General features: G+C 44.6%; 4 protein-coding genes across 7 annotated transcripts; all 4 read left to right on the top strand.

Moving 5' to 3' along the window:
• Positions 1-34,689: 34,689 nt before the first annotated feature.
• On the top strand, positions 34,690-40,682 carry LOC123099967 (probable protein phosphatase 2C 21). Of its 3 annotated transcripts, none has more exons than XM_044521975.1 (11): positions 34,690-34,821; positions 36,461-36,578; positions 36,702-36,771; positions 37,320-37,425; positions 37,875-37,977; positions 38,445-38,564; positions 38,667-38,847; positions 38,930-39,006; positions 39,096-39,148; positions 39,792-39,846; positions 40,070-40,682. In XM_044521975.1, the coding sequence occupies exons 2-11, from the start codon at positions 36,477-36,479 to the stop codon at positions 40,367-40,369; spliced, it is 1,167 nt and encodes a 388-aa protein (XP_044377910.1). In that variant the 5' UTR covers positions 34,690-34,821; positions 36,461-36,476; the 3' UTR covers positions 40,370-40,682. The 3 variants fall into 3 exon arrangements, with proteins under 3 accessions (XP_044377910.1, XP_044377912.1, XP_044377909.1); XM_044521977.1 differs by having other exon boundaries at positions 34,814-34,924; XM_044521974.1 differs by lacking the exon at positions 34,690-34,821 and having other exon boundaries at positions 36,435-36,578.
• A 3,826-nt stretch (positions 40,683-44,508) lies between these two features.
• Positions 44,509-47,174, top strand: LOC123097680 (uncharacterized). Its single transcript, XM_044519493.1, has 2 exons — positions 44,509-44,742; positions 46,131-47,174. The coding sequence occupies exons 1-2, from the start codon at positions 44,670-44,672 to the stop codon at positions 46,832-46,834; spliced, it is 777 nt and encodes a 258-aa protein (XP_044375428.1). The 5' UTR covers positions 44,509-44,669; the 3' UTR covers positions 46,835-47,174.
• Positions 47,175-47,733: 559 nt separating this feature from the next.
• Positions 47,734-56,160, top strand: LOC123097679 (probable glutamyl endopeptidase, chloroplastic). Of its 2 annotated transcripts, XM_044519492.1 has the most exons (15): positions 47,735-48,038; positions 50,530-50,737; positions 50,860-50,970; positions 51,078-51,123; positions 51,204-51,313; positions 51,388-51,891; positions 52,346-52,474; positions 52,765-53,061; positions 53,217-53,675; positions 53,864-53,929; positions 54,043-54,103; positions 54,191-54,340; positions 54,426-54,563; positions 55,062-55,342; positions 55,744-56,160. In XM_044519492.1, coding segments are annotated over exons 1-15 (2,796 nt in total). In that variant the 5' UTR covers positions 47,735-47,803; the 3' UTR covers positions 55,745-56,160. The 2 variants fall into 2 exon arrangements, with proteins under 2 accessions (XP_044375426.1, XP_044375427.1); XM_044519491.1 differs by lacking the exon at positions 55,744-56,160 and having other exon boundaries at positions 47,734-48,038; positions 55,062-55,346.
• An 889-nt stretch (positions 56,161-57,049) lies between these two features.
• Positions 57,050-58,545, top strand: LOC123097678 (probable nicotianamine synthase 6). Its single transcript, XM_044519490.1, has one exon. The coding sequence runs from the start codon at positions 57,083-57,085 to the stop codon at positions 58,235-58,237; it is 1,155 nt and encodes a 384-aa protein (XP_044375425.1). The 5' UTR covers positions 57,050-57,082; the 3' UTR covers positions 58,238-58,545.
• Positions 58,546-71,652: the final 13,107 nt, after the last annotated feature.

Below are 71,652 nucleotides of genomic sequence, written 5' to 3'. Positions count from 1 at the left end.
CTTCGTCTGTCGAGTCGGTTTCCGCACCGGTGTCTTCACCGGGGTACTTCCTCCCCTCTTCAGCTCGAGCACATCTATCGGCCAGAACATAAAGTTCAGCCACATCCTTGACCTTGTCCATCACCAACTCTTCACGCATCTTGCAGTTGCGCACATTCTGATGGAATGTGCTGATGACAGCGGCGGGATGAACATCTGGGATGTTGTACTGCACCCGGCTGAACCTCTATATGTACTTGCGCAGGTTTTCGCCTTCTTTCTGGGGGATGATATGCAAATCGCTTGCCTGGCCATGAGCTTGGTGGCCTCCAGTGAAGGCGCCAACAAACTCATGACACAAATCCGACCAAGAAGAAATGGAATCCACTGGCAAGTGCATCAACCATGACATGACGTTGGGTTCGAGTGCCAACGGGAAGTAATTGGCAAGCACCTTGTCGTCGTGAGCTCCAGCAGCCTGCATCGCGATGGTGTAGATGCTGAGGAACTCCGACGGGTGAGTCTTGCCATTGTACTTCTCGCCAACATCAGGCTTGAACGTGCGGTGGGAGGGCCATTGGAACTGCCGCAGCTCTCGGGTAAAGGCTGGACAACCCACCTCGTAAGGCAGGTCGCCGGAGCCCCCAGGCGTCGGGTTCTCCATAGTAGGCCCTACACGCCGATCTAACTGATGGCGCGTCTCCCATCATCGTTCGATGGTGGATCGAGCGTCTTCCTGGGCTCGCTCCCGAAGGACTTGGCGTTGGTCGCGGCGGGCTCGCGGGTCGGACGACGTCGTAGAAACGTCGTCACAGACGTCGGCCCGGTGAGCCAGCGGCTGCTGCCGCGGCCGCGAGGGAGAAGAGTGCACCGTGATCGCAGCATCCCTGGTCCTCCCACCGCCGGCACGTGTCGGGTCGACAGAACACCGGCACGAGGGTCCCGCTGGGAGTGGCTCATCTTTGTTGGCGAAGCTGACGAGGCTTCGAATGGTGGCCCTCCACTGATCGAGCTTCTCCGCAGCGGGCGGGAAGTCGAGGAGCAATTGTACGCGCGCCAGCGCTTCTGCTGGCGTGGGTGGCGGCGAAAGCTGCGTGGACCATGACGCGCTCCGACTTCTAACCACGTTAGAAGGATCTCTATCACGGTCTCGCGGCCGCGTGCCGCTTCCGCCAGCGTCTCGGTGCGCATGCTGGCCCGATGCATCCTGAGAGTGACGCACAGGGCTCTTCCCGTGGCGGCGCCCGGGGGCGCTGACGTCACGGTGTTTCTCATCGCGCGCGCCCTGGGAAGGCCGCGGCACGAGCGCGGCGGGGGTGTCCGGGAGGTCGCCGCTCCGCTAGCAGAGCCCCGTCCCCAGGCCCAGCGGCGTGTGGCTCGTCGTCTTGGGCCCGTACGACATCGCTCGTCCGGCTCCATGTGCCAGAGTGTCGTGGATGCTCATGGACGGCGCCTCCGGCGCCATCCGTGGCCACCCCATCGCCCGCCCGCGCTGGTGCGGATGGGCCTGCTCCAGACGACATGAGGTGGAAAGTTGTACAGTGTACAAGCTTATCGCCTGACATCACAAGACAAAACGCATTAAATGCGCTACTTAGGTGTCCTCTTGCTTTATCGGGGACGACAACGAAACCCGCCCCGTCGGTCGCCGCATTGCCTTGCTCCCACACGCGTCCAGGCCAACGAGGCATGCATCGCCATGTAGGCTGGCAGGCTGCTGAGCTGGTGTGGTGGCAGGGTCTTTACGAAGATCTGCATGCCACCACGCAAGTGCTTGACTAGTTGGCTTAGGAGCCACGTACTGCCACGTGGGTACTTGCTTAGATGGTGGGTCGGCCGCTGAGCTGGGGCTGTGACGGGGCGGCAAGGCCTTGCCGTGGTCTTGCTGATATTCCCTGCAAGGGTCTTGCTGGGGCCTTGCGGGCGCCCTTGGCAAGAGTCTTGCCGGGGCCTCGTGGGTATCTTCGGCAGGAGCCTTGCCGGGGCCTCGTGGGCATCCTCGGCAAGGAGCCTTGCTGTTGTCTTGTTTTCTGGTTCCTATCTAGGCCTCGCAGGCCCTTTGTCTTCACAAAGATCTGCATGCCTCCATGCAGGCGCCTCCCAAGCCTTGGTTCCAATGTCGTTGATGGTGTTGGAACCCTTAGGCTCAGGGTGGCGGCCTCGCTGGTGTCGGGCAAGTTGCCCCGGCAAGGCTCTTGCCGGGGCTACGTAACCTGCCCCGGCAAGGCTCTTGCCGGGGAAAGCCCATCTTGTCCCTTTGCTTCTCACGCCTTTGGCTTGCCGCTGCTCTGGTGGTCTTGTACTTTTGCTTCCTTCCTCTGCCTTGTTAAGTGTGGCCGTAGGCGCGGCTCTAACTGCCCGTGCACAAGTAAAGGTGTACAAAGAGGGCCCCTACTTTTGTACACCGACATTTGTCCACAAGTTTTTTTCTACGATTAACAAACAACCTGGAAATCACCGTGTTCAAATTTGGCACTTTTCCGGGTTCATTTGCCATATTTAGGGGATTATGTGCATTTCCTAGGCATTAATGCACATAATTCAAGTTCAAAAAATCGATGCATGAAAGGGTCCACAAGAACGGCCTAGAAAATCATGCTCGTGCCATTTAGTAAATTCTCATGCCTTTTACAAGGAATGGACAGATATTTTGATGAAATGTGTGGCAATAGTCAACCACAAATGTTTGTTTGTTGGGTTTTCAACTATATAAAAAATGAAATAAATGCTTAAAAAACATGACGCCTGGCATGGTGCCATGGTATGACCTCACCATGCCCTGCTAAAAAATTGAGAAGGTTTGGCTTATGTTGTCATGCACGCCCTTCATAAATCGAACCATCACCGAGGAAGTTCCATGCTTTCGAAAGGGAAATCCTCAAGATTGAAGGGGAATCCAAATTTTCTTCGTTCTTTGCCCTGGAGTTTTTTTCTACGATGAACATACACCCTGCAAAGCACCGGTTCAAATTTGGCATTTTTCCGGGCTCATTTACCATATTTAGGGGATTATGTGCATTTTCTAGGCATTTAGCGCATATAAATCCAATCCAGCTACACGTGCATGGGTGTGATGTGAGGGACGTGGATTGCCGTTCGATCGCGGCGCATCCAACGGTGCACACGTGCGATCCGCGTGGCTGGGGTTTCGGCCAATCATAACGCAACACACAATAGGCTCAGCGCACATTGTTTCTCGAAGCGACGGAGATGAACCGTGTGCGATAATGAACGAGCAAAATTGTAAGGGAAGCCAAATTTCTGTTGTCTTTTGTGGTTGAGCTCTTGAATACCACCGCACTGTACGGCTGCCCGGCCCCTCCGTCCCAGAGCTCTCTCCAGGTGTCGTCCATGGCACCGCGGTGCACAGTAACTGGTAAGGAAGCGATGGCTTACCACTGCGCCGCGTTCCTCGCCGCCCACGACTGCACACATGGTAAGGAAGCGATGGCATCTCGCCGCGCCGAGTTCATCGCCACCGGCGGCCAGACAGTTACATGGGCGGACTTTGAGGCTACCATGGCCGAATGGGTGGTGGATCTAGAGGCGACCAAAGCCGCACAGAAGGAGCGGAAAAGGCAGAAAGCAGTCAAGAAAAGAGAGTCCCGCCACCGCAAGAAAAAAGAGGCTGCACGCCGTGGTGAGGAGAGCTTGGCGGAGATCGAAGCACGGTGGGCTGCCTCCTACAAGGTCAGGAAGGAGAACGTCGGCGTCTGGCCAGCATGCCCTGATGGCAGCATGTGAGAAGTAGTTTAAGTTTGTAGTATTAGAGCAAATTACCAGTAGTACTTTAAGTTTGTAGTATTAACGTACAATGTCGGTAAGAGCATCCTTTGAGGGCTTTGAGCGTTGATTAACATGTGTGCCTGTGTGCATTTTTTGCGTTAATCATTTGAAGATCACAAAACACACGGTTTCTATGTCGTACCCGTCTGCGTTTTTTCCATTAATGACCCATAAGTCAGTTACCTGTGCGATATTTCCTAATAAACTAGGCGTACCATTGACCGAAAAAATCAAGTACACGTGTACTTTTTTTGGAGACGGGATCTGCCAACTTTGTTTTTTCTCACACACGAGTATTTTACGTGCTTCGTCTATGTTGTGTGTTTCCCCCGCCCAAGTTTCAAGTTTCGCACCGAAATTTTCATTAGGCGCACGCTTTCAGAATTTATTCCTCCAACCACATCCCCTTCCCCTCAGTATCCTCCCCCGCCCTCCCTCGCGCCTCTCCCTACCGGCATCTCAAACCGCCGCCGCTGCAACCACAGCTTCAGCCACATCTACGTTCTACTCGGATCCAGTCAGGTAACCCACTGATCTCTATCACGTCCCTGGCCTGATTGCTTAAATGGCGCCTGCGAAATATCCTGATGCCTCCAAATCCCCCCCCCCCCCGCCAGGAGCTGATGGCGGTCCATGGCATGATGGCCGCTGTGCGTGTTGACTCGGAGGAACACCTCGCCTCCGCTGCCGACATGGTGCAGGCAGGGCCGGGCTCATAGCTGTACAGAGTGTGCGGCCCGCACAGGGCCCATACACTTTAGGGGGCCCATATTTTTATGTAGGCCTATGTATATTTCCTCCTGGGCTGATGGTGCCTAGCGCACGTCTGCGCAACTCCGCCTGAGGCCGCTGCTCGATGCGATGCCTCGATCAAAAATAGAACCGGATCGATCGCATCCAGAGGAAGCTGTCAGGCGAGACGGCGCATCCAGACCAGATCAAAATCGATTGCATCGCATCCAGAGCTGGCGGCAGGCGGGGTGACTAGCCTTCCGAGTTCCGATTAACTTCGTGTGAACTCTGATGAATGTGTTCGTATCACAATCACCAAAACAGGTAGATAAAAAAACATGTTCCTCTCGCCGCGCTAGTCATGTGAGATTGATAGTGCACGGTCGTCTTGATTTCATACCGGCAGGAGTTAAACAATTTATCAATACTTGCAAGGTTCAGGTACTAGTTTAATTGTTTAACTACTCCTGCCAGTTGCCGCTGGCTTTTCCTGCTGATTAACTTTGCATCATACAGTCCTACTCCTAATTTCTAAATCCCAAACTAATTTTTGACAGGGATTGTTACTTCGCTAAGATTGGTTCTTGCCTCCTTGGTTAAATATTATAGTATAACAGTTCATCCAAACAGGACACGAAACAAGGTGAGTTAGGAGGTTCGTCTAATTGCCAAATGTTGACGCATAATCTTCAATTGATATATGATGACTGTTGCCGTATCACTCCATTTTATTTTATTCATCTTTTGTATCTTGTGTTTCAATAATACATATTCGAGTCATCATGGGGAGAAGATTGATTACGAGGATATCATTGAAGATTTCAATTCTTAGAATACTAAAAGAATGATGTTGTTCAAATAAATATTATGCAATCGGGAGTTGAATAGATATGATTTTTTATTATGTATCTAATTTTTATGTAATACATTGTATCATATACATTATTATTGCTTGTTTGTTAAATATTTTTAGTGTGATAGGGCCCCATTTTTTAGTTTTGCACAGGGCCCCGGATTTTGCTGGCCCGGCCCTGGGCGCAGGCTCTGGCCCAGATGAAGTCCCCCAATGACTACCCCCAGGACTTAACAGGTAAGATCTGACCAGCTAAATCATACCAATACCACTTGCAACGGCTATGATTTGTATGGTTGATGTATTAAGCATGTTCGTGCCTTGTTTATTTCAGTACTACACACTCTGTGATGTTCAAATATTACCGTGTCCAGCTCAATTTCACCAATACCAGCAACAAACTTACAGTACATGACTTGGGATATCACTAGAGATGCTGCCCATTTGCTATTTTTAGTGGATGCTAACCCTGTTGCACTTAACATGCCTGTCCATGTACTTACGCAGGGTCATAACGGCCGATGCTTTTGTTTGCCGTCGAGGTGAGTTGCATCCCATGTCTTACAGTATTTCACATAATTTGTGCAATTGCAGTTTAACTTCTACCCATTTACTGGTTGCCTGTAGGTACACATGTCAGTGGCACTGATCCATGCTTCGACCCGGAGGAACCGCTCGCCTCTGCCGTCGCTGGCTTTGGGTGAGCTCTGGCCAAGATGAAGTGCCCCAGCAACTACCTCTCAGGACTTACCAAGTATGTACTCACCAGTTCAATCTTACCAATACCAGTTGCAATTAATGGCTATGTTCTGTACGGTCGATGTATTAAGCATGTTCTAGTAAACATGCCTAACACGTTTGAGCTACTTTCCCTACCTTTTTATAGACATCTGGGCCATTCTCTGCTCTGGCAGCACCTGCCTTGTGATGTTTAACTATGCCAATTGGATTTTTATCAGTACCGGTTTCAATGTCTATTAAGCCTGTTGCAATTAACAGTTGAATCCATTTTTAAAAAGTTGCATTTCAATAGCTACAAACTTACAAAACATGACTTAGGATGTTGTTAAGCCTGTTGCAATTAACAGTTGTATCCATTTTTTTAATCTGTCCAGTTGCTACCATGCTACTCTCCGCAATGAAGATATACTAGAGATGCTGCCCCATTTGCTATTTTTGGTGGATGCTAACCCTGTTGTATTTAACATGCTTGTCCATGTACTTACGCAGGGTCATAACGGCCGATGCTGTTGTTTGCCGTCAAGGTTAGCTGCATCCCATGTCTTACAGTATTTCACATCATTTGTGCAATTGCAGTTTAACTTCTACCATTTACTGGTTGCCTATAGGTACACATGTCAATGGCACTGATCCACGCTTCGCCCTGGAGGAACAGCTCGCCTCCACCGCCGCTGACTTTGGGCGGGCTCTGGCCAAGATGAAGTGCCCGAGCAACTACCTCTCAGGACTTACCAAGTATGTACCCACCATTTCAATCTTACCAATACCAGTTGCAATTAATGGCTATGTTTTGTACTGTCGATGTATTAAGCATGTTGTAGTAAACATGCCTAACATGTTTGAGCTATTTTCCCTACCTTTTTATAGACAACTGGGCCATTATCTGCTCTGGCAGCACCTGCCCTGTGATGTTTAACTCTGCCAATTGCATTTTTATCAGTACCTGTTTCAATGGCCATTAAGCCTGTTGCAATTAACAGTTGTATCCATTTTTAAAGAGTTGTATTTCAATGGCTACAAACTTACAAAACATGAATTAGGATGTTGTTAAGCTTGTTGCAATTAACAGTTGTATCCATTTTTTAATCCGTCCCTTTGCTACCGTGCCACTCATTCGAAATGAAGATATCACTACAGATGCTGCCGTTTTATTACCATTTGCTATTTTTGGTGGATGTTAACCCTGTTGTAGTTAACATTGGCTTTCCATGTACTTACACGGGGCTACAATGGGCGATGTTGTTATTTGCCATCGAGGTTAGCTGCATCCCATGTCTTATACACCATCTATTCCTAAATATAAGTATTTTTAGAGATTCCAATATAGACTACATAAGGAGCAAAATGAGTGAATCTAGATTCTAATCTAAACTATATCTATAATTCTATATACATCCATATGTAGTTCCTATTGTTATCTCAAAAAAAAATACTTGTACTTAGGAACATACGTAGTTGTATTTTACATCATTTGTGCAATCTCAGTTTAGCTTCTAACATTTACTGGTTGCTTGTAGGTACATGTATGAGGGGTACTGATCCACGCTTCGATCCCTTTTGCATATGGGGCAATGAGATATTCATGAACAAGCGTCAAGTGAGGAAACTAAGAAAGATTGTTAGGCGAAAGAAACGGGTGATTGGAATTAAGCTCTTTATTTACACTTTGTCGAAGACAACCGTGAACTTTAGGATGGTAAGTAATGTGTTGCCTTTTCCCCCTGCCCACAACAAGTTACTCTATTAGACCTCAGTATCTGATATCTTTCTCTTTTCAGTGGTTTCTGAAGCTATTTACTAATGATTACCTTGCAAACTACATGACTGGAGTGGAGGCAACTAAAGTTAAAGTATATAATTCATGCTACCATGATAATGCTCTAGAAGTCTTCCTGAAGGCGGTGAAGGATGGGCGGGCGATCGTCGCAAGGGGTTGGACAAAAGTGGTGCCTATGGCATGCAGGAAGAAACATTATGGGCATTCCGCTTCTTCAACACCGTCGGCAGTCAAAATGATTTACACTTGTCTCTTCACCTTTACCGCCTTTAAATACCGCGGTTCACCATAGTTAATTGCTGCCTAATCCTGTAATTACTGAACATATTGTACTGGCAATTTTATTTATGGATTCGTTGTTGAACCATTGTGCTGAGAATTTGAATTGCACGTTTCGTATTTCAAAATTTCCAATTAGAATAATGAATTACAGGCAAAAATAAAAAGAGAACAGGCGGTCATGGAACTTTGCAAACGGTTCTGGCAGTAAAAGCGCTTGTGATGGACAGCCCAATGCCACACGGTTTTCTACATCAAATCGTGTGTGATGTAGTTAATGAAAGCAAACAATTAACCAAGGCAGAGCGTGTGTGATAGTTACACCTTTCACACACGAGCGTATACATAAAACCGTGTGGGATGTACATCCGAACGGAAACGTTTTCCCTAGATTGACTGTGTGGGATGTACATAAGAACAGAAACGTATTCCTTGGATTGACTATGTGTGATATACATACGAACGGAAATGTTTTTCTGGGATTCACCGTGTGGGATGTACATGCCTACGGAAATGATTTTCGCGGATTACCGTGTGGGATGTACATACCTACGGAAATGATTTTCTTGGATTACCGTGTGGGATGTACATACCTAGGGAAATGATTGGGTTTAGATGCCTCGCCCGATCACACACGGCCCCAGCCTGGGTCCCAAGAGGGGCTATCCCCGACGATTTCTGGGTCGTGTGGGAAGGACACCCTATCGCACACACTCACTTGGCGACGGTTCCAAATGCCGTCGTGGAAAGAGGTTAAAAACCATTTGTTAGGACCGGCGCGCACCAGTGACTTTTCTCGTAGTTGCGGATGCTTGCGGGAGGGTTAATCATAAGTAGGAGGTTTGTTCAAGTAAGAACAGCACCTAAGCACCAATCCACCCACATATCAAATTATCAAAGTAGCGAACACAAATCGAACCAACATGATGAAAGTGACTAGGTGAAATTCCCGTGTACCCTCAAGAACGCTTTGCTTACTATAAGAGACCGTTTTGGCCTGTCCTTTGCCTCAAAAGGATTGGGCTACCTTGCTGCACTTTTTCTACTACTATTGTTACTTGTTCGTTACAAATTATCTTGCTATCAAACTACTCCGCTACTTACAATTTCAGCACTTGCAGACATTACCTTGCTGAAAACCACTTGTCATTTCCTTCCGCTCCTTGTTGGATTCGACACTCTTACTTATCGAAAAGAGATACAATTGATCCCCTATACTTGTGGATCATCAGTATCCCCAACCTCAGTCACCCCCGGTGCGCGCACACCATTGTTCCCCCTCATGCCCAACAGAATCCACATCAGCATATGCCGCCTGGCCAACATCTGTAGGTGGAGGTTCAATGACAAGAGGTGGTAACAAACTCTCAGTCATATCATCACTCTCCACGCGATCACTCCAAAGACGAGTTGGTGCGGAAGTAGACTGAAACGAACCAAAACGTAGCGAGTTCATGGGTGAAGTAGTGGGAGGTTGCGCACCCTCTCCTGGCGCCGCCGATGTGGGCTTTGCACCTGGAGTGCAAGGTTTATCTCGTGCACCATCGTCCTCTCGCTGCTCCTTGTCACTCGTGTCGTCATCCTTATCAGTCATATCCACATCATCCCCTCCCAAGGCCTCTGCGAACAAATCAGTATCCTCCAGTTCAATCTCCAGGTTGTAAATCTTACCCGCATGCGTCCATCTGACCACATCCGGTATAAACTCGATGTCCACAACACTCATGAGCAGCCTCGCCACTCCATGTGCTCGAGTGAATGGCATATCCACACGCTCAGTTTTTCCCGCAAGTATCCCAAGGCTGGCTGCAACCCGAACATCATGCAGAGGCTTAGGCGGTGCCCCCAAGAAGCGCAACCAAACCAGAGATAGTGGCGTACCCTTTGGCTCAGCTTGCTTCCACTCATCAAACTCAAGAACACACTCCGCGCTAGGCACCCTACACATACCAAAACTCAGTAGTTTCATCAGGTCCTCGGTTGATGGAAAGTCCACCTTATACACGTTATCCTCGAGCCGAATAAGCTCCCAATGAAAGTTCCCTGGAGCCAGTTCATTCAACCTTTGCAAAATCTAAGCCTTCGACAAGACACCTTTTGTCACTTTGACCACCCGCGTAGTCGAAATCTACGGCGTCTCCGGGACCACAATAGCACAGGGGGACTCAAAAAACATCAGTTCTGAGCAACATACTCCGTAGATAGTGACTCCCAGCATCGGCTCACGCAACATCAGACACTCTATGTAGGATCGAAAGTATGTCTAGAGGGGGGTGATTAGACTACTTGACCAAATAAAAATCTAGCCTTTTCCCAATTTTAAGTCTTGGCAGATTTTAGCAACTTAGCACAAGTCAAGAAATCAACCTACACATGCAAGTCTAAGAGTATAGCAGCGGAATGTAAAACATTGCACATGAAGGTAAAGGGAGGAGTTTGGAGGGAGCAAACGCAATGTAGACACGGAGATTTTTGGCGTGGTTCCGATAGGTGGTGCTATCTTACATCCACGTTGATGGAGACTTCAACCCACAAAGGGTAACGGTTGCGCGAGTCCACGGAAGGCTCCACCCATGAAGGGTCCACAAAGAAGCAACCTTGTCTATCCCACCATGGCCATCGCCCACGAAGGACTTGCCTCACTAGGGTAGATCTTCACGAAGTAGGCGATCTCCTTGCCCGTACAAACTCCTTGGTTCAACTCCACAATCTTGTCGGAGACTCCCAAGTGACACCTAACCAATCTAGGATACACCACTCTCCAAAAGGTAATAGATGATGTGTTGATGATGAACTCCTTGCTCTTGTGCTTCAAATGATAGTCTCCCCAACACTCAACTCTCTCTCACAGATTTGGATTTGGTGGAAAGATGATTTCAGTGGAAAGCAACTTGGGGAAGGCTAGAGATCAAGATTCTTGTGGTTGGATTGGAATATCTTGGTCTCAACACATGAGTAGGTGGTTCTCTCTCAGAAAATGAATGGTAGAAGTGTAGGGATGTTCTGATGGCTCTCTCCATGAATGAAGAGTGGGTGGAGGGGTATATATAGCATCCACACAAAATCTAGCCGTTACACACAATTCACCAAACTCGGTGAGACCGAATCATGAAACTCGGTCAGACTGATTTAGTTCAAAATGTGAACGTTAGGCTTTTCGGTGGGACCGACATGTCAACTCGGTGGGACCGATTTCATTAGGGTTAGGGCATAACGTAATCTTGGTGAGACCGATCACATAAACTCGGTAAGACCGATTTCTATAATAGGCAAACAAAGAGTTGGTCAGGCAAACTTGGTGGGACCGAATCGCTCATTTCGGTGAGACCGAAATGTTACAAAAGGGAAACAGAGAGTTTGCATTGTGAACTCTGTGGGACCGATCACTCATCTCGGTTACACCAAAACGTTACGAAGGGAAACAGAGAGTTTGCAATCCCATCTCGGTGAGACCGAACTGATTAGGGTTTCTGGCAGTGGCTATGTCAAATGAACTCGGTGGCGCCGGATAGATCAAATCGGTGGGGCCGAGTTTGACTTTTGGTTTGGGACATATGTGGATATGAGAAAGTGGTTGAGGGCTTTTGGAGCATATCACTAAGCATTTTGAGCAAGCAAGCCATTAAGCAACACCTCATCCCCTTTTAATAGTATTGGCTTTTCCTATGGACTCAATGTGATCTTGGATCACTAAAATGAAAAAGGTAGAGTCTTGAGCTTGAGCCAATATGTGTCCTTAGCATTTTGAGGGGTCCACATTCCTAGTCCATGCCATGCCAATCATTGAACTTTCTGAAATGATCATCTTGAAAGAGCATTAGTTCAATGAGCTATATGTTGTTAGGAATTACCAAAACCACCCAGGGATGGTTGCACTTTCAATCTCCCCCTTTTTGGTAATTGATGACAACATATAGATCAAAGCTTCGACAAATGATGATAAGATTGAAATCCATCGTCGCTTTGAGAAGTATGTGATAAGCAAGAGCTCCCCTAAATTTGTGCATTATTTAAAATTTGCTTTTGAATGTAAATGCACAATCGATTAGGATCATGGGTTACTCTTCCATGTCACATACATCTTGGTGGAGCGCTCAAAATTATAGAAAGTAAAATATGCACTCATCACCAAGGCAAAGTGAATGATCATATAAGAGAGATAAGAGATAACATCATTCAAGCACAAGCGTTAAGGTATGATATGATCAAACACATGATCAAACAAGTATTTCACACACATAATCATAGAGTATCAAGCAAGCACACAAATAAGTATCAACCAAATAGCAAAAGAGACAAAAAGAAGCAAGCACTCTCTCTCGAAGCCTATGATCTATACACTTTCTCCCCCTTTGGCAACAAGTTACCAAAAAGCTTGAAAATGCATAGTGTTATGCGTCTCTCTAGGCTTGATCTTTGGGAGGTGGCGTTGAGAGGACTCCAAGGATGAATGCGTCGGTTGAAGTTGTTGGAGCTGGTGGAGTGGCAACTGGAGGTGCTACTGATGCTGTGGCTGCAGGTGCTGATGTAGTTGCTCTTGTGTCAGCCATGGGCACTGCAGCAGATCTCAGCCCTCTTGGCACTCTGTGAAAGGCATCTGTGGTAGCCTGCCATTTCCTCTCCTCAACTTCTTCCCGGAGCTGCTCAACTGCTGTCTGCATCTCTGTCACCTTTAAATCAAGATCATAAAATTTAGTCTCAATGATCCTTTCCAAGCTCTCTTGGTTCTGAGTCAGGGTGGCCAAGCCCTTCTCAATCCTCAAGGTGGCTTGAATCAGATATCCAAATTGATCTTGCTTAGTTTTGGGAAACACTTGATATGCTTCTTCAGCACTTGGCATCTTTGCAGCTTTCTCAGCCTTAGCTTTGTCTCTCTTCTCTTGAGCTTCTGCAGATGTGGGGTCTTCTTCATTCATGACAACTGTGTTGTCCTCAAAATCTGGCCTCAAGGGAAGATGTTCCTTGTCCAATAGATATGTGCATGTGCCCATCTTGGAGTTGATGAGCATTTGGATGTGTGGAGCATACCCACATGACCTCTTCTGATCTGCAGCTGTCCTCTTGATTGTCTCAACAATCAGACTCATGACTTTGAACTTTTGGGGCACATCAAACAACTGCAGCAAATTGTTGGAATGACCTCTGATCATTCTATGATCTCCAGACTTGGGCAATAGTGTATGCCTCAAGATAGTGTTGATTGTGGTCAAACCAGACAGCAAATAGTAGACAAAGCCCATCTTGTGAGTTTCCAAGGCTTTGTCAGGAATCTCCTTATACATATTAGCCATGGAGTTGTGATCCTTCTTCTTCTTGGCATATACATCGATGTCATCCTCTTGCTCTGCAGGGGCATTGATCAATTTGGCCCATTCATCAACTGTAGACTGGTACCTAGTACCTTCAGACATCCAGACAATTTTCCCATCAGGATAGAAATGTGTCGTGGAGTAGAATTGCATGATGAGTTCATCATTCCACTTGGTCAACTTCTAACCCACAAACTTGTCCACTCCACATAGCCTGAAGCTCTCATGCACTCTTGGAAAATGGTATTCATTGTTGTCAATATATTTCCAATCTGCCCACTTCATATCACAAACAATTGGCTTCTTATCAAGCAAGATGGTCTCATAGAAATCCTGCTGCTCCTTGGTATGGAACCTGTAATCCACAACAGTCCTTCTCCTCACAGCATGTGGGTCAGATTGTCTCCATAGTCTGAGACCTGCATCCTTTCTGATCTTCATGTTTTCTGCCACTGGATGGATGTCATCATGGTCAGGGATCTTGGGCTTGAGTTTCCTAAGCACTTGGGCTTTAGCATCTTCTTCAACTTCAGTTTCAGGCACTGAGGCCTTGTTCTTCTCAGCAGATGGTATGTTCCTTGTGCTCCTCTTTGGTGCAGTCTTGGGAGCTGGAGCAGAAGCTTTGGGGGCTGTCTTGGGCTTAAAAGGGGTAGCCCCAGACTTGATGGCATCCCCCATCAGCTTTTGAGACGTGGGTGCTGGTGCAGCATCATCTTCCTCTTCTTCATCCTCATCAGATGAGTGTCTCTCAAATTCTGCCATGGGATCTACTTTCTTGCACCATCTCCCTCTCTTTCTCTCCTTTTTCTTCTTGCCTTCACCAGCAGCCTCACCACTAGTTGATTTGGAAGTTTCAAGAGTGGAGGCTCTGGCCTTTGACATGGGCACTCTTTTGGCAGGTGCCTTCTTGTTCGGTCCTGGCTTAGTTGCAGCAGCAGCAGCATATTCCTTTTTTAGCACCTTCTTCTTGGAGCTGACCTCTTCCTTAGCAGCAACATAATCCTCATCTTCCGAGTCAGAAATTCTCTTCCTCCTTGTCCTTGTAGCTGCTTTGGGCAAGTTGCTTGGGGTGCTCCTGTTACCCTCATCATAGCTGCTAGAGGGTCTAGTGCCCTCACTCAGGTTCACCTGCTCTTCTGACTTGTTCGGGCTATCACTCTGATCAGACATTCTGGCAAAGCAAACTGACAGCTGACCCTGTGAATAGTTATAGATGAGATAGAGTGGATGAGAATCACAAAGTGCAGATATTTTGTAAAACAAATGAGTCAAAAACTTAGTTTTAGTTTTCCATAGAAAGCATTTCGGAGCTACCGATTTGTTAAAAACGGTGACACCGAAGCAACTTTTGGAGTCTAAACTAGTGATATCAGTCAGACCGAGACACAGTTCGGTGACTCCGAGATTGCTAGGGTTTCACTGAGAGTTGAACTCGGTCACGACGATTTGCAAGTTTCGGTCAAACCAGAACATGCAAGTGCAATGGCTTAAGCCAAATCGGTGAGACCGATTTCCACAACTCGGTCGGTCCAAGATGAGTTCGGCGGAAACCTAACCCTAAATTTTTGAATCAAATCTAATCTAAAGGATGTTTTTGTTGGACAGGATGATTTCATACGTGGTAAGAAACATGGGATTTGCTTTGTGCTAAGAATCGGAGTAAAGGACTGCACAAAGATTCGAACTCATACCCTAGTTCGGTGATGAGCTCGCTACGGCGGCAACGGCGGTGTTGAAATACGTTGACGACGATGGAGACCAGTGGCGGGAGGTCGCTGGCGATGAGAGGATGATCCGGAGACCTGAGGCGGCAGAGCAGGACACATGCGGACTGAGAGGTTTTGGAGGAATTTCCAAAATTTGACCCGTCGGTATTTATATCCTGACCCTGTCGGTGTGACTGAGTGGAACAACTCGGTGGTACCGAGATGCAGAATCGCAAGCGGTTACTGCAACTCGATGTGACCGAAAAGTTCTAACCGGTTGCACCGAGATTGAAAACCTAGATCAACTCAGTGAACTCGGTCAGACCGAAAAGGATGAATCGGTCAGACCAAAATGCACAGAGAGGTTTTGGAAGTTTAAGTCTATGACGAATCGATGACTCCGAGTGCTCCTCACACAGAGGGTTCGAATCTGACTTGATCAAACTTTGTGATGTAGCATGAATAGAGTTTGAGATGAGAAAAGCATAGATAGCTAGAGGGACTTCCTAGGCATTCTTGTCCATCCATTTGGCAAAAGAAGAAAAGCCAAACAATCAAAGCAACAAATGGATGTCCTCGAATGAGAAAAATATGCAACCAACATGCTCACACAATAAAATGGCAAATGAAATATGTGACAAAGCATGCACAAACACTCTAGCATCTATCAAGCAATTGGCGATGACTAGGTCATCTATATATGAGTATATTTACTTAGGAGTCAAATGAGAACATTTGATCATAGGTCATACTCATCGTTTAAGCACAAGTGGGGTTACCACTTTTACATAAAGCATTGTTGTGTTCACACCATTAGAGTTGCTTTAGCTCAATTTTTAGAGTAAAGCTCCCCCTAGATGTGATATCCCCCAAAGAGGGATGAACTAACCTTGGATTTTGTCGATGATGACTTCATGTAGATGTTGAAGATGTGGATGTGGATGCTCAATGTTGATGTAGATCATTCGGAGCAATCCATTGGAGTGAGTTGCACTTTCATTACCTACACGGGTTAGTCCTACAAGGAACAAACAAGGATATCCATAGACATAGAGTGAAGTTCACACAAGATGATGTCCATGAAAGCATTAGGTTACCTTGCCCCTTGTCTTACCAACAAGAGGGTTTGTGACTCCTTGAACTAGTGCAAGATGTGGAAGTTGTTTGCACTTGTCCTCGCCAAGATGACATGAGTGAAGTATGTTGGCGGAGTCACCCTCAAGAACTCTCTAGTTCTTCTTCTTCGGGATCCACATCATTTTGATGGGAATCCTTGGAGTTGTAGTCGTACTTGATGAAGTAGAACTTGATGTAGTCTTGGGAACCCACTTGACCAAGGCCTTGGGAGCTTCTTCAAATGCATCAATCTCCTCTTGAAGCTTGTCCTTGCCTTTTTGCTTGTGGTCTTGTGGTGGAAGATCATCTTGAGCTTGTGTCCCTTGAAAGAAGTAGGATCATACTTCTCTTGTTGAGGAACAAACTTCGTCTTGGGGTATTGATCTTCTTCCCACTCAACTCCATTGGCATTGAACTTTCGTTCAAAACCAACACCTTGATTCTTCCGGTGCCTTCCTTGCTTGCGTACAATTTCCTCAAATTGCTTACTTCTGGCAAGGCTCTTGTAAACACCTTTCTCTATAATTCCCTTCAATAAGCTATTTTCTTGCTCAAGTGTAACTTGGCTAAGAGAATCATTAGTGGAATCCAGAGAACTACTAGAAACAACAATATTGGATTTAACATGATTATTGTTACTACTAGAAGAAGAATCTTTCTTGCTCTTGTTGCTAGACTTTACTTGTGGCATGTAAGTAGACAAGAGTAAACGCTTGGCAATGTAAGAAGAACTTTTCTTGCGAAGATCATCATTGATTGCTTTTAAGAACCCATGCTCTTGCTCAAGGTTGAGCTTTTCAAAGCGTAGCTTCTCATGAGTCTTTAAAAGCTCTCGATGATCTTCCAAGGTAGTTTCATGAGCTAACTTAAGGGTGTTTAGTTCTTTAGTTAGACGCTCAATCTCCTTCTTATCATCGTCATTCGTTTTATCTTGATTAGCATGCTTAATAGCAATTTCATCATAGCTTTCATCACTAGAGTTGTCAATAAGTAAATCATCATCACCTAGAAAATCATCTTCATCACTATTGAAATCAACATACTCGGGGTGTGATACCTTTGGGCCTTTAGCCATGAAGCATCTTCCAATTCCTTCATTTGGTGAGTCAAATATGTCGTAGGAGTTGATTGACACAAGTGCTAGACCGGCAACACCTTCATCTTGAGTATATTCGGAGTCGGAGTGATAACTTCTCTCGGAGTGATGGTCGGAGTCGGAGCCGGATACCCATTCACCAACGTGAGCTTGATGTCTTCGTTTTGTGTAGCTCCTTGATGACTTGTCCTTCCTTTCCGAATCCTTGCTTCTGCGAGAGGTTCTTCGTTCATAACGATCATCTCTACTCCTTCTCTCTCTTGGAGGTGATTCTTCTCTTCTACTTCTCCTTTTGGGTGAGTCTTCTCTTCTTTTGTAGGGAGCCGTACACTCATTGGAGTAGTGTCCGGGTCTTCCACAATTGTAACAATTACGCTCACAACTAGAAGATCTTTTGTCATTGTAGGACCTTGACTTGGAACTTCTTTCTTTGCTTCCACTCCTATAGAACTTGTTGAAGTTCTTCACCATTAGGCTCAATTCCTCATTGAAGGCTTGTTTCTCACTTGATGATGTAGGAGCATCACATGAGGCTTTGTAAGCACCACTTGACTTGTTGTGAAGCTCTTCTTTATCCTTGAGTGACATCTCATGAGCAACAATTCTTCCAATGACTTCCGTTGGCTTGAGATCTTTGTAATTGGGCATCATTTGGATCAATGTGCACACGGTATCATATTTTCCATCCAAGGCTCTTAGGATCTTCTTGATGATGAATCTGTCGGTCATCTCTTCACTTCCTAAGCCGGCAATCTCATTTGTGATGAGAGCAAGCCTAGAGTACATTTCAGCGACACCTTCACCATCCTTCATTTTGAACTTGTCAAGCTGACTTTGAAGCACATCCAATTTGGATTCCTTGACGGAGTCGGTACCTTCGTGCATATCAATCAAAGTATCCCAAATTTCCTTTGCATTCTCAAGACGGCTGATTTTGTTGAATTCTTCGGGGCACAATCCGTTGAAGAGGATATCGCAAGCTTGAGCATTGTATTGCAGCATCTTCAACTCTTCCGCGGTAGCTTCACGGTTCGGTTCTCTCCCATCAAAGAATTCACCTTGCAAGCCAATACACACAATAGCCCAAACGGCGGGGTTATGTCCAAGAATATGCATTTTCATCTTATGCTTCCAACTAGCAAAATTAGTACCATCAAAGTAAGGACCTCTACGGTGGTAATTTCCCTCGCTAGACGCCATACTCTCCTAGGTTGTGAAACCAAGGCATGATCACCAAAGCTATGGAAATCAAGGCAAATGGAGACCAAAGCTCTGATACCACTTGTAGGATCGAAAGTATGTCTAGAGGGGGGTCATTAGACTACTTGACCAAATAAAAATCTAGCCTTTTCCCAATTTTAAGTCTTGGCAGATTTTAGCAACTTAGCACAAGTCAAGCAAACCTACACATGCAAGTCTAAGAGTATAGCAGTGGAATGTAAAACATTGCACATGAAGGTAAAGGGAGGAATTTGGAGGGAGCAAACGCAATGTAGACATGGAGATTTTTGGCGTGGTTCCGATAGGTGGTGCTATCGTACATCCACGTTGAAGGAGACTTCAACCCACGAAGGGTAACAGTTGCGCGAGTCCACGGAGGGCTCCACCCACGAAGGGTCCACGAAGAAGCAACCTTGTCTATCCCACCATGGCCATCGCCCACGAAGGACTTGCCTCACTAGGGTAGATATTCACGAAGTAAGCGATCTCCTCGCCCGTACAAACTCATTGGTTCAACTCCACAATCTTGTCTGAGGCTCCCAAGTGACACCTAACCAATCTAGGAGACACCACTCTCCAAAAGGTAATAGATGGTGTGTTGATGATGAACTCCTTGCTCTTGTTCTTCAAATGATAGTCTCCCCAACACTCAACTCTCTCTCACAGATTTGGATTTGGTGGAAAGATGATTTGAGTGGAAAGCAACTTGGGGAAGGCTAGAGATCAAGATTCTTGTGGTTGGATTGGAATATCTTGGTCTCAACACATGAGTAGGTGGTTCTCTCTTAGAAAATGGATGGTAGAAGTGTAGGCATGTTCTGATGGCTCTCTCCACGAATGAAGAGGGGGTGGAGGGGTATATATAGCCTCCACACAAAATCTAGCCGTTACACACAATTCACCAAACTCGGTGAGACCGAATCATGAAACTCGGTCAGACAGATTTAGTTCTAAATGTGAATGTTAGGCTTTTTGGTGGGACCGACATGTCAACTCGGTGGGACCGATTTCATTAGGGTTAGGGCATAACGTAATCTCGGTGAGACCGATCACATAAACTCGGTAAGACCGATTTCTGTAATAGGCCAACAGAGAGTTTGTCAGGCAAACTCGGTGGGACCGAATCGCTCATTTCGGTGAGATCGAAACGTTACGAAAGGGTAACAGAGAGTTTGCATTGCGAACTTGGTGGGACCGATCGCTCATCTCGGTTAGACCGAAACGTTACGAAGGGAAACAGAGAGTTTGCAATCCCATCTCGGTGAGACCGAGATCCCTATCGGTGAGACCGAACTGATTAGGGTTTCTGGCAGTGGCTATATGTCAAATGAACTCGATGCGCCAGATAGATCAAATCGGTGGGGCTGAGTTTGACTTTTGGTTTGGGACATATGTGGATATGAGAAAGTGGTTGAGGGCTTTTGGAGCATATCACTGAGCATTTTGAGCAAGCAAGCCATTAAGCAACACATCATCCCCTTTTAATAGTATTGGCTTGTCCTATGGACTCAATGTGATCTTGGATCACTAAAATGAAAAAGGTAGAGTCTTGAGCTTGAGCCAATATGTGTCCTTAGAATTTTGAGGGGTCCACATTCCTAGTCCATGCCATGCCAATCATTGAACTTTCTGAAATGATCATCTTGAAAGAGCATTAGTTCAATGAGCTATATGTTGTTAGGAATTACCAAACCACCCAGGGATAGTTGCACTTTCACTCTCCCAAAGCGTGCACCGGTTTGAGGCAAGTATCACAAAGCTCTGTATTACATTCCACAATAAAATGCCCCTGCTCACCGCATTGGTAACAAAGCATTTTCTCTTTCTTTCAAGCTCACTTAGCAGCTCTATCACCATCATTTTTTTCAGCTGCTTTAACAGTACCCGTAGCAATAGGATCAGCCTTCGGCACCGTCGCTGTTGCAAGAGCTGTCACCGCCGCCATGACCGGACCCATCAAAGATGGTGGCTACACAATCTCTACCGCCTCTGAAGGAGCTATCGGCTCCACGACATCTATAACCATCTCAACCGGCAAAGGAGGCTGCTGCTGGTGGTGCTGAGGAGGCATGCGATTACCCCTCTGCCTCCGCAGAATCCTCTAAACCCACCATGATGACGGTAATCCGGGCCCGACACGCCCTCGACAAAGTCGCCCGGAGGTTCATAGAATGGACGTTCTGTCATCCCATCACTCTGCCAAGCATAACCACCGCCGCCGCCCACCGCCGACGACCCCCGGCGCTGAACATCACCATATGCATTGAAACCATCATCGCCCACTGACGGCGAGGAGCCCCACAACCGCCGTTCACGAAATCACGTTCTCCATTCGCAGCAAATGGAGGTCGTTGAGTGCCCGAGCCCTGACTGCCACGTTGTTGCGGCGGCGGCGGCCTTAGCCGGCGGCGGCGGTGCCATCTTGTGGGGAGGCAGAGCATCCCCTGCTGCTACTGCGCCGACGCAGCCCGTTGCTGATGCGGTAGCGCCACCTGGTGCGGCGGTGGCGCAGGCCTCGGCTGCAGAACGGCCTTGGGTTGCGACGGCACTTGCTTGGCCTGCGGCAGCGCTGGCTTGGCCTGCAGCGGCGCTGGAATGGCCTTGGGCTGTAGGGCGGCCTTGGGGGTGCGGCATTGGGCGGCTGTGACCAGGTCCCTCGACCAGCCATGGCGACGCGCCCACCGGCGGTCGGCCGAACCCTAGCGCGCCCACCTGTGAACTTCGGGAACCGGGGGTAGCAGTCCGCCAAACCCTAGGCTTGATACGTCTCCGTCGTATCTACTTTTCCTAACGATTTTCCTCTTGTTTTGGACTCTAATTTGCATGATTTGAATGAAACTAACCTAGACTGACGTTGTTTTCAGCATAACTACCATGGTGTTGTTTTTTGTGCAGAAATAAAAGTTCTCGGATTGGAACAAAACTTTGTGAGGATTTTTTATATAATAAAAGAGAATTTCTGAAGCCAAGAACCACCGTAGGGGGGCACCTGGGTGGGCACAACCCACCAGGGTGCGCGCCCCCTCCAGGCGCGCCCAGGTGGGTTGTCCCCACCTGGTGGCCCCCCAGACCCTGAAACCGACGCTATAAAATCCTATTTTTCCGGAAAAATCAGGGAGAACGAATTATCGTGTTTCACGAGACGGAGCCGCCGCCGTCTCCTGTTCTTCATCGGGAGGCCAGACCTGGAGTCCGTTTGGGGCTCCGGAGAGGGGGATCTTCGATCTTCGTCATCACCAACCCTTCTCCATCGCCAATTCCATGATGCTCCTCACCGGGAGTGCGTAATTCCTTCGTAGGCACGCTGGTCGGTGAGGAGTTGGATGAGATTCATCATGTAATCTAGTTAGTTTTGTTAGGGCTTGATCCCTAGTATCCACTATGTTCTGAGATTGATGTTGTTATGACTTTGCCATGCTCAATGCTTGTTACTTTGGGCCCGGGTGCCATGATTTCAGATTTGAACCGTTTATGATATCACCATTATATCTATGTTCTAGATCCAATCTTGCAAGTTATAATCACCTACTACGTGTTATGATCCGGCAACTCTGGAGTGACAATAGTCGAGACCACTCCCGGTGATGACCGTAGTTTGAGGAGTTCATGTATTCACCATGTGTTAATGCTTTGTTCCGGTTCTCTATTAAAAGGAGGCCTTAATATCCCTTAGTTTCCAATAGGACCCCGCTTCCACGGGAGGGTAGGACAAAAGATGTCATGCAAGTTCTTTCCATAAGCACGTATGACTATTTACGGAATACATGCCTACATTATATTTATGAACTTGAGCTAGTGCCATATCGCCCTAGGTTATAACTGTCACATGATGAATATCATCCAACAAATCATCGATCCAATGCCTACAGATTTCTCTTATATTGATCTTGCTAAGTTACTACTGCTATCGTTACTATTGCACTTGCTACAAAATCACTGCTATCACTGTTACTGTTACTATTGCTGCTACTACTATTATCAAAACTATCATGCTACTTTGCTACAGATAATTAATCTCTAGGTGTGGTTGAATTGACAACTTAGCTGCTAATACTTACAAATATTCTTTGGCTCCCCTTTGTGTCGAATATATAAATTTGGGTTGAATACTCTACCCTCGAAAACTATTGCGATCCCCTATACTTGTAGGTTATCAAGACCTTTTTCTGGCGCCGTTGCCGGGGATCATAGCTATATTTGTTGAGTCACTTGGGATTATTATCAAATTGTCACCATGAAGAATCTGAAGGATGCTAAGACTAAGATTTTTCCCTCTAAGACGAGGGGAGGTAAGGAACTGCCATCTAACTCTACTTTAGATTCACCTTCTGTTATAAGTAAACTTGCAACACCACCACATGCTATCAATCCTGATATGTCGCAAGTTATTGATGATGCTACCTCTGCTATGAATGATGTTTATGTTGATGCTAGGACCTTGCTTGATGATAATGTGCCACTAGGTGAATTTCTTGATGAACAAATTGCTAGAGTAAGACAGCATGATATTGTTGAAACTGATGATGAGCTTGAAACTGGAAATCTTGAAACACCTACTAGAACTAGCCCTCCTAGATATGAATTGCCAAAGGTACCGGAAGGTTATGTTATGGGTGAAGAGGCAACTAGAGATATTCTTGCTTGTAAGGATAGAGATGATCTAGAGAAATTATTATGCAAGTACAAAGAAAAATCTTTGAATGCTAGAATGAAATGTGATCCTAAGTTTGCTACTTCACCTATCTTTATTGATGATAAGGATTATGAATTCTCTATCGACCCAGAGTTAATTACTTTGGTTGAATCTAATCCTTTTCATGGTTATGAAATTGAAACTGTTGTGACACATCTTACTAAGTTGAATGACATAGCCACCCTCTTTGCTCATGATGAGAAAATTTGCTATTACTATATCCTCAAATTATTTTTGTTCTCATTAAAGGGTGATGCTAAAGCTTGGTACAATACTCTTGCTCCTGGTTGTGTGCGTAGTCCCCAGGATATGATTTATTACTTCTCTGAAAAATATTTAACTTTGTGCAAATTGAAGAAGATAGTCTCCCACAAGCTCGGGGGAGGCTTCTCCAATTGCTTAATGCTTTGCCTGATCATCCTCTTAAGAAAAATGAAATACTTGATATCTTCTATAATGTACTAACCGATGCTTCTAGGGATTTCCGAGATAGTTGTGCTGGTTGTGTTTTCAGGGGACGAGCTATTGGGCAAGCTGAAGAATTACTGAATAACATATTGAGAAATTATGATTATTGGACTCTTCCTGAACCACCGACTAAACCCACTCCAAAGAAGAGGGGTATTTTATATCTCAGCCCTGAAGATATGCAAGAGGCTAAGAAATCTATGGAGGAAAAAGGTATTAAAGCCGAGGATGTCAAAATTTTACCTCCTATCGAAGAAATACATGGGCTAGATACACCACCACCTAAGGTGATAGAGGTAAATTCTCTAATGTAATTCAATGATAATGATAATCCTCACAATATGCACCCCAGCAATGCCTTTATGAGTTTGAAAATTACATTAGAAAGCAAGATCACTTCAATGCAAATGTCATGAAACAACTGAAATACAATTCTGATATGATTGCTCGCTTGAGTGACTTGTTATTTAGAATCTCAAATGATGTTAGAGGTGTAGGGAAGCATGCTTCTATGGTTCAAATTCAGTTAGAACAAGCTGCTAAATCTCAAAGAGAGTTGCTTGATGAAATGAATAATAATATAAGTGACTTTGTTGTTAGAGTAGCAACTAGAGGAGGTAAAATGACTCAGGAACCACTATATCCCGAGGGACACCCAAAAAGAATTGAACAAGACTCTCAAAGAATTAACACTGATGCACATAGTCTTTCTAAAAAGAAAAGAAGAAGAAAAATGATAGGACTTTGCATGCCTCTAGTGAACTTGAAGTGGAAAAAACTCCTGATAATGATAATGAAGTTTCTATCTCTGATGCTGAAACTCAATCTGGTAGTGAACACTCACCTTCTGATAATGAAAAAGATAATGATGAGGTTCATGAAGACACCCAAACAAACAATAAAGAATCAGATAATGATGTTGAGATAGAACCAGCAGTTGATCTTGATAACCCACAACCCAAGAATAAAAGATATGATAAAAGAGACTTTGTTGCTCATGGTAAGGAAAGAGAACCATGGGTTAAAAAACCTATGCCCTTTCCACCTAAGTCAACTAAAAAGAAATATGATGAAGAATTTGAACGCTTTGCTGAAATGCTGAGGCTAGTCTTCTTGCGTACTCGCTTGACTGATATCCTTAAAAAGCCTCCTTATGCAAAGTACATGAAAGACATCATCACCAATAACAGAAAAATACCAGAAGCTAAAATCTCCACCATGCTTGCTAATTATACTTTTAAAGATGGAGTATCTAAGAAACTTGGAGATCCGGGAATACCAACTATACCTTGCTCCATCAGAAGAAATTATGTGAAAATTGCTTTATGTGATTTAGGAGCTGGTGTTAGTGTTATGCCTTTCTCTTTATATAAAAGACTTGATTTGAATAAAATCACACCTACTGAAATATCTTTGCAAATGGCTGACAAATCTACCGCCATACCTATCGGTATTTGTGAGGATGTGCCCGTTGTTGTTGCTAATGTTACTATTTTGACTAACTTTGTTATACTTGAGATGCCCGAGGACGACAACATGTCGATTATCCTTGGTAGACCCTTCTTGAATACTGCAGGGGTTGTTATTGATTGCAATAAAAGCAAGGTCACTTTTCATATCAATGGTAATGAGCATATGGTGCACTTTCCGAAGAAACAATTCCAAGTGAATGGTATTAATGTTATTGAAAAATCTCCGACAATCACTATTGGAAGTTTTCAACTACCTCTACCTACCGTCAAAAAGAAATATGAAATGCTTATTGTTGGGGACATTCATATCCCCGTTGAGGTAACTTAGTGATTTACGAAAATTCTTCGGTTTCATGCTAATCAAAAGTGGTTGTTAATAAGACTTGATCAACCTTATTAATGGATCATTTTTGAGAGGTATGAAGTTGATGAATTTAGTAGGCACTACCTTCTGTCCCTACCTTTTGTTTTCTGTTTTTATTAGTTAAATAAAATAAAATTCCATGTTTTGTCTGTTTTCTGAATTTCCCGTGGAATAAAAAATGACCCAAAAATAAAAGTTCTTAGAATGCTCTGAAAATTTAATACGATTTTTTCTGAATATTTAAGAATTTTTGGTGCAAATAACATCAGATGGAGGTGCACCAGGTGGGCACAACCCACCTGGGCGCGCCAGGACCCCCATGCACGCCCTGGTGGGTTGTGGTACTCACGTGGGCCCCCTCACTTATCTCTTCATCCCACATCACCACCTACCTCCAGACAAAAATCACCGTTGCTCTCTCTCTCTCTCTTGTGTTCTTGCTCTCAAACTCGCGGATTTCGATCTCTTTGCTCGAAGCTCCGTTTCTGAAACTGTTTCGGTGGATTGTTCCTTGGTATGTGACTCCTCCGTTTGTCCAATTAGTTTTTGCTTTACTGGTTTATATTTTGAATAATTAGCTACTCTTGTCGCTGCTGTAGATGATCTTGCATGTTGAATTCTTAGAGTCTTAAGTAGTTTGAATGCTTGCTATGGCCTTTATGCATCCCTATGAGTAGTTGCTATCAATCTTGTAAAGTTTTGTTGAGAAAATTTTGCGGACTAAATTTTTTAGAATTTTTGTTCATAGGAAAAACATGAGTATCTTTAGGAAGTTTGCTTCCAAGAAGAACTTCAAGGGAGTGATTGGGGAGTCATCTGACCGTGATCTCCATGCCCGAAGAATGGCGGAGCTACGGCCGTGCGAGTGGCCGCATACCCCGTTCATGGAAGGGGCCGGAATCCTTCAGGAGTTTACACAATATGTTGCTAATCCCGGCCTCACCGACTTCATCGCAGCTGAATGTGAACAGTATCATCTCCTCACAAACTCCTTTGTGCAAAGTTTTACTTTCCTTCCAAGGAATAATCCCCTTGAAGTGCAGTTTAATTTATTCGTTGAACCCCATCAGATACCGCTTACTGGATTTTGTGATATATGCTTGATCCCTTCCGATGGGAGTTTAGCAGAGCCTAGGCCTGCATACTTCAAAGGCTTTTATCGTACTCTGTCTGTAGGGGATGAGAGAGGGGCGTCGAGTGTCACCACTACTGCTTGCATTTTCATGCCGTTCATTATTTTGCTCTTTTCATTGCAAAGTGCTTGCTTGCTAGAGAGAAGGTGGGTGCACTCAGTGCCCCAGACCTTGCTGTTTTACGCCGTGCACTCCAAGGCGACACCACTTATAGCTTGGGAGCAATTGTGGCACGCCGCCTCCATATTAATAAATCCAAGGGCAAAATACATGGTGGTATTTATGAAGGAAATATGCCCTAGAGGCAATAATAAAGTTGTTATTTTATATTTCCTTATATCATGATAAATGTTTATTATTCATGCTAGAATTATATTAACCGGAAACTTTATACATGTGTGAATACATAGACAAAACAGAGTGTCCCTAGTATGCCTCTACTTGACTAGCTCGTTAATCAAAGATGGTTAAGTTTCATGACCATAGACATGTGTTGTCATTTGATGAATGGGATCACATCATTAGGAGAATGATGTGATGGACAAGACCCATCCGTTAGCTTCGCATAATGATCGTTAAGTTTTATTGCTATTGCTTTCTTCATAAATTATACATATTCCTTTGACTATGAGATTCTGCAACTCCCGAATGCCGGAGGAACACCTTGTGTGCTATCAAACGTTACAACGTAACTGGGTGATTATAAGGATGCTCCACGGGTGTCTCCAAAGGTGTTTATTGGGTTGGCATAGATCGAGATTAGGATTTGTCACTCCGAGTATCGGAGAGGTATCTCCGGGCCCTCTCGGTAATGCACATCATGATAAGCCTTGCAAGCAATGTGACTAATGAGTTAGTTGCGGGATGATGCATTACGGAATGGGTAAAGAGACTTGCCGGTAATGAGATTGAACTAGGTATGAAGATACTGACGATCGAATCTCGGGCAAGTAACATACTGATGACAAAGGGAATAACGTATGTTGTCATTGCGGTTTGACCGATAAAGATCTTCGTAGAATATGTAGGAACCAATATGAGCATCCAGGTTCTGCTGTTGGTTATTTACCGGAGATGTGTCTCGGTCATGTCTACATAGTTCTCGAACCCGTAGGGTCCGCACGCTTAACGTTCGATGACAATTTGTATTATGAGTTATGTGTTTTGGTGACCGAAAGCGGAAGCGTTAGCTTAAGGCGAAGCCCCGCACGGATCACATCACCATCACCGTCGCCACACCGTCGTGTTGAAGAAACTCTCCCTTAACACTTTGCTGGATCAAGAGTTCGAGGGACGTCATCGAGCTGAACGTGTGCAGAACTCGGAGGTGTCGTATGTTCGGTGCTTAATCGGTTTGATCGCGAAGACGTTCGACTACATCAACCGCGTTAAGCTAACGCTTCCGCTTTCGGTCTACGAGGGTACGTGGACACACTCTCCCCCTCTCGTTGCTATGCATCTCCTAGATAGATCTTGCATGATCGTAGAATTGTTTTTGAAATTGCATGCTACGTTCCCAACAATGGCATCCGAGCCAGGTCTATGCGTAGATGATATGCACGAGTAGAACACAAAGAGTTGTGGGCGGTGATAGTCATACTGCTTACCACCAACGTATTATTTTGATTCGGCGGTATTGTTGGATGAAGCGGCCCGGACCAACCTTACATGACCACGTTCATGAGACCGATTCCACCGATAGACATGCAACTTGTTTTGCATAAAGGTGGCTGGCGGGTGTCTGTTTCTCCAACTTTAGTTGAATCGAATTTGACTACGGACGGTCCTTGTTGAAGGTTAAAACAGCAAACTTGACGAAACACCATTGTGGTTTTGATGCTTAGGTAAGAACGGTTCTTACTAGAAGCCCGTAGCAGCCACGTAAAACTTGCAACAACAAAGTAGAGGACGTCTAACTTGTTTTTGCAGGGCACGTTGTGATGTGATATGGTCAAGACATGATGTGATATACGTTATTGTATGAGATGATCATGTTTTGTAAAAGTTATCGGCAACTGGCAGGAGCCTTATGGTTGTTGATTTATTGTATGAAATGCAAATGTCATGTAATTGCTTTACTTTATCACTATGCGTTAGCGATAGTTGTAGAAGCAATAGTTGGCGAGACGACCACGACGCTACGATGGAGATCAAGGTGTCAAGCCAGTGATGATGGAGATCATGACGGTGCTTTGGAGATGGAGATCAAAGGCACAAGATGATGATGGCCATATCATGTCACATATTTTGATTTCATATGATGTTTATCTTTTATGCATCTTATTTTGCTTAGTATGGCGGTAGCATTATAAGATGATCCCTTACTAAAATTTCAAGGTATAAGTGTTCTTCCTGAGTATGCGCCGTTGTGACAGTTCGTCGTGCTGAGACACCATGTGATGATCGGGTGTGATAGGCTCTGCGTTCACATACAACAGGTGCAAGAAAGTTTTGCACATGCGGAATACTCGGGTTAAACTTGACGAGCCTAGCATGTACAGCCTCGGAACACTGGAGACCGAAAGGTCCAACATGAATCATATACTAGATATGATCATCATAGAGATGTTCACCATTGAAGACTACTCCATCTCACGTGATGATCGGACATGGTATTACCCTGCCGTCCTAAGTAAATTTGCATGTGCCATCTCTAAAAACTTCAAATAAATATCCTTTTTGTGTGCCTGGATCATTCATGAAACGACAGGAGGTAGTAGGTACCTTCCATGCTAAGTGGATTATTCTCTGGACGAGTGTTTATTCACTCGCCATTGCACGTGAAAGGGGCGGTAATAGGGATTCCCAGTCCCAAACTACAAACAGAAAAGAGCTAACAAATAATCAAACAAAAAACTCCTACAGAGTCGTAACCTTTACTTTATCGCTTGAGAACCGCTACTAATGTGTTTAGCATGGAAGATATTGATAACTGATGGTCGCGAAGTAAACAAGAAGGGTGCATTTCTCAAAATATCATTTACATCTGTTTAAAAAATTGAGCTCTGGCACCGCTGCAAATCACTACTTCCCTCTGCGAAGGGACTATCTATTTACTTTTATGTTGTGTCATCACCTTCTAAAATAAGCGCCAGAACCTGAGAGCACTGTTGTCATGCTTATGCATTGTGTGTAGCTAATGTTGGGTGCATCATGACTGGATCTTTTCTACCATGAATTACAATGTTTAGTCGCTGCTTGAACTTTGGAGGTGCTCTGCATTTATGTTTTGCAGTCTCAGAAAGGGCTAGCGAGATACCACTATTGTCATATTATATTATGGTTGTTTTGACAACGTGTTGCTGTTTGAGATACCTTATTATTGCTCGCTAGCTGATTATGTCATTGATATGAGTTAAAATAATTTTTAAGAGTTATTATCGGCATGGTTAGTTATATTATTGGCTGAAAACCTGGTTACTTTTTAAGCTTATTTATGCAAACAAGAGCAAAAGAGTTCGTAAAAGTTTTTCTTTTTCACTTTCAGTTTATCAACTGAATTGTTTGAGGACAAGCAAAGGTTTAAGCTTGGGGGAGTTGATACGTCTCTGTCGTATCTACTTTTCCCAATGCTCTTCCTCTTGTTTTGGACTCTAATTTGCATGATTTGAATGAAACTAACCCGGCCTCACTGTTTTCAGCAGAACTACCATGGTGTTGTTTTTTGTGCAGAAATAAAAGTTCTCGGAATGGAACGAAACTTTGCGAGGATTTTTTTATATAATAAAAGAGAATTTCTGAAGCCAAGAACCACCGTAGGGGGGCACCTGGGTGGGCACAACCCACCAGGGTGCGCGCCCCCTCCAGGCGCGCCCAGGTGGGTTGTCCCCACCTGGTGGCCCCGCAAACCCTGAAACCGACGCTATAAAATCCTATTTTTCCGGAAAAAATCAGGGAGAAAGAATTATCGTGTTTCACGAGACGGAGCCGCCGCCGTCTCCTGTTCTTCATCGGGAGGCCAGATCTGGAGTCCGTTTGGGGCTTCGGAGAGGAGGATCTTCGATCTTCGTCATCACCAACCCTTCTCCATCGCCAATTCCATGATGCTCCCCACCGGGAGTGAGTAATTCCTTCGCAGGCTCGCTGGTCGATGAGGAGTTGGATGAGATTCATCATGTAATCTAGTTAGTTTTGTTAGGGCTTGATCCCTAGTATCCACTATGTTCTGAGATTGATGTTGCTATAACTTTGCCATGCTTAATGCTTGTCACTTTGGGCCCGGGTGCCATGATTTCAGATCCGAACCGTTTATGTTATCACCATTATATCTATGTTCTAGATCCGATCTTGCAAGTTATAGTCACCTATTACGTGTTATGATCCGGCAACCCCGGAGTGACAATAGTCGGGACCACTCCTGGTGATGATCGTAGTTTGAGGAGTTCATGTATTCACCGTGTGTTAATGTTTTGTTCTGGTTCTCTATTAAAAGGATGCCTTAATATCCCTTAGTTTCCAATAAGACCCCACTGCCACGGGAGGGTAGGACAAAAGATGTCATGCAAGTTCTTTCCATAAGCACGTATGACTATTTACGGAATACATGCCTACATTATATTTATGAACTATAGCTAGTGCCGTATCGCCCTAACTGTCAAATGATGAATATCATCCAAAAAATCATCGATCCAATTCCTACGAATTTCTCTTATATTGATCTTCCTAAGTTACTACTGCTATCGTTACTATTGCACTTGCTACAAAATCACTACTATCACTGTTACTGTTACTATTGCTGATGCTACTAATATCAAAACTATCATACTACTTTGCTACTGATCACTTTGCTACAGGTAATTAATCTCTAGGTGTGGTTGAATTGACAACTCAGCTGCTAATACTTACAAATATTCTTTTGCTCCCCTTGCGTCGAATCTATAAATTTGGGTTGAATACTCTACCCTCGAAAACTGTTGCGATCCCCTATACTTGTGGGTTATCAAGGCTCCTCGGAAATTTCCCGCGATGGAACCGATCCTGCATGTATTGGATCGCTCTTTGATGCGAACATGCACGTCGAGATCCTCCCTCCGATCGGCCACCTGGTTAGGTCTCTGGGCCTCATACCCAGTCCTAACAAGGCCCAAGTCAGAATCACAAATCACCGGCCCATCTCGGCCTAACAACATATTCAAGCACTCCTGTCGGGCCACCCGGATCAGACGAACATCGCCGTTCACCGTCGACAATCGGACAACAGCCGGAGCACTTTTTTTCTTCTTCTTCCTAGTGACCTTCGTCCTCACCTCCGATGGAAGAAACTTTGACAAAGTAATGGCAGACGAACTCACCTTGGGGAGAGGGCCGATCCATGGCTTCATCTTCGACGCTGATGACGATGGTCTTGGACCGAAAGCCACCTCCTTCTTACGCCTTCCACCGAGCTCCCTCTACAACAATGCTGCAGATTCCGACTTCACCAGTCGCATTCGAGGCTTCTCCTCCGGGTGAACAACGGTCGCCCCGTCCTCCGCATCATCGTCTTCCTCATTAGCCAGGACCCAGAAACGTCCCCTGAACCGCGGCTTCGAGGGTACGGGTTCCGCTGTGAGATCCACAACCTCGAACTGATCGTGCACAATCGGCTCCGCCTGCATGGAATGAACAACACACACCTCGAAGACATCGATTAACAAACGCATACCTTCGGTGATCTCCATGTCGACGTCGAGGTACCGCCCGGCAAGGATGTCTCCTTCCAGATCTCTCACTACCATCCATCTCGATGGATAGTACACATAGAGAAATCCGTCCCTCCAGCGTCCGGCAGCCCAGACGTCATCGAAACGAATTCCCCATTTGATCGGGTTCAGGACCCCCCTGATCTGATCCAGATCCGCCGAAGTGGCCGATCCACTTGTCTCTGATGGCGGCATCAGCCCTTCCGCCGCCGGCGATCCACTTGCCTCTGATGGCGGTATCAGCCCTTGCGCCGCCGGCTTTCCTTGCTCTGCCGGTGGAGGTTCGGGAGGAGGCGGCAGGGCCGCCGCCCCTTCCTCGTCGCCCTCAGCCCCCCTCATGTTTGGCTTTTGGATCCCTCAAATTATGTAAACATTGTTCTAAATCAGAATAAATTTTGGGTGTTCCGCTATTTATTTATTATTGGATTTTTTTCCCATTATCTACCAAAGCAGCACACGCATTAAGATTCCAAAAATTATGTACCAAGCTTAGAGGTAATTTTTGGGTCTCATATGATGTCAATAGCCTGTAAGCAAAGTGGGTTGTCTTCATATAGTCCCACTAATTGGCAGAAGGCGACCACTGGACCAGCCATCGATTCATTTAGTTTAGGACAACATGACCCCCTTCCCCCCTTGTTGAGCTGACCTCGCCATTGCTCCATTCCCCATCTGCGCATGTCTTCCACAACACCTAAAAAACGATTGTTTATGTTGCAAAGCCGCATCCCCACTCCCTGCTCTCTCAACGGTGTGTAGCTCAGCAATGCAACAGTTGTCCGACCCGCAGCATCGCGCTGCTGCCGGCTCATAGCAAAACGTCCGCGAGCTTGCAACGAGCATGCATACTGCAACACAGCAACCGCAATCGGTCGACTCACAACACCATTGCAGCATCGATCCATGGTTCGGCTTGCAGTGTCCTCAGTGTCGCCTTGCATGCAACACAACTAAGATTTTTTTTTTGCAATGGATTTAAAACGAGAGTTTATTCTTAAGTAAATCAATTGAAAGATGCTTCTCTAGAGTGTCCCATATATGTTTTCTATCTTCCATATGAGAACTGTCAATTCTCAGAAAATCCATCGTCTGCGGCGATGAACAAACACGTTGGCGGCCCCTCCAAACTTACCGCACCGGCGACATCTGCAACACTGGTGGGTTGGTTGGCCGGCCTGCAGCACCGGTGGGGCACTTGCAACACTCATGCCTGAACAGCGAGCTGGCCTGCATCAGCAGCCGTCATATTCGCAGCATGTCAGGCGTCCTTGCAGTAGTGGCGTGCCATACACACACACACACACACAGAGAGAGAGAGAGAGAGATGAGAGTGAAGGAAGGGGTGTGGTGTTTTTTAGCAAAAAAAAATCTGAACATGTCAAAAATCACAAAACTCTACCTATACTTTTTAAAGGTTTGTGTTCATAATAAAGAAAACTTGTAAAAAATGTCTGAACATGTTTTTTTAGCAAAAAAATCTGAACATGTAAAAGACATTCCAGAGCACATGTGGGAATGTTGTTGTGTGTGTTAGCAAAAAAATAAAGAGGCCCATATATGTACCGTTGTTTTTTTTCCGTTGTTTTTTGATAATCGTTTTTTGAGGAGTGTGGTGTGGGCTAGCACCGAGCACACTGAAGAGGCCCATATGCGTGTGTTAGCAAAAAAATAAAATAAAGAGGCCCATATGCGTGCGCGTATTCGGGACGCACGACGGAGCTCACAACCGCCGTCAGAAACGAGCCCCGTGACTGCTCGACTTCTCCGGCGAGCCACGCGGTGCTCGGGGGTTCCCGCGGACGAGGAGGGGGAGCGCCGCGAGCGGGAGTCCACCCCAGGAGGCTACGGCGTACGCGGGCGGGATAGCCGCCGGAGCAGAGGGCAAAGGAGTGGCATCAACCAGCGGCGACGGCGAGCGCGGGGATCCGGAGAGGCCGATGTAGCTCAGCTCTTCTGGCCTCCGCCTGTCGGGCATTCCCCGGAGCGCGGCGGCCGGCGGCCGGCGGCCACCGACCAACGGAGGAAGCGCGCCGTCGCCGGTCGGCGGCGAGGGGCACATGGCGGAACGGCGGCGGCGGAGGCAGGGGCACTTCCTTCACGCACGCCGTACTCCGCACGGCAACAGGGCAGGTGCGCGCCCGCCCGCGCGGCGCGCGTGGGCCCCACCCGCTGTGGCTCGTCGAGCGGGCCCGGTGGCACGCGCCTGGGCCGTTGGATCGGCCCCAGCTGGCACTGACGACGATCCGACGGCTGGGGACGCTCGCACGCGCGCGACGGGGGCGAAGGGAAGGAAAAGGAAAGGAGACGACGGAGGCCGCGGGTGCTTTATTTGCTGCGCCTGCGCCTGCAAACTCTGCTCTGCTCTGCTGCACAACCGCCCCGCTTTTTTTATCCTCCGTAGCGAAGGAAGGAAAGGTGAGACGATCAACCTGCATTTCCCCTCCCCATCCCCTCTCTGGTTTCGTCCGCGTCCAACCTAAACCCCAGAAACCCAAACCCCCGCATCCGCACCTGCAGGGTAAGATTCTTCTTCCTCCTCCTCCTCCTCTCGTCACCGCCTCTGCTCGGTTCTTGCTTCGTTGCATCATGCGGTGGTGGTGGTGGTGGTGGGGTTTCTGTCCTCGGTCCTTCTCGTTGCTGTTTGGGCGCTGCTGATCGAGCAGAGGGCTGCGCTTCCTGAATCTCGAGAGTCGATGCCTCTTTTTCTGTGCGTGCGGATTTTGCTTCGGGCCTGCTCCCGTCTCGTGTCCCTTGCGTTGCGTCGGCTTTTTTCAAGTTGGTACACAGGGCCGAGGCTCCGTCGCGATTTCTGTTCACCCTGTTCGATCCTGCGTCGTTCGTTTTTGTCGCTGCCGCCGCTGCTTTTGCTCTTGCATTCGGTGGTAATTTTCCTGGAGGAGGACGAACAACACCGAGACTCCATGGTGATTTCTCTTCGCCTCTTCGGTCCTGTTTAGTTCGTTTTGGTTGCTGCCTCTGCTGCTTTTGCTCTTGCATTTGGTGGTTATTTTCCTGGACATGGAGGATGACGAGGAGCACCGAGACTCCGTGGTGATTTCTCTTCGCCTCTTCGCTCCTATTTTGTTCGTTTTTGCTGTCGACGCTGCTCTTGCTCTTGCATTTGGTGGCCGATTTCTTGGGGAAGCTCATCGTCGTTGATCTCCGTTCGCTCTCTTCTGCATCTTGTCTGGTTGCTTCTGCTCTTCTCTTGTTACTCTGGCGGCTGATGGTGGTTTTATTGTTGGAGGAGGAGTCTCACGAGAACCACGCTCATCTCTATTCCTGTTCTCTTCTCCATCCCAACTGGATACTCTTCAACTCTTGATCTTCCCATCGTTCTTATCCCTGTTGTTATCGGCAACTCTGACGATTCTGGTGTCGAGAACTCGCTCTTTCTGCATGTGCGTTTTCTTGTCCCTTCACAGCGTGTGGATTTTCTCTTCGAAAACAAAAACAGCGCCCTCTTCGTCCTTCCGCTATCTGGAGTGCTAATTATTGTTCTCAATCCATCTCCGTGTAGTATCTCGCGCATCCTCCAAGTTCCTCAGAAACTGAGTTTGTCTGTACTTCCTTGGTGCTAACGTGCACTGCAACCTTGAGATCTATAAGTTCTTCCTTGTTATGAATGAGTGTGCTGACGTGAGTTATTTTGATATGTATGCTGTTGATGGCAAAGCCTTGATTCCGTTTTGATCTGCATTGTGTTTGTGCACCTGAGTAATGTAATTTTCTGATTATATAAGCATACCTTATGCACCCAGGGGCCCTTAATCCAAGCATGAGTTACCAACCTGCCAACCTGCAATTGAAAATTCTATAATATATTCAAATAGCGGCATAGATATGTTTTCCATTCTGCAGTGTGCCAGTGTAGTTCCAGTTCACATGCAGTATCATGATGGGAGTTATTTAGCTGTTTTTCTATCGTTCCTTTATCAAGTTTGCTGCTATATATATATGCGTTCTGCAATGCAGTGACAGTACATTTAGTTTACATGCTAGTTTTTGCTGGTAAGGATTTCTAGGCTATGGTGTTTATACTGAAATCTTTCAGGAAAGCAAACCCAGCAATGAGTGATGCAACAACCAAGTGTTCTGCTGGAGAAGAGAATGACAGAATCAAGTATGCTACGTCATCTATGAAAGGATTTCGTGATGAAATGGAAGATGCTGTGAGTAATATTGCAGTACTTTGTAAAATTGTTGAGATGATAATTCTGCAGATGTATATAATCAATTTTGCTTTGCTATTGTGGTGAAATACTGAATTTGATCCGGACCCTTCTTATTTGCAGCTCACAGCTGTCCTAGATCTAGATGGTTACAGTTCCACATCATTCTTTGGTGTTTATGATGGCCATGGAGGTTTGATCTTCGTTCTGATACTGTTAGAACATATTCTAAAATTTTGTGCTGTTAGCATAACTGACCATTGCATGCACTGTTTAAAGGAAGTCTTATCATAACATCATATAATTCATAGTAATCCAAGGTACACATCATGTGCATCTGTGTATTACACTATATATGTGCATGCTTTGTACGTTTACTATTTGTCGCAAATTTTGGCTGTCAAAATCTTGTACAATCATGATGAAACAACTGCGCAATGATGCTTCAGTTCAACATGCATGACCAAGTTTTGCAATCGGGTCTGAGCTGTATATAAACAGTGAGGGGCCAAACATTTATTCGATCTCATTTTTTTTAGGAGAGGAGAGGATTATGTTAGCAATATGTTCAGTAGTTCAGTGTGCTTTTTTACAGTAGTACACATGTATTGAAGGGATATTTCAGCTAGTGTTTGTCTTTGCACTGTTTTGATATATGACCTTGTATAGGAATATGGTTGATTCAGCCTTCGTTTTCTGTTATATAAGATGGTCATGCAGAGTTATTTGTTTCTGTTTCAGGAGCTGATGTAGCATTATATTGTTCAAGGCAATTTCATATTGAGCTCACCAAGGAACCAGACTATGGCAACAATCTGCGTACCGCACTGGAGCATGTGTATTTCAGGTTATTTTCTAGATGATTAAATCATGTACTCTACATATATAAGTACAGAAGAAAGTGACATATGGAACATGTGTGTGCAGGCGCATACGATATCGGCAAGGCATGCAGTTTTTCAAAAATTCTGAAATTTAGCTATAACAATCACCTGTAAAATTTCATTAAAAATATGACCAACTGTGGCCCCCACAAAAAACCAAGCATTTAAGTGCCTCTAGACATGTTCACATAATCTTCACTCATATATATGCACTTCTTGTTCAATATTGGAAGGTAAAAGGGCCAATGCTACAGTGTTCGAGAAAGGACCAATGTTATACCCATTCCTTCCATAGTTGCAATTGCTACCTAAGTTCACTTATTGTCACATGTTTGGATATGGAATACATAATTGTTTCATGCCTCCATAGTTACAATTGCTACATAAGTTCACTTATTGTCACATGTTGCAGAATTGATAAGAAGTTGAAACGATCGGATGAATGGAAAAGGGAGCCAGCTGATCCTCCTGTTAATAGAACTTTGAAAAACTTGCTCAGGGCTGCTCTTTGTGAGGTAACACTGAATGTTCTTTAAGCATTTAATTGTCGAAGAAATTAAACAAAATTTATCTCTCGGATAATGCTTCATATTATTATGTGTAAATGGAATTGGAAGGGATCGATGGGTATGATAAGGAGGATCTACTGTACTTTTACCCGATGTGCTTTGGAGTTGGTACTGATATATTTAACTCATAATTCCAATTTGTGTTCCATCAAGTGTCTGGTTTACCAAATTGGAAGGCAAACGTTCCTTTATGTTTCTCATTGCACCTTAGTAGTTACCATACTGTCAAAATTGAGGTGTGTTTGAGTTGATCATTTGTTTATTACACCGTTTGCTTCTTTTATCGAAGGGCACATGGGCAAATTCCTTCCCTGGTGGTGTTACTTACTTTTGTTTCTTAATAGTCTGTTTTTCCATATGATTTTGGATTATTATTTTCCGTAGTATTACTCAGTTTGGAATTTGTTTTGCAGGAACGTTATGTTCCCCCCCTACAGGAAGGAACCACAGCATGTGTGGCTCTCATTAGAGGTAACCAGATTATTGTTGGAAATATTGGTGATTCCCGTTGTGTACTCTCAAGGAATGGTCAGGTATAGTGACTATTTTCTTGTCAAATTTCTGAGTGGGGCATCCTGTCATAATGAATGTGTCCAAGTAGTGCCTGACAATTCTTATATGCATTTTATCGGAAGGCAAATGATCTATCCACCGATCACAAGCCAGACCTCCAACAGGAAAGGGAGAGAATTGAAAGGGCAGGAGGGCAAGTAACCAGGGATGAGAACCCCCAGAGAGATATCACAGGACGACTAGTTAGTGTGGACTTGGGCATCCATCGCATCGGGGGGAAATTAGCCATATCCAGAGCGATTGGTATGGTATTTATCTAATTTCCTTTCATTGTTGGATACAATCTATTCATTGCTGATGGGCATTTTGACTACTTGCATGTCAGGTGATTTTCAATTCAAGAAGAACAAAGCTTTGTCTCCTGCAGAACAAATTGTGACATGTAGTCCGGACATTCGCACTGTAAGTTTGTAACTATGTTGCGTTAGCTCAGTGTAAATTTGTTTCTGATGAGTGTGTTTTGATGGAAATAACACCATATATTTTTCTAGGTGGACATAACTGATGATACTGAATTTCTTATTATAGCAAGTGACGGTATCTGGTAAGTCTGAGCTAAAAATAATACGGAAGACTGTTTCATTGTGATGACTTGATTCTAAATGCAATACTTGATACATAGTAAAGTCACTCCAGTTACCTTACATGCTTGTTTCATCTTAGGCCAGTATTATATTTATCACTCGCGTTTTTTACATTTTGGTTCAGTTAAGTTCGATCCGCACTGTACTACAATGGTCTGAGTTTGAGCCACTTCATCACCATGTGTAATTCAGTTCCCAATTTCTCGGACCGGGGGCTATTAAGTTCTTTTTATGAGTTCAAGTTACTGAAAGGGCAACATCTGTCAATTCCTGGGTTAATTATTGCTTTGTAGTGCATAGATGAATTAAATTTGATGGTTCCGTATCATGTTGATTTGCTATTTGGAAATGGTAGCATGTTTGATTGCTCTTCTTAACAACCTTAGTGCTTGATGAAGCATTTATTTTGTTCCAATATAGGAGTCGTGCCATGTTTTCCGTCCACGTGGATGAATGCTAAAACTAATAAGAGAGTAGTCACCACAATCTGCTAGTACCCATAGAAACAGATCTTTGTTCTCATGTTTCATAGTAATATACAGTAATTTCGTTTATATATTACCATAACAAAATTACACATCTCTTGTTTTTCTTCTTCTCCAGGGACGTCAAGTCAAGTCAAGAGGCAGTTGATTTTGTAAGGCAGCGTTTGCAATCCGTGAGTCTTATTTCCTCAACTTTTTTCTGCTTGTCAATGAGACTAACAGTACATTTAAAAGAAACATCCTACCGGATGAAAGAAATTTTATCTGGTAGCATAACATTGTTGAAGGAATGACTCTGCACATAGTAACATTCGGTGGTTGTATGCATGGGCTGGTTTCCATTTGCAGATGGAATTGTTGTTCCTGTTGGATTGACATATGGTGTGATCAACGCAGGGGGAGACAGATCTGCGTGCCATTTGTGAGAGACTTCTTGATTCATGTCTGGGCCGGAGAATGAGTGACAATATGAGCGTGATAGTGGTTCAGTTCAAGGCGGGTGCCCGCGCCAACCCCACTGCCACTGCTGAAGCCAGGGCTGACGAAATCGAGGTCAACATCGAAGTGGGGCAGTCCAGCAGCGCAAATGTGGAAGGGGGGCAGCCCAGCAACGGAAATGAGGACGACGACGGCTCTGTCAACGGCTGCATAGGATGCTTCGGCCGCTTGGATATGTTTGAGGCCGGCGAGGACTGATGGGTGAGCTGTGCACTTACAGTTTTGAATTTTTGATCAAGAACTGAAAGGTGATCCTGAGCTGGGATGGTTTACGGTGCTATTTTTGCTCTTTGTCGGAGACAGAATTCGTGTAGGATGATATGGTACCACTCTTAGGGTCTGAGCAGTTGCTGTTACTTACTATACGTTGCATTGTAGTTTCGCTGGAGATTTTGCTTGAGAGCCACTTGGATTCACGCACTCTGTTTTCTTCTTCTTCACATCTTGTCTTGGATATCAAAGATGCTTGATGGGGTAGTATAACTATGGATGTTTAGTGCCTTGATGATAATTCCTCTATGCAATGCAGTATTATGCTCTCTATGTGTTTCTTGTCTGGTGTGCTTTTTGGATCATCAAGTATATATATTTTTGAGTTGGAATCATCAAGCATATAATGCAAGTGTTATTAATGGGCATTAGACTGTGATCTCAGTTAGCTTTAGATGAGAGTGGCAGCAGCCTGCATTGCATCAAATGGAAGGAATTCAACGACAAGCACGAGTTTCCTTAGAGCTCTGCCATATTCGCCATACACTCCTCTTCATAATAACTGTCATTGTGGAGGATAGAGGTGAGAAAACTCATCCTAACAGAATTTCTATATATAAAAATTATGGAGTTCATTCGGAAACTGGATTGTAGGCTCCATATTTAAAGGTTGGGACGCTGTTTTTGGGTGCAGTCCAAAATCCAAACACAAACCGAGATGGCGGGAGTAAACTTTCAGGGCTTCTTTCTCTCTGTGCCAATGATAAAGTTGCTTGCACCACTCTAGCAGTCATGTTTCCGCCCACTAAGGGCACGTAGAATAGTGGCATATGGATACGGATGCCCCATGACAAAAAATAGTTTAAGGCTTCTATGTTGATTTATTCTCCCTAATGCAAGCTACTACTAGTGTGCCTCATCAAAGAATAAGAAGTGACACTTACTACACATGCATCCCTTCTCTTCCCTTTAACTTTTCTAACTTTATGCACCGGACCATATTTTTTCTCTCCAAATACCCGCCTCCTACAGAGGATCCTGCTTCCCCATCCGAACCTACTTTTTATGTTATCCGAACCTACATGGCATGTGAGGCATCACCCTGGGGCTATGCATTGGCCATGCCCTAATGGCGCCCATCGTGTGTCCAACATGCCCATAGTTGTTGCCGGCCATTTTTCTCGTCGCCTGCACCGTTTTCTGTCAAGATGTCCTGGCACACAAGGCCTATCTAACCGCGCGTTGCTAGCGGCTATGAAACAACTGCCACCAAGGCATGTATAGACACTCCTTTCCTTCTAGGCCTCCTAGATCTGTCCTCGGCCTTTTTCTATGCCGCCATCTCACCACCCTCCTCTATAGGGAATCGCGTGGTTCCATTGGGCTCCATTTGAGGAGCTACTGCCAACGAGATACGGCTAACCTTGAAGCTCATGACAAGGAGGAGGAGGAGGCTGACACCAACATTATGGCCTCGTCGAAGTCAAAGGACGAGGGTCCCGTCCTCCAGGCTTGTGGAATCCCACCTGCTGTCGAGCCAACATCGTGTTATGGACTCACAGCTAGGGAAGCCCGGGCCGCCCGCCACACCACCTGTCCCGCTCTCTTCGATGAGTGGCTTCACGAATATGGATGTGCTTTTTTTAACACAGTATAGACGCAAGCGCTCATATACACGCGCATACACTCACCCCTATGAACGCACACACGCACACGCTACCTCTATGAGCAACTTCGAAAGACTAAGCCGGCATATCATCTTGAAATTTACGAAGTCACCATAGGCACCTCGTTGTCGACGGGAACGTCTCCTCCCACTGAATGCGCATTGCCGGAAATGCTGAAATAATCTAGGAATAAAGGCGAGCACCAGGACTTGTACCCTGGTGGGCTGGGGATACCACAGTCCCTCTAACCATCCAACCACAGGTTGGTTCACCAAATATGGATGTGCTGATATGTGCATTTTGCATCACATTTTAATAAGTTGAATGCTCATCTACCATGCATGTTCACGGGGCTATTTCATCTCTATCTTCTTGCAAGGTTGCACTGAAAGGGGCCAGAAAGTTGATAGAGCCGAAAAAATGAAGGTTTTGTGAGGGAAAATACCCATGAGCTGGAATATGGGCTCGGGTGGCCTGTGGGTCCCACACTCCTTGGCCACACGCCCTAGACCCTGGATACGTTGTGGGTCCACAAAGCTCCTCTAGCCGCCTCTTTGCTACATATGTTCATCATCTACTCAAAACCATCACAAGATATTTTTTTTGTTTTTCCGTTGAAAGGGCAGAACATATAATCCTACTTTTCTTCCTCCTAAGGTTAATCCATTCGGATTCAGTACCTTCAACTGGGGAATTGGAAGCCCTCATTGTCACAATTGCTAAGTTGGATGACTAAGGGCATATACAATGGTGGCATATGGATACAGATGCCCCATGAGAAAAAGTAGCTTGAGGCAACTACATTGATTTTTTCTCCCCGACGCAAACTACTACTAGTGGGCCTCATCAAGAAATAGAAAGAAAAATATATCAAAAACCATAATATCAAATCGATATGATTAGATTCATCATGAAATGAATTTTCATACTTCCTTGTTTAATATTGTGGATGTCGATATTTTTCGCTCTGAACTTGGTAATTTTTTTAGAATTTGACTTTCCACAAAACTGAAACCCCTTATATTTTGAACTGATGGAATATTTAGTTTGCCGGGTGAGGGAGATGATGTAGTGTATTTATTTATAATGTGGTGATTTGGTGGGCCTTTCGTGATGTGATTATTTGTTATCCGCTAACTAACCTATATTTATGTGGGGATTTTCTGCATCGGCGGCTGCATGTACTATATTGGTGCTACACTCTCACATGATGGCACTTTTTTAAGGTGGTGAAAGGGTGCGGGGGATTGATATGTTTTTGTACGCCTATTGTTACTTATTGATTTGGAAGGTTGTTGGCACGGTCAAATTCATAAACCAAATTCAAAATTTAATACCTCAAATGAACGAAAGAACTTCAAAATTAGGGAACATGGTGAATTAAAAGAATTGAATGAAAAAGCTCCTTGAGAAATTGTTGACCCAATCAAAATCAAGTTATCCAATTGTAAATTGTAGACTTCAACTAATTCTGTGGCCTTGAAAATTAGGAAGCATAGTGTATAGTATAAAAGAATTGAATGAGAGAGCGTTGACAAATTGTTGACTGTCAAAATTGGGTGACCCAATTCCAATTGAAAACCTCAATTTAATGTTGGCTCTTTAAAACTAGGGAGTCTAGTGTTATAGAGAATATAAAAGAATTGAATGAGAGTGTTGAGAAATTATTGACTCGGTCAAAATCGAGTGACCCAATTCCAATTAAAGATGTCAATTGAATGTTGGCTCTTTAAAACTAGGAAGCATAGTGTTATAGTGTATAATATAAAAGAATTGAACGAGAGTGTTGAGAAATTGTTGATTCGGTCAAAATCGGGTTATCCAATTTTAGTTGGAGACCTCAATTGAATGTTGGCTTTTAAAACTAGGAAGCATAGTGTTATATATGATGCATCTCTACTCTTTATTCAGCTTTTTACATCCGATCGCACTTTTTCTCCCAAACACCTGCCTTTTGTGGAGGATCCTGCTTCCCTATCCAAACCTACTTTCTCTAACATCCGATCCTACATGACATGTGGGGCATCACCATAAAACTATGCATTGGCCATGCCCTAATACTTGGCCTAGTTTAATCTATACTACGCTCACTTGCCGGTGACAAACCAATAAATAAATAAAAGTAAAGTCGTTTTAAAAGTGGGAGTAGTGTCAAAAAGTTCAGATGGAGATAAAAGATTTCAATGCTTTGCTAATCATGTTATTTTAAAGAAGTCTTTGAAACAGTTGCTTCTGAAATATGAGCTCAAAATAAATTTTTTGCTACTCCGGTCAATTCAAATTCATTGACGCAGCTTTAGTACGTATTTGGATATACGTACAATTTAGATGACCTACCTACTAGAGTTTTGTGAATTTCATTCAAACAAGTCGGGCGACTGGGCCCATGGCGTGAGGACCCACCCAACGCCGTGTCCTCCTTCCGGGTAACGCGTATCGCCACGCGGCAGCGGCGAATGGAACCCCTGCGGCCGTTCTTTTCTCTCTCTCTCTTTTCTTCCCAAGGAACCTGCCGTTCTTTTCTCTCGTTATTATTCGTTTCTTCCCCACTTCCTCCTCCTCCCACGAGAGGAGAGATCCTTGGTCTGCAGCGCCCGAGCCGAGCGCGCGCAGCCGCGAAGATGCTCGACATCCAGAAGCGGCGCGTCCAGCTTCTGCTCTTCGTCGCCGGCGTGCTCGCCCTCAGCATGACAGGCATGCTCCCCGATCCGCCCTCCGTTTTTTTCTCCAATTACTGTTAACCAGTTCGTCGAGCGAGCAGGTGAATACTTCTTCGTAGAGCGGCGGATCGCTGCGCGCGCTTGCGCGTGTGGTTTATGGCGCCTTTCGGTCTTTGATTCGGCGATTTTGTGTGGTGGGGGCTGTTTCCTAGTGAAGAAGTGGGTGCGCATTTGGCTGGTTTCGAGTGGGGATGCGTCTGATCTCGGGTTTCTGGACGACGGTAATGGCTACGGAGAGCGAACGACGGGTTCAATTGACGATGGTATAGTGCTACAATGCTTCCTAGGTCTGCGTTGATGTGGGCGGTGGAATTTGAAGTGGGAGTGCCTTAATTCAGAAAGCCATAGATTTCGAGTGAAGTCAGACTTGTTAAGGACTATTTAACTGCTTATAAGATGGTGATTAGCCTCTGCTCATAAGGTTAAGTTGAACAAAAAATAAGAACAACTGAACACTGTCTAGCATGGTTGGTACTTCATACTGATTGATTCATGAAAACACATTATATGTATGAACAAACAGGCTGTCTGTCTCAGGGCTTGAAGGCAGCGTCACATGCTCGCATACTGTTATGACGAAGATCTTGGAGTAGCAATTTTTTTGTCAGTTATATCGTTGTATTTAACTGGAACAGTGATTCTGTCTGGTACCATGAGTGTTCACATGCACAATTTACCCACATGTTTCGCTTACTCGAAAATTCCCGCATACTGTTTAAGGGGGCGTGGCAAATGTTTGGAGTGCATTGATGGCTGAAGCCATGCATGCAGTTCATCATGTAAGTTTGTTGGGATGGATAGAGCCACCCTGGAGACCGATTACCTTATGCTAAAAAATGCTGTGAGTAGCAATACTCTGGACCTGTCGGAGAATTGTGCGCTGGTGAAGGAGCTCAGGAGTAGCATTTTTTTTGCTTCCATTCAGTAACTGTGATGATGATTTGATTTCATCTCACAATAGTGTAAAGTGCAGACATCCAGTTTTCCTGCTGGTATACGTTGTGTGGCTATTAGCATTTTTGCCATGTGCTCATGCTGATGTGTTCCTCTCAAAATTAACAAATAAAAGATCTCCATACTAAATCTTCAATCACTGGATCTATGAGTATTACATTCTTTTGGAAAGATAACTCTTGCCCTGTTGCTAAGTTGACACATTGGCAAGCCATGATATCGTAGAAAATGGCCACATTGTAAGAATAATAAGGCACATTGACAGTTTAACATGGTATGCTATTGAATTGATATTGCTCTTGGCATCCAAATTTTCTCCTAGATAGTATCTGACGATTTCATTTTGGAGAAGTAAACTGGATGTATGCCTTTTGTAAATTAACCTTAATCAAAATTTGCAATCTGCAGCTGAGAAGTGCAGGGAACTTGTCGGAAAGGAGGCTGCATCAAAGAGCGGGCAGTTCACATTCATGAACTGTTTCGATATGGGGTCAGGCAGCCTTGCATGCGCGGGGAAGGAGGGGGTGAAGCTGTACGTGAACAACCTCCGAAGCGCACACATGGAAAACGTGCGGCAGCGAGCCATCGAGAAAGCATTGGCTGATGCTGTGATAGAAGGCCTGAGTCCCGCTGAGGCAGCCAAGCTAGCTCAAAAGGTCGGGGCAAAAGCGACGAAGGTGGCCGCTCGGCAAGCGAAGAGGATATTGGGGCCGATAATTTCCTCTGGCTGGGACTTCTTCGAGGCAATGTACTTCGGCGGAAGCATGACTGAAGGATTTCTACGGGGCACGGGCACCTTATTCGGAACCTATGCGGGTGGTTTCCATGGCGAGGAGAGGCTGGGAAAGCTTGGCTATCTCGTTGGAAGCCAGCTAGGCAGCTGGGTTGGGGGAAGAATCGGACTGATGGTCTACGATGTCATCAACGGGTTGAACTACATGCTTGAGTTTGTCCGTCCAGAGGAGTACCGATCATCATCTTATTATGACTCAGAAGAGGGCTCAGAGTATGCAGATAACTACAGAAGTGGCGAAGGAGATGAGCCAACATTTAGTGAGACGCTAGAAGAGGCGCAGCAGGAGGAGGAATCGGGGGGTTTCAGCTTGTTCTGAAACTTGAAGCTTGGATATCAGCCGACTTACACTGGGATGGCAGCAGGCCAGCAAGCAAGCACCACTTATTCTGAACTTGTTTTTGCATGTCTAGATGGGGAAGTGATTCTTGTATGGCCATTGTGTATAATAGAAACGTTTGCATGCAATCATGGTTGTGGCTGCATGGTCTACAGCAGAGGTACTGAACATCAACAAAGAAGAAACACATCTGGTCTGGGAGTATCTTTCTTGTAGCATACTTGGGGAAACAGGTCTCTAGAGTGAATTTGCTGTATATGTGTCTGTCAGTTCGTTTATAATTTAATTTAACATAGTTGGGCAGATGCCCCTTCATTTAGCAAGAATGTCTTCAGAATGAGCTCCTTTCTACTGTGTTTTTTACTTGTTGCACGTTAACCTATCTCTAGTACTCCTTCCGTTTCCATAGTTCGTATTGAAATATCTAAAAGGGCTTATATTTAAAAACGGAGGGAGTATTAGAGGAGAGTATAAGCTGGAATCCCGGAGCCAATCATTATCATTTGTCCACTGTCGCCGTTAGGTCAGCTCATGCCGCAAGCGACCCGACATCGTCACATAAACTTTCACAAAAGTTTCGTGATATGTCGATAACATGACTCCATTGCGATTAAAGAAGATGATTTATACGCTCGGAGCAGATTCCAGTTGGCGACTGGAGTTTTCATCCGAGGCTTGTTGCTTGTGTCAAAATCAACCCAAATTGTACTACCAGATTCTCAAATTATCAAACCGACAAAAAAGCCAGGATCCTCAAATTATTATTATCAAAGCACAACAATCAATTCAACATTTTTCATATTTTATTACTAAGAGAAACATTTTTCAAAAGGGGCCAAAATATCTTTTTGTCCACCAAAGAAAAGGTATCCCACCATCCGTCCTGCACTATTCTATGCTATCTACTACTCGTACGTGTATAGAACAAGGGAGGGAGGCCGAGAAATCATGTCCGCCCTTTCCATCCTCCACAGGGCTTGCCTCCGACTCGCCCTGCTCCCGCTCCCGCTCGCGCCTCTGCGCGCTCCCCTTCGCTCCTCTAGTCTTCCGCGGCCGCTCCGCCTGCCTCGCCGGACCGCCATGAGCTCCGCCGCCTCCAGGATGTCCCACATCGCCGCCGCCGCAGCCTCCGGGGAGTCCAATCAGCCGGCGGCTGCGTCCGGCTTGGGCCAGGAAGACGACGGTCGGTGTTGCTTCCTTTTTCTTCTTGGACACTTGTTAATTTCGATTGTTACTTCGCGTCGTTCAGTGGATTGGGCTGCTTTGGCGGGGGAGAGATTGGAGCCCTGCTCTTGGATCGGTTCCTGGAAAACATACTAGTACTAGCTGTCTTCAGTTATGATCTGGATACTGGATTGCTCTTTATGGGTTGGTAGTGTATAATTTAGATTAACCCGACTTGTTCTGGTAGAGATCACATCACATGCCCTCTCTAGCTCACTTCAGTTATCATGATTCGGCTTGCTCGTCATACCACTGTTAAAGCTAGACTAGATGGATTAACCTGACCTTTGCTCCTTATCATGCTGTGTTTAGCTTAGTAAGAGACTCTTTTAGAGAGCATGTGGTTTGATGTCTCAAGTTCTCTTGCTCTGCTTACATGAGGAATGCATATAACCCTAGAACTGTTTCAACAGGCTTATGATAGTGGTGCTTTTGCTTGTCAAGGAAAGAATTTTGTAGCTTTACTTCTAGGAGTAAAATGTAATGTATGGGTTCTGGGGCATTGCCTAATTATTGGTGTTGATACGCAAATATGATTCTTAGGGATGGGTGGGTGGGGTGTAAATAGTTTCTTTGAATGGAGCTGTATTTTTGTGTGCACTGTGAAGATCTCTGCATAAAGTGCTGTTTGAGCTGCCCTTGTCCTGGGTTTATGTAGCGACCAGACCTCAAATGGTCTGTGCTGCTGTGCACCAGTGTCATCCCTGGATCAGTAATGCTGACACGCACAGTACAAATGGAGGATTTATAACAGAGTAGCAATCACACACTTATTACATCGAATATCTCCGAAGAGATTAAGTATGATAAACATGGCTTAAGGCCATCTAAAAACGATAACAGCGGAAGACTTGGAAGATAAGTGAGTCCATCAACTCCAGCGGCATCACTGAGTATAAGACCACGACCTAAGGCACCTTACTCGTCGTCTGAAAAGTCTGCAACATGAAACGTTGCAGCCCAAAAACGGGTCAGCACATAGAATATGCTGGCAAAGTAGCACATAGAGAATAATGAACAATAATAATGCTATACTACATGCATATATGGCTGGTGGAAAGCTCTATGGTTAAGTTTTATGTGAAAAGCCAATTTTTCCCTACTTCAAAGGAATAAATTTTATTTAACTATCATGGTGGTTGTTAAACATTGAGAAGGTACCTTCAACTCAATCCCAATTAAGTGTCATCATTAACCCAACAAATTAATTAAAAGTAACATGGTGATGAGATTCAAATGATAATCCAGAGACTAGATACTCAAGTTGTCCATAACCGGGGACACGGCTAACCATGATTAGTTTGTACACTCTGCAGAGGTTTGTGCACTTTTCCCCACAAGACTCGATCGCCTCCGTTTTATTTCTCGCACTGCATGGTGTTTGAGAAACGGATGACCGAGACACAGTCTTTCAGAAACAATCACTCTTTACTCTGGATGGACCGGTACACCTACTTTCCCCTACATCTGCTAGCCCACCTCTTCAAGAGATCATGTAACCTACTCAACTATGCTAGAGCCCATAATAGCTTGTGGCTGCACACGGAAGTTTCTAGCATGAATAATCTTATGATCCCTTTGAGCCTGGGTGGCGGTCCTTATACAAACGGACAACACTGGGTTCTCCAGGTGCCTCAATCCATCCAGATGTGAGTTTTAGTTGCCACCTTAGGTAAACCATTATTAACAATCTCACATCTGTCATGAATATCTCTCAAACCCAAATCCACGTCTACGAGCATAGCATGGCAATATAATAGCAACGTAGAAGTAACTCCCAAGGGTTTGATAAGAGAACAGGTAATAGGTACTACCTCAACTACTTCCCAAAACCCACAGTTTAATTAGATCCTAACCATGCAATGTTTGAGGAATAGATATAATGCAGTTTTTTTTTTAAACATTCCGCGGAAAATAATTCGTAGAAAAATAAATAAAAGTCCAAAAAAGATAAAACAAATTTTCCCCGTCTAGTTAGAAAATCTAGAATAGGGTGAACATTTTTTTAACACAAAATAAATTTTTGAAAACATGCAATATTTTTAATGCTATTAAAATTGCAAATAAAATCCGAATAAATTCCAATAAATGATTTTAACACTTTTCCTCCAGTATTTCATTTGTTTTGGAGAAGTCATATTTTCTCCCCTCTTTTATTTTAAAATGAAATATTTTTCCGGAGAGAAAATAATTAAAACCAAAATCCTCGTTTTATTATTTGATGAAAATCAAATATGAGAATTCGAGAAAATCCTCAACTCTCTCCGAGGGTCCTTGAGTTGCTTAGGATTTATCGAGGATTTGTCAAAATGCAATAAAATATGATATGCAATGATGATCTATGTATAACATACCAAATTGAAAATTTGGGATGTTACAGTTTAACTGTCAGAAAGTATAATGCAGACTAGTGGTACAATGAACAGTAAACGTATTTGCGTATCATGCAGATCTTTCATTGGGCTACCGCCTTCCCCCCAAAGAAATACAGGACATTGTTGATGCACCGCCACTTCCTGTTTTGTCGTTCTCACCAAGCAAAGACAAGATTCTATTTCTCAAACGTCGAGCGCTTCCACCACTATCTGATCTCGCAAAGCCTGAGGAGAAACTTGCTGGTGTGAGGATTGATGGCCATTCTAATACTAGAAGTCGAATGTACGTACTGTTCATGCTTTCCCCAAAATTTCTGTCGTATTATTCCGTTTCACTTTTTAACAAGTTCATTATTACGCTTTACATCATGTCATCATTGGAAATCTGATTAACCTAATTTGTAGGTCTTCCTACACTGGAATAGGTATCCATAAGCTAATGGATGATGGAACTTTGGGCCCAGAGAAGGTGGTCCATGGATACCCTGAAGGAGCAAAGATTAATTTTGTTACCTGGTAAATTTCCAGATTTTTGTATCAAAGTAACTTCTATCATTTTATGGATACTTATTTGTAATGGATTACATCAATCTTGACTTCATGTATTGAATAATATGAATTAGGTCACATGACGGTCGTAATCTATCATTCAGTGTTCGAGTTGAAGAGGTAATTGGTTGGATTGGCTTTGAAACAGGGACATTTGTTATGTCTCATTGATTAGCTTTAACAGATTCTTATCCAAACAGGAGGACAACAAAATCAGCAAGCTAAGGGTATGGATTGCAGACGTGGAATCTGGAGAAGCACGACCACTTTTTAAATCTCCTGATATATACTTGAATGCTATTTTTGACAGGTAATAAACCTCATAATTCCATGCCTCCTATTTACTATTCCTACTTCCAAATAACTGTTTCTACTATTTTGCAGCTTTGTATGGGTTGATAACTCTACTTTGTTAGTCTGCACCATCCCTGTATCACGTGGAGCTCTACCACAGAAGCCATCAGTTCCATCTGGTCCAAAAATTCAGTCTAATGAGACAAAGAATGTGGTCCAAGTGAGAACATTCCAGGATCTTCTGAAAGATGAATATGATGCTGATTTATTTGATTACTATGCAACCTCACAGCTCATGTTGGTCTCTTTGGATGGAACTGTGAAGCCAATGGGGCCTCCTGCTGTATACACATCCATTGATCCATCACCAGATGACAAATATTTGATGCTTTCTTCTATCCACCGTCCATATTCCTATATTGTACCCTGTGGAAGGTTTCCAAAGAGAGTTGAATTATGGACTGCAGATGGTAAGTTTATTAGGGAACTTTGTGACTTGCCCCTTGCAGAGGACATACCAATTGCGACGAGCAGCGTGCGCAAGGGAAAACGTTCAATCTATTGGAGGCCAGACAAACCTTCAACTTTGTATTGGTACGCAGAACAGCACCCGAAACATTAATTTTTTGTTTGAACCTTCAAAATAGAATCTGGATACCTGATGCATGCAAATCATTCAAACTATTAGATCTTCTGTGTACAAGCTTTGCTCTATGGTGCAAGTTTGGACGGTCAAGAACATCTTTTATTTGTCAATACTCCTCCATATCTCAAATAAGTGGCGTATTGGACATGTCTTAAGTCAAACTTAAAATTGACCAAATATTGTTCTGAATACATAGATCAAGTATATTCTTATATGATAATTTTCTTGTGTTTTGTGCATATAATATAGTAAAAAAAATAGTGGTCAAAGGCAATCCTGAATACCGTGTTAGTCTCCAAAACGTCACCTATTTGTCATATGGAGGGAGTTTATATAATATGTCAGTGTGCTTATGTCTTATTCCTTGGTCTAACTGGGTTAGTTTATCCTTCTTTTTCTTAGGGTGGAGACACAGGATGGTGGAGATGCAAAGGTTGAAGTTTCACCACGTGACATAGTTTACATGGAAAATGCTGAGCCCATAAATGGCGAACAACCAGAAATTCTACATAAACTTGACCTCCGATATGGGTATGTTCTCTGAACTTCCATTTGTCTACTCAAGTAGGACTGGAAATCTTTGTTTCACTGCACGATGTTATGGTTAAGCTTTGTGCTTTGACATAGGGCATTACTGCTAGCAGGAAATTTCAAATATAGAATACTGGTGTAAAATCATCCATATAAAATTGTACATAGGAAGTCCTAATACAAATCAGCTATCCTTTTTACAACGTCCTATCATTTTTTTTCATCTTGTGTGCCAAGTAATTAATTATTCCCACTTTACTCTCTCTCTTGCTTTCATTCTATTGGTACAGAGGAATCTCTTGGTGTGATGAATCTCTTGCTTTGGTGTATGAATCATGGTACAAAACTCGGAAAACAAGAACATGGGTGGTTGCTCCAGACAAGAAAGATGTCAGTCCGTGCATTTTATTTGACAGATCTTCAGAAGATGTGTACTCTGATCCTGGTTCGCCAATGCTGCGAAGAACTGCCATGGGAACATATGTTATTGCAAAGGTTAATAAACAAGATGAAAGTACTTACCTCTTGCTGAATGGAATGGGTGCCACACCAGAAGGAAACGTTCCATTCCTTGACTTGTTTGATATGTATGTCCAATTGTCCATATCCATTAATGATTTCATTTGTTTTGTACTCCCTCCGTAAAGAAATATAAGTAGTGATCTAAACGCTCTTATATTTCTTTAGAGGGAGTTCCATGCATTCTAGATGCCAGCTGATGCCTTTATTTTTGTTTTTGCAGAAACACTGGAAGTAAAGAGCGAATATGGGAAAGTGACAAGGAAAAATACTTTGAAACTGTTGTTGCCTTGATGTCAGACAAAATTGATGGGGACCTTCCCCTTGACCAGTTAAAGATACTTACATCAAAAGAATCAAAAACAGAAAATACACAATATTACCTACAAATTTGGCCGGAAAAGAAGCAAGTTCAGATTACAAATTTTCCCCACCCATACCCCCAGCTTGCTTCATTGTATAAGGAAATGATAAGGTACCAGCGCAAAGATGGGGTTCAACTTACAGCAAAGTTGTATCTACCTCCAGGTTATGATCAATCAAAAGATGGACCTTTGCCATGTTTAGTTTGGTCATACCCTGGTGAGTTTAAAAGCAAAGATGCTGCGGGACAAGTACGTGGTTCCCCTAATGAGTTTTCAGGGATTGGTGCTACATCTCCTCTTCTTTGGTTGGCTAGAGGGTATTATTTCTCTTCTTGCTATTCAAGGAAAAAACACATGCCATTTATTTCCTATTGTTGTTTCTCATGACAAAAACCTCATTCGCTCCCTTAACCTCCAAATCTAGCCTAAGTTAAAATTTGATGCACTTCTTCCAAATATCTTTCTTTCTGGCACATAGTCTCACCCAACACACTTTGGTTTGCAGGTTTGCTATTCTTTCAGGTCCGACAATCCCGATTGTTGGTGAAGGTGATGTAGAGGCGAACGACAGGTGTTTTTGCTATTTCTGCCCTATTGCATTTCCTTCTATATGTCCGAGATTGTGAACTGTACCACACTTGTGCCATGGAACTAAATCTATTGTGAATGCAAATTGTTTTGTAGTTATGTGGAACAGCTAGTAACTAGTGCAGAGGCTGCCGTCGAGGAAGTTGTCAGGAGAGGGGTGAGCATTTCGTAGTTCTTTTTGTGAGCCTTTGTGGGTAATGCTTTCTAAGGGTTTGGCATGATATCTTCTATCACTTCTCTTTAGGTGGTCCATCCTGATAAAATAGCTGTTGGCGGTCATTCGTATGGTGCATTCATGACAGCAAATCTCTTAGCTCATGCTCCTCATCTTTTCTGCTGTGGAATTGCTCGTTCCGGAGCTTACAACAGGACGTTAACTCCATTTGGGTTTCAGGTACACACTAATGCTGAATGGGTAACTGCCAATCTGGTGCAGTTTTTCGTTTCAGTCTTTCTTAACCACCTGCATTATTCTGCAGAATGAGGACAGAACACTTTGGGAGGCAACTAACACCTATGTGGAGATGAGCCCTTTCATGTCGGCTAACAAAATCAAGAGACCAATATTACTTATTCATGGGGAGCAAGACAACAATTCTGGAACACTGACAATGCAGGTGAAGTCCTAAGCATCAACTTAATTTTAACCTGTGACTGTAAGATAACAGTCGACTTTGAACTACTGCTCCCACCTCTTTTGTTTGAATACCTTTAATCACAAATTCATTTAGGTGTGCATAGTTTATCTTGCAAATATATTTGTTTTTCATGTGGAATCTCACCAGTAGTTTTGTATAATCGACCAAGCTGCTAAATTGATAGGCATAATGTAAACAGACACTGTACCAAGACCCTAAGAAATTTGATTTGTTGTTCCAGGTTTTGCGTAAATGTAATTGTCTACCTACCTCCTGCATCTTACATAGTAAAGTAATACTTGGGTTAACGTTGCCTGAAATGCACTGTCTTTTGAGAGAAGGAAAATCTGTGCATTGTTATGGGTTGATGTTTTGTCCTAGTGTTCATACGATTGTTTATTTCCTGGTGTATAGCTAATTAGCTGTTTTATTTGGAGGATAGTTTTGTATCACCTAACCTTGATATTTCAATTACAGTCGGACCGATTCTTCAATGCGTTGAAGGGTCACGGTGTACAGTCTCGTTTGGTAATACTTCCTTTTGAAAGCCATGGGTACTCTGCCAGGGAGAGCATTATGCACGTGCTTTGGGAGTCGGACAGGTGGCTGCAGAAGTACTGTGTAAACGGCACTAGCAAGGCTGATTCAGAGACAGCAGCTGATGGAGAAAGTAAAACATTGGCAGCCAGTGGTGGTGGAGCAGCACCTGAAGGTCTAAGCTCCGACGGATTCTCATCAATCCCACGATCGCTTCTGTGGTAACTTCTTATTGCTGCTTTTTTCTTATGATGCTAAAATCCATTTCGTTGCTTATTGTGACAGACACACACCACTCACCATCTAATCCATTTCCTTATCGACGCCAAAGCATATTTAAACAAATGAATTTCAACAGCTCATTATTTTATGTTACTTATAGAACAACATCTCACTTAGTTGGGTGTGCATTTGATCCATGTTAACATGTAATCCCTCCGTTCCAAAATACTTGTCGTGGTTTTAGGTCAAATTTGAGCTAAAACCACTGACAAGTATTTTGGAGGTTTTAGTTCAAATTTGAACTAAAACCATGACAAGTATTTTGGAACGGTGGGAGTATATGTTTATTACGATTTATGCTTCAGTAAAAAAGGTGACAAATTCTCTTCTTCTCGTTCAGATCAACTACTGTTAAGATGTATGGGAAATAAAACCATCTCTGGACAGCATGCACTGGCCAAAAGGAAAATAAAATGTGCTGCCGAACTTGTATGAACCAGTGCTTCTTCCAGGCAAGTCTGGATGACCATTGTATTTTGACTGCATTTCCGCAGAGGGTGATTATTTCATATTACCTCCGTCCCAAATTACTTGGATGTACCTAACACGTTTAGTGTTAGATACACCCGTGTCTAGACAAATCTAAGTAATTTGAGATGGAGGGAGTAGATTGGTGGCGGCTAAGGAAAGCTTCATATTGTTGGATATTGCGCCCTGGCTGAATTCTGTTGCTGGGGACGCCCAAGATACTGTAATTTTGTACCCACACCTATTGACAATGTACAGGTGTAGACTAGCGCGTACCATTACCAAAACAGTCGCTGCGTGCAGTGTTCTATTGTTTGACTGCGGAGATAAATTTCTGATGGTGAACAGCTTAATATGTTGGCGTTTGAGATTACCGAACTGAAACAACCAGTGAAGTTCATGTCCTGCTCATTCTACTGTTCTTTGGTGAAGTTCTCGGCAGCGTGTCCAAATGATTAGGGCAACTCCAATGCAGATCACCAAATTGGAAACATCTGAATTAATCTCTAGTACATAAGGGCACCTCCAATGTGGATCATCAAATCAAACACACCCAAATGAAATGTAATCTCTAGTACATAACAGGCAATTCACGCGGATCACCAAATCTGACACATAAGGGAAACTTACGCGGATCACCAGATCGGACACACTAAACGTCCACGAACACGTTCCAAAAACAAACGGACATACTAAACATCAGCAGACACATCTAAAAATAGTTGGTGGATACGTTCAAACAACAGCTGGTGGGCGCTCTTTATTTTTCAGACGCTTAGTAACTAAGCGTCCGAAGACACGTAAAAAAATAGTTGATGGGCACGCTCTTTATTTCACACACACTAAATGGCCGTGAACAGGTCCAAAAACAGTTGGTGGACGCTCTTTATTTTGCACACACTAATGCGAACACATCCAAAAACAGCTGGTGGACGCTCTTTATTTCGGACAAATTAAACGTGCGTGAACACTCAGTACTTTCTCCATCCAAAATTACTTTATTATACTAAAATGGATGTATCTAGACGCAGTCGTAGTAATCATCCAAAAAACAGCTGGTGCAGGCTCTTTATTCAAAAGAAAAAAAGCGATCTGGAGGAAGAATACATACAAAATTAACGCTGTCCACTTCAACAGCCGGACGTGAACACGCCACAGCAGCAGAGGCATGAAACCAGCCATATTGGCATGGACGCGTGAAGCTTGCATGCATGCACAGCTTTGCCAGCTCCATCGATGAGTGCTCTAGACGGCAGGCAGCTACATATACCCCGTGCTCCTCGTTCCATAGCTCACCAAGCAGCCCGATCCACCAACTCCACTCCACTCCTGTGCCTCAGAGTTCATCAAGTACTCGTCAGGTACCAGGTAAAATGGATGCCCAGAACAAGGAGGTCGCCGCCCTGGTCCACAAGATCACCGGCCTCCACGCCGCCATCGCCAAGCTGCCGTCCCTCAGCCCATCCCCCGACGTCGACGCGCTCTTCACCGACCTGGTCACCGCGTGCGTCCCCCCGAGCCCCGTGGACGTGACCAAGCTCGGCCCGGAGGCGCAGGAGATGCGGGAGGGCCTCATCCGCCTCTGCTCCGAGGCCGAGGGGAAGCTGGAGGCGCACTACTCCGACATGCTCGCCGCCTTCGACAACCCGCTCGACCACCTCGGCATCTTCCCCTACTACAGCAACTACATCAACCTCAGCAAGCTGGAGTACGAGCTCCTGGCGCGCTACGTGCCCGGCGGCATCGCCCCGGCCCGCGTCGCCTTCATCGGCTCCGGCCCGCTGCCGTTCAGCTCCTACGTCCTCGCCGCCCGCCACCTGCCCGACACCATGTTCGACAACTACGACCTGTGCGGCGCGGCCAACGACCGCGCGAGCAAGCTGTTCCGCGCCGACAAGGACGTGGGCGCCCGCATGTCGTTCCACACCGCCGACGTCGCGGACCTCGCCGGCGAGCTCGCCGCGTACGACGTCGTCTTCCTGGCCGCGCTCGTGGGCATGGCTGCCGAGGACAAGGCCAAGGTGATCGCGCACCTCGGCGCGCACATGGCGGACGGGGCGGCCCTCGTCGTGCGCAGCGCGCACGGCGCGCGTGGGTTCCTGTACCCGATCGTCGATCCCCAGGACATCGGCCGAGGCGGGTTCGAGGTGCTGGCCGTGTGTCACCCCGACGACGACGTGGTGAACTCCGTCATCATCGCACAGAAGTCCAAGGACATGCATGCCAATGAACATCGCAACGGGCGTGGTGGACAGTACGCGCGGGGCACGGTGCCGGTGGTGAGCCCACCGTGCAGGTTCGGCGAGATGGTGGCGGACGCGGCCCAGAAGAGAGAGGAGTTCGCCAACGCTGAAGTGGCCTTCTGATCGTTGCGAGGTAATGAAAATGAATGGCGTGCGCGGTCATCATCAGTACGTGGCTGCATGATCGCAGGCAATCGTACGGGGTAGTTTTACTACTACTATTATCTATGCATTTCATGTCATGTGTTGTTTGTACCCAATAATGTAAAGTGTGATGTTTACAAGCGCATGTCTTGTCTATGAAAAGGCAGGCTAGACCAGGATAGTTTGCCAAGAAGCAATATGTGTCGTTGTAGGTGTAAGTGTTGAGAATAAGACGATTTTCCTTCACAAATAGTATGATGTAATCGGTGTCTTATCCGTACCGAGTACATTTGTGCAGTTGTCAAGTTGCTCGCTAATTCTAACGGATGACCCATGTTTGCTTTTGACCTCTGAATCCGTCCATGCCTTGACGGGCCTCGTCAGGGGATCAACTTTATGATTTCAAAATTGCTAGACGTATATGATTATACACACATCTATGGACTCCTTCCTAACCAACTAACATGCCCTCACCTGATTTTCAGGTGGGTGGGACCCCTCCCACACAAAAACCCAACTAAACATGCCCCCCCCCCACACACACACACACACGCATTTTCAGGTGGATGGGGCCCCTCCCACCCCTTTGTTCAATCATAATTTGGCAGTTCAAACACACCCCGTAAAATGCCGTAAAGGTTCGTCGATGTAGCATATCAGTGGTGTCTGTTGGAGCCATCATCATTTGTCGGGCACTTGATTTGTAAATTGGAGTGTTTGATGTTGAAGCCGTGCTGAACCTCATCGGCATTGTTCACTTTATATACTAGTACGACATGCACACATACTCATGGACCCGAGTTCACGCGCAGGGTGGTGACGTTGTCTGGCGTTATGGTGGTGTCGATGGCAGTTGGGCCTGGCAAGGTCAATTCGTGGATCTCTCCTGAAGTTGGGAGTATGGAAGATGGCGGTGGCGGATTCTGGAGCGTGCGCATGCGGTGCGCGCTTAGGGTCTGCTAGACCGGTTGGTGTTCTCGGCTTGCTGTGGGGCGGCTTGGTGAGGCCACCGGATAAGATGGTGTGCGTTGGTGTGGTCAGGGCACATAAGCTAGTAGCTATAGCGACATAGGTCGCCAGAAAGGTGGCTTTGGGTTGATCTATGTATTTGTTCTTATCAAACTCCGTGGAATAATTTAATAAAGATTGTTGTGTGCATCGTTCGATGTAGAGGCTGGGAGTTATCCTCCTTTTCGGAAAACAACATACATACTAAGTAAAAGTGTCCGTTACAAATGAACCGATCGCATATAATCAAGAGAGAGTACTCTATACCCTATTGTTGTAGAATAATCATTTTATCCAAGATCCTGACGTGATGAGGGTGGGGCCTAGTTTGAGAAGCAACATGTCATGACTTTCCACAAGGCCATGGTGGGAGCCTCGCCCCACGATAAGACCGGGAAGAATGGGAGGCCCTGAGATCATCCCGTCAGGGGTGTGCTCTCCACGAGGTCTAAGGAATCACCAGGAGGCTGGGATCATCCCTTCATTCGGATGTGAAGCTTCATCCACCTTTGACACCATTCGCGACATTCTACCAAGCGCCTCGACCAGGTTTGCGCTCAAAGATCCAAGGATCGACTCCCATTTGAGGCTCTGCCTCGCCATCACCGTCGTCGGGCCGACAATGCCTCGAGATCGCTCGCCTCCTCACAGAGGCCACAAACAAGTTAGGCCCCTTCCATGAGGAAAGCTCGGAAGAAGCACAAGAAGAGTCGATGCGGTGCATGCCCTCGGAAGACATTCCCCTTCATGCACGAACGAAGATCGTTCGCCGCCAAGGGTGGACAAAGCCGATGCAAAGTCCACCACTACATGAAGAAGTCATTGTTGAGCACTCGCTCGCCACGAGGAAATGCCAAGATCGCTCTCAAAGCCGTTCCAATGAAGAAGGAAGCAAACCCAATTCTCAGGGCTACCTTCGCTACCCATGAAAGCCCGAGCTAACAAACAACCATTGCACGATACAAATCGAGGAGGCACACATCTCGCGAAAGTTCAAACAACCAACTATCAAGACGGTCGCAGGAGAATCCAACCCGCTTCACTCATGGAAGTATACACTAACGCCACCAGGGCCAAACGAGGCGGCCCCACGTAAGTACATGGTCCCTTCCTGATGAGGACATTAATACCATTGTTACACCCACAACCCCTGCTGCTATACATACTGGATCAATTACTAGAGCTCGCGCATGCCAATTAAATTACCAGGTACTTTCGTTTCTTGGTGACAATCCTAATGTTCATGAGAATATGATGCCGCCTAAATTGGATACATTTGTGTTGATTACTAATGAAGGGCTTGGCATGGACAAGAGGGATGAACACTAGAGCAGGATCAAGCATGGAGATGAAGGCGCGCGCGAAGGGATCCAGAATGGCGTTTCTAGTGCATATTTGAGTACTTTGAAGCCTCCGTGATGACCTACAAGGACATGGACGAAATATACAATATGCCCCTTCATAAATTTCGTCCATAGCTTATTTTAGGTGCTGTGCCACCTTATTTTTGGGCCAGGCCCATGTAATTTTGAACTACAACTTCCTAGGCTGTTTTTAGAGTCCGTATGTGTGGGGAAACAAAGTTAGGGTTGGTTTCGGACCCCTCCTACAAGGGGTCATGAAATTCCCCCTACTCCTCAATATATACAACCCTTAGGGCGTCGTTTAGACTTTGGGTTTTGTTTAGATTAAAAGTTCGCCATAGCTGCAACTTCGCGTACTTCGTTTGTGTTCAACGACCAGACCAAGACGTCAGAGAACCTCACCTTCATTAATAAAGCTTTCCTCTTATATTCGCAATATCCAGATTGCAATTTCAGTTTCTTGTTTGTTCTTTGTTTGCGTGCAGGAAACAAACCCTCGTGGTCAGGTTGATCGTGCTCCGACATGGTCAATAACCTCTTGGAGTTGGTTTAGCGATTGCTAAGGCACGACGTCCTCGCACGTTCGTAGTCGGATCGTCAAAGTCTACTCCACCAAAAATGATAAGCACCATCTCATCGAAAGACGGGGCACCTTTGCCTCTATCACTTCCCGCTCCCACAAGCCAGGGCTACTTCAGCTTAGCTCTTTGATCAAATGAAGAATTTTTTCCAACCCTGGAAAGCGTTAGGGCCCGCGCATGAGGCATCCTCAAATCCACTACCCCATGCGGAGAATGTCATCCTAGGAGCTTCCTCCTCGAGGAAAGGCTCCCAAAGGCCATGCGAGGAGCGCATGAGCTGCTGTAAGGTTCTGGGTGCTCCTCCAGCCACGACTTCGGTAAGGTGGAAAAAGTATCCCGCTCATCTTCATCCCAAGTACATTGCGAACATCTACTACAACACAATGTCTTCCAAAGCACTCGAGGAGCACACTCAAGGAACATGGCGTGTGTCATGCTCGATGAGGCCACGGGGAGGATGCGAGGGAGACACTGTGTGTAACACCTAACATGCGGTTCTAGCCCCATAGAAGACTTTGCAAGCTAAGGATAGAAGCACATATTGGTCGCCCCAACATATGACTTCATAACATACACGTAGGGTCATATGTTGGTGAACAGGATGGACATCACAACAAGTACAACTTTTTTTTATAAAGGGCGCTTTATCACTTAAAGTACATAAGTACTACACCCGGCCTCTGCATAACTGAGATGCACCTAGCCATACAACAAGTACAACTAAAAGAGATAATACGAGTGACAATAGGGCAAACATATTCCAATACATAAATATCTCTCCAGTCAGAGGTTAACACGACCCAACATTACACAATTCATTGTAGCGAAAGAAGGCACGAACCCGAGTACAGATAAGAAGCAAAATATGCCTAAGAGGCAAGAGAAATAAGCAAAGCGTCCACCCTACAGTCCCATACTGCCGACCGAGAACCCCAAATTCAGTCGAAGAAGAAGAACGAAAAGAAACTCCACGTAGAACGTTCCATGCTCTCGCCTTAGAGAAAAGCTTACCTGTACCTTCACCTGGAGTTGTTGTGGTCCTATGAGCCTTTTCGGACCCAGCAAGTACACTACCAAGGGTACTAAGACTAACAACACTTCTGGGTATGATATGGTTAGGTGGTGAGATTACAGAAAGCAGCTAAGCAATGTAAACCATCTAGTCATATGAATACTAGAACAAGATAAGATAAACGTACGCATAAGGGGGTCACAACTAGTTGATCAAGAAGAGATCCTGAACACCTACCTACGAGTCATTCATAACCCCACCTTGTCCTCTTCTTGCTTGCATACCCACAAGAAGAGACAATCACGGTATGCACACAGTTGAGCAAGTTTTAGTTATTAGTTGAAGTTTTCTACAGCCGGCATTATAAATTTCCAAGTCGTCCATAACTACGGACACGGCTTTCCGAAAGATTTAACCTTGGGGGTGCTTCCAACTTCCCATTATAAGTTTTGCATGCATAACTGTTCCTCCAAGTTCAGGGCCCTTAGAGCTTGGATTCCGTTTTGGGAGTTTGGAGTAAAAAGTTCCTCGAGCTAATGTCAAACTAATACAGAAGACCTCCTCATGGGTTAAAATCCGGATAAGAGTCGAATGTATCTAGTGACCCAGTCCCAGACGGATGGGCTAGGCTTACGATCACCCAAGCTCGAGTACTCCCGGGGGAGGGGGCGCAAGTTGCTTTGTAGCGGATCAACACACCTCGAACATTGGCCCAAGTTGTTTATTAAGATACCTTGGGCTCATGTCTCCCTATGCAAGTTTTATGTTGGACAATTTTAGTACCAATGTTGTGCCTTCTAGAAGAGTTCAACGCTACATAAAGGGATTCGATGGGGCCCCATAATACCACACACACGGTAGGATGCGCTCATAAAGGAACATAATTGGTAGTATTACGAAAACTAGGGTGGCCAGAGTGGAACAAAACGCCGGGGCAAAGGCCTGAGCCTTCCACCCTTAGCCAAGTGTATAGTCAAGTTCAACATTTAATCATGATAATAATTATATCCCAAAGATATCCATGTTGACACATGGAAGAACCCTGCACCTGCAACTAGCAACGCTATAAGAGGGGATGAGCAAGCGGTAACATAGCCAATCAAAGGTTTGCTAGGTAGGTTGATGTTACATGTTGTATCATGGCAATTGGGAGACTTGAAAGACAATGTAATAGGTAGTGAGACCAAACAATAGCATCAAGCAAGTAACGCTAGTAATAGTATCCAAGGTAATGATCATCCTTGCTTGTTATCTTGTTTTGAAGAAGATCGGATTTCACGAAGCATAGTCAGACGAATCCTTGCAGTCTGTATCATTACCGAAAGCTAATGAGAAGAACCAAAACTAGAAAAAAAGCAAATGATGCGGTGAACACACACTCTATGATGGAAGCACAAACATAAGCAAACCTGGCATGGCATAGGCAAGCAATTACTACTCCCCCATTCCAGAATATAAGGTGTATTGGTTTCCGTGCAAGTCAACCATTTGAATGTTTGACCAAGATTGTAGAATAAAATAACAACATCTGCAATACCTAGTAGATAGAATATGAAAGTAGTTTTCATGATGGTTCAAATGATATAAATTTCATATTGTGAATGTTAATATATTTTTCTAAAAACTCGGTCAAACTTGCACACGTTTGACTTTTTAAACAACAAATACACCTTATATAAAGGAACGGAGGGAGTACATATTAAGTGAAGCTCGATATGCAACTATTTCGCATACCAACGTAACTCCATGTTTAGTTAATAGCTTCAATCCCATTTATGTACGGGACACTTCTAAATGTTGTTAAACATGGCAAGAGGTGAAACGTAAGTAAACTACCCTATCTAGGCAATTTAAATGAGGCGGGGAGCAATATACACAATTCCCGAGAAGGCCCTTATGCCATTAACAAGTTAATTACTGTTCTTCCCTAAATCATATATTATACTTGTTAAATAGGAAAATTATGTGCACCATTGCAATATTTGCATTTTTCTAGTCCAATTAAATATATAATTTATTTTAATCCGAGTTATGGTTAATTAGTTATGATTTAAACTATTTATCAAGTTACTTGATCAATTTTAATTCAAACAACAAGTTATATGTTTCTATCATACGTGAGAGGCACATATCAAGAGCTGCTACTTGTGAGCTGCGTTGGGATTTCTTCGAAGAGGAGAGAATGATGCAGTACAGTGGAGATAAGTATTTCCCTCAGTTAAGAACCAAGATTATCAATCCAGTAGGAGAACCATGCAAAACCTCGTGAACAACACCTACACACAAAAGAACAAATACTTGCACCCAACGCGACCAAGGGGGTTGTCAATCCCCTCGGCGGTTAATTGCAAGGATCAAGTCCGATAATGGTAGATAGGTAAACAAAAACACAAAACAAAAGAACGGTAAATAAATTGCAGCAAGGGATTTTTGGATTTAATATATGATAAAGGTAGACCTGGGGGCCATAGTTTTCACTAGAGGCTTCTCTCTCGAACAAAAAGCATACGGTGGGTAAACAAATTACTGTTGGGCAAATGACAGAAAAGTGCATAGTTATGACGATAGTTAAGTCAATGTATATACGCATCGCATCTGATACAAGTAGACCGACTCCTGTCTGCATCTACTACTATTACTCCACACATCGATCGCTATCCAGCATGCATCTAGAGTATTAAGTTCATAAAGAACGGAGTAACGCCTTAAGCAAGATGACATGATGTAGACAAAGTAAATCCAACTAATATGAATAATCCTCGTCATTTTCCCCTTAATGGCAACAATACAAATACATGTCTTGTCCCCTACTTTGTCATTGGGATATAAAGCACGGCAAGATTGAACCCATTACAAAGCACCTCTCCCACTGCAAGATAAATCAGTCTAGTTAGCCAAACCAAATGAATAGATCAGTGAGAAATACAAAGCTATAACAATCATGCATATAAGAATTCAGAAAAGACTCAAATATTTCTCATGAATAATCTGGTCATAAACCCACAATTCATCGGATCCCAACAAACACACCACAAAAGAAGATTACATCGAATAGATCTTCAAGAAAATCGAGGAGAACATTGTATTGAAGATCAAAGAGAGAGAAAAAGCCATCTAGCTACTAGCTATGGGCACGTAGGTCCGTGGTAAACTACTCACACATCATCGGAAGGGTGGCAAGGTTGATGTAGAAGCCCTCCGTGATAGATTCCCCCTCCCGCAGAGTGCCGAAAAAGGCCTCTAGATGGGATCGTGAAAGAACAGAAACTTGCGACGACGTAAAAAGTATTTTGGGTGGCTCTCTATTGGTTCCCCGATTTTAGAGAATTTATAGAGCTGAAATTAGGTCAGATAGAGCCCCGAGTGCCTTTCCGTCTACTCATTTGCCTACTGGTCTCCTCCCGAAGCTTCTAGTGTCTCTCTTGTCCACAACAAAATCGCCAAAAAGTTTCGTGTTATTTGGACTTCACTTGGTACCGATTTCCTGGAAAACCAAAAACACCCAAAAACAACAATTGACACTTGGCACTGGGTTAATAGGTTAGTCCCAGAAAATGATATATAATTGCATATAAAACATCCAAGATTGATACTATAATAGCATCGAACAATAAACAATTATACATATGTTGGAGACGTATCAGCTGCCTGGACTCTGCTCCTACCGCCCAGCTTCTGCCCCACCGCCTCACGTTCCTCCTGCCGCTAGCATGGACATGCTGCTGCTGCTTGTCACACATGCAACTGCGGCTGTGGCTCCCCGTCCACTACTCTTTCGCTGGTCCTCGGTGCTCCCTCTGCTCCCTTGGCAACTGTTGTCGTTCCCCCGCCTGTGTGTACCCCTCTGTCCGCTGCACCTACGGAGATCCGCACCTATGCTCGCCGCAACACCAAGACCACTACCCCCACTGCCACTCTGGACTTGCCAGAGCCATCGGTGCATGAGGCTGTTGCCAAGAAGAAACGAGCCTCCTCCAAGCGCGCTAAGGACCTGCTTCATGTCCGTCGCAGCCCCAAGGGACCCACAAGGTACTAGGGTGCGCCCTAGTGCCTTGTCGTCTACTCATTCACCTTCTGGTCTCTTCCCGAAGCTTCTAGGGTCTCTCTTGTCCAGAAAAAATCACCAAAAAGTTTCATGGCACTTGGACTTTGTTTGGCACTGATTTCCTGGAAAACCAAAAACAGACAAAAAACAACAACTTGCACTTGGCACTGTTTTAATTGGTTAGTCTCAGAAAATGATATATAATTGCATATAAAACTTCCAAGATTGATACTATAATAGCATGACACAATAAAAAATTATAGATACTTTGGAGCATCCCCACACTTAATTCTCGCCCGTCCTCGAGTAGGTACTAGTATGTATAAACGTGCAATGCACGGCTTAACAATATTGTTCCTATGATTCTATTAAAAGAAAAAAAATCATATAGTACTTTGCAATAAATTCAGAGCAAAAATAAATATTATCATGAATTATAAAGTGATGATTTTCTGCTAATGGAATCGGTATTGTGGTGGTCTTTTACATTTCATCGGGCTGCAGCGAAAAACACCCTAAGTAGTCCAGCCCAACATGCACGTAGATCAATCGTCCAATGGCAAAACAATAGTTAACCACACCTACATGTATGGGCTACTGGGTTTTGGTCTTCTCTATATTCCGTGTAGTTGGTCCTGTTAATATATTTTTATACAGACTAACGATGCAATTAGCTACGGCCATTAGCCGATGTACAATATACAGCCGCTAAAAATGTTGCACTTTTCTCCGCCCCTTTCTCTGCCCTTTGCCTGATACACTGGCACATGCAACATACACCTGTCTCCGCCCCTTTCTCGGCTCTTTGCCTGACACACTGGCACATGCGACATAGCAAGAAGAGAGGAGATGTGGCGCGATTGTTCTAGAAACCAGCAGATGCAGCCGAAGGCTACTGTTCACTGCGAATCCTTTGAGTTTCAGCCGTTAGATTTATGAGACCAATGGCTAGGATTGATGTTGTTGCTACAATTCAAAACTCGTACACTATATAGTAGTATATAAATGATAAAAACGGAATTTTTGATGTGGAATGCTACCTAACATGTTCATCATGTAATTTTTTTATGGTATGAATATTTAGATCCGAATGATTAAAAGCAATAGTCTATAATTTGACATAAAAATATCAATACGCAGGCATACCAACAAACAATCATGACCTTCAAAATATAAATGCTAAAGAACATTATCCCTATAAAATCACATATTCTTGTCATGCTCCATCTTCTTAACACAAATTTTTTATCATGCACAACCCCGATGACAAGCCAAGCAATTGGTTCATACTTTTTAACGCGCGTCAGCTTTTTCAACACCCACATAATACATGAGCGCAAGCCATGGATATAGCATTATGGGTGGAATAGAGTATGGCGGTAGAGATTAATATGCAGAAGACAAAAAGGAGAAAGTCTCACATCGACGAGGCTAATCAACAGGCTATGGAAATGCCCATCAATTGATGTCAATCCAAGGAGTAGGGATTGCCATGCAACCGATGCACTAGGAGCTATAAGTGTATGAAAGCTCAAAATTAAAACTAAGTGGGAGTGCATCTAATTTTCTTGCTCTAGAAGACCTCGGGCATTTGAGGAATCCCATCATTGGAATATACAAGCCAAGTTCTATAATAAAAAATTCCTACTAGTATATGAAAGTGACTACATAGGAGACTGTTGGGAATCGTTGCATGGAAAACAAAAAAAATTCTATGCACATGCAATGATCTATCCATGGAGATGCATAGCAACGAGGGGGAGAGTGTGTTTACGTACCCTCATAGACCGTAAGCGAAAGCGTTTCACAACGCGGTTGATGTAGTTGAACTTCTTCTCACGTCAACCAATCAAGTACCGAACACACAACACCTCCGCATTCTGCACACGTTCAGCTCGGTGACGTCCCTCGCCTTCTTGATCCAGCAAGTTGTCGAGGTAGTAGATGAGTTCCGTCAGCACGACGGCGTGGTGACGGTGATGGTGAAGTGATCCTCGCAGGGCTTCGCCTAAGCACTACAAAGATATGACCGGGGGTGTAAATGGTGGAGGGGGCACCACACACGGCTAACAATTGATCTGGTGTATGCTAGGCGCCCCCACATATATGTAGGTGGGAGGGGGAGGGGAGAGGCAAGGAGGTGATAACCCACAAGTATAGGGGATCGCAGCAGTTTTCGAGGGTAGAGTATCAACCCAAATTTATATATTCGACACAAGGGGAGCCAAAGAATATTTGAAGGTATTAGCAGCTGAGTTGTCAATTCAACCACATCTGGAGATTAATTATCTGCAGCAAAGTGATCAGTAGCAAAGTAATATGATAGTTTTGATAGTAGTAGCAGCAGTGACGACAACGGTAATAGTGATAGCAGTAATTTTGTAGCAAGTGTAACAGTGATGATAGCAGTAGTAACTTAGCAAGAACAATATAAGATAAATTCGCAGGCATTGGATCGGTGACTTGTTGGATGATATTCATCATGAGACAGTTATAACCTAGGGCGATACGACACTCGCTCCAGTTTGTCAATATAATGTAGGCATGTATTCCGTAAATAGTAATACATGCTTATGGAAAGAACTTGCACGACATCTTTTGTCCTACCCTCCCGTGGCAGCGGGGTCCTATTGGAAACAAAGGGATATTAAGGCCTCCTTTTAATAGAGAACCGGAACAAAGCATTAACACATAGTGAATACATGAGCTCCTCAAACTACGGTCATCGCCGGGAGTGGTCCCGACTATTGTCACTTCGGGGTTGCCGGATCATAACACGTAGTAGGTGACTATAACTTGCAAGATCGGATCTAGAACATGGATATAATGATGATAACATAAACGGTTCAGATCTGAGTTCATGGCACCCGGGCCCAAAGTGACAAGCATTAAGCATGGCAAAGTCATAGCAACATCAATCTTAGAACATAGTGGATACTAGGGATCAAGCCCTAACAAAACTAACTCGATTACATGATGAATCTTATCCAACTCCTCACTGACCAGCGAGCCTACGAAGGAATTACTCACTCCCGGTAGGGAGCATCATGGAATTGGCGATGGAGAAGGGTTGGTGATGACGAATAACAAAGATCCCCCTCTCCGGAGCCCCAAACGGACTCTAGATCTGGCCTCCCGATGAAGAACAGGAGGTGACGGCGGCTCCGTCTCGTGGATCGTGATAATTCTTTCTCCCTGATTTTTTCTGAAAAAATAGGATTTATAGCGTCGGTTTCAGGGTTTGCGGGGCCACCAGGTGGGGACAACCCACCTGGGCGTGCCAGGAGGGGGGCGCCCTGGTGGGTTGTGCCCACCCAGGTGCCCCCCTCCGGTGGATCTTGGCTCCAGAAATTCTTGTTTATTGTAAAAATCCTCGCAAAGTTTCGTTCCATTCCGAGAACTTTTATTTCTGCACAAAAACAACACCATGGTAGTTCTGCTGAAAACAGCATCAGTCCGGGGTTAGTTTCATACAAATCATGCAAATTATAGTCCAAAACAAGAGGAAAAGCATTAGGAAAAGTAGATATGTTGGAGATGTATCAACTCCCCCAAGCTTAAACCTTTGCTTGTCCTCAAGCAATTCAGTTGATAAACTGAAAGTGAAAAAAAACTTTTACGAACTCTTTTGCTCTTGTTTGCATAAATAAGCTTAAACAGCATCCAGGTTTTCAACCAATATTATAACTAACCATGCCGACAATAACTCTTAAAGATTATATTAACTCATATCAATGACATAATCAGCTAGCGAGCAATAATAAAATATCTCAAATGGCAACTGCTACCTCTTGAGCACTGCGTTGGTTTTCCCCTGAAGAGGAAAGGGTGATGCAGCAAAGTAGCGTAAGTATTTCCCTCAGTTTTTGAGAACCAAGGTATCAATCCAGTCGGAGGCCAAGCACAAGTCCCTCGCACCTACACAAACAAATAAATCCTCGCAACCAACGCAATAAAGGGGTTGTCAATCCCTTCACGGTCACTTACGAGAGTGAGATCTGATAGATATGATAAGATAATATTTTTGGTATTTTTATGATAAAGATGCAAAGTAAAATAAAAGGCAATAAAAATAGCTAAGTGTTGGAAGATTAATATGATGGAAAATAGACCCGGGGGCCATAGGTTTCACTAGTGGCTTCTCTCATGAGCATAAGTATTACGGTGGGTGAACAAATTACTGTTGAGCAATTGATAGAATTGAGCATAGTTATGAGAATATCTAGGTATGATCATGTATATAGGCATCTCTGAGACAAGTAGACCGACTCCTGCCTGCATCTACTACTATTACTCCACACATCGACCGCTATCCAGCATGCATCTAGAGTATTAAGTTCAAAAGAACAGAGTAACGCTTTAAGTAAGATGGCATGATGTAGAGGGATAAACTCATGCAATATGATATAAACCCCATCTTGTTATCCTCGATGGCAACAATACAATACGTGCCTTGCTGCCCCTACTGTCACTGGGAAAGGACACCGCAAGATTGAACCCAAAGCTAAGCACTTCTCCCATTGCAAGAAAGATCAATCTAGTAGGCCAAACCAAACTGATAATTCGAAGAGACTTGCAAAGATAACCAATCATAAATAAAAGAATTCAGAGAAGATTCAAATATTGTTCATAGATAAACTTGATCATAAACCCACAATTCATCGGTCTCAACAAACACACCGCAAAAGAAGATTACATCGAATAGATCTCCACAAGAGAGGGGGAGAACATTGTATTGAGATCCAAAAAGAGAGAAGAAGCCATCTAGCTAATAACTATGGACCCGAAGGTCTGAGGTAAACTACTCACACATCATCGTAGAGGCTATGGTGTTGATGTAGAAGCCCTCCATGATTGATGCCCCCTCCGGCGGAGCTCCGGAAAAGGCCCCAAGATGGGATCTCACGGGTACAGAAGGTTGCGGCGGTGGAATTAGGTTTTTGGCTCCGTATCTGGTAGTTTGGGGGTACGTAGGTATATATAGGAGGAAGAAGTATGTCGGTGGAGCAACGTGGGGCCCACGAGGGTGGAGGGCGCGCCCCCCTACCTCGTGCCTTCCTGGTTGATGTCTTGACGTAGGGTCCAAGTCGTCTGGATCACGTTCGTTCCGAAAATCACGTTCCCGAAGGTTTCATTCCGTTTGGACTCCGTTTGATATTCTTTTTCTGCGAAACTCCGAAATAGGCAAAAAACAACAATTCTGGGCTGGGCCTCCGGTTAATAGGTTAGTCCCAAAAAATAATATAAAAGTGTATAATAAAGCCCAATAATGTCCAAAACAGAATATAATATAGCATGGAGCAATCAAAAATTATAGATACGTTGGAGACATATCAAGCATCCCCAAGCTTAATTCCTGCTCGTCCTCGAGTAGGTAAATGATA

This window comes from Triticum aestivum, chromosome 4D (genome assembly GCF_018294505.1).
Source record: "Triticum aestivum cultivar Chinese Spring chromosome 4D, IWGSC CS RefSeq v2.1, whole genome shotgun sequence".
Taxonomy (NCBI): domain Eukaryota; kingdom Viridiplantae; phylum Streptophyta; class Magnoliopsida; order Poales; family Poaceae; genus Triticum; species Triticum aestivum.
The sequence above is the reverse complement of the archived record's forward strand: the minus strand, read 5'-3'. Positions and strand labels throughout refer to the sequence as shown.

Excerpts from the sequence above, each read along its gene's own strand:
- LOC123099967 (XM_044521974.1), top strand. The coding sequence starts at position 36,435 with ATGGTGTTTATACTGAAATCTTTCAGGAAAGCAAACCCAGCAATGAGT. Across the intron at positions 38,565-38,666 it reads TACTCTCAAGGAATGGTCAG|GCAAATGATCTATCCACCGA; the intron begins GTATAGTGACTA and ends TTTTATCGGAAG. Across the intron at positions 39,149-39,791 it reads ATAGCAAGTGACGGTATCTG|GGACGTCAAGTCAAGTCAAG; the intron begins GTAAGTCTGAGC and ends CTTCTTCTCCAG.
- LOC123097680 (XM_044519493.1), top strand. The coding sequence starts at position 44,670 with ATGCTCGACATCCAGAAGCGGCGCGTCCAGCTTCTGCTCTTCGTCGCC. Across the intron at positions 44,743-46,130 it reads GCTCGCCCTCAGCATGACAG|CTGAGAAGTGCAGGGAACTT; the intron begins GCATGCTCCCCG and ends TGCAATCTGCAG.
- LOC123097679 (XM_044519491.1), top strand. The coding sequence starts at position 47,804 with ATGTCCGCCCTTTCCATCCTCCACAGGGCTTGCCTCCGACTCGCCCTG. Across the intron at positions 48,039-50,529 it reads CTTGGGCCAGGAAGACGACG|ATCTTTCATTGGGCTACCGC; the intron begins GTCGGTGTTGCT and ends CGTATCATGCAG. Across the intron at positions 54,341-54,425 it reads TAACTCCATTTGGGTTTCAG|AATGAGGACAGAACACTTTG; the intron begins GTACACACTAAT and ends ATTATTCTGCAG.
- LOC123097678 (XM_044519490.1), top strand. The coding sequence starts at position 57,083 with ATGCACAGCTTTGCCAGCTCCATCGATGAGTGCTCTAGACGGCAGGCA.